This window comes from Misgurnus anguillicaudatus, unplaced genomic scaffold, assembly GCF_027580225.2.
Source record: "Misgurnus anguillicaudatus unplaced genomic scaffold, ASM2758022v2 HiC_scaffold_34, whole genome shotgun sequence".
NCBI lineage: Eukaryota > Metazoa > Chordata > Actinopteri > Cypriniformes > Cobitidae > Misgurnus > Misgurnus anguillicaudatus.
In genome coordinates this window covers 1,989,545-2,046,511 of record NW_027395284.1, presented here as the reverse complement: position 1 = coordinate 2,046,511, position 56,967 = coordinate 1,989,545, and the positions used below count along the sequence as shown (strand labels likewise).

Below are 56,967 nucleotides of genomic sequence, written 5' to 3'. Positions count from 1 at the left end.
GTTTTTATAATAAATCTTTGAAAATCAAGTTATGGATTTGAATTTTTTATGTTTTTATAACCTAAAGATGCTATGTGAAAGTTTGTAACAGAAAATACTGGTTTTCATCTTGTCACTTTCTTGGTATAGAAAACACGTTTTTACCGAAATTTGTCAAAATGGATTTATTGCGTTTTGGAACCAAACTCTTCATATTTTGTCATTTATCTTTTCAAAAATAATTAAATTGCATTTTCATTTGCAAAACATGAAAGAGAAACACAACGTGTTATAAAAAAAGACCGCTTTAGGAGTTTATTTATCATGGTTAAAAACAGCTTTCTGGATCTACACGCACAAAATGGTAATGAAATAACGCAATATTTGTCAGCTCTTAAGGATTGCGTGTTAAAGATGCTGTCATAGTTTGAAATAAATGCAAATGTAACCAGGAGAAAATCGCTGTGTTACTTTTGTCCCGGTTCTCCCCTAATGCAGGACTGTTAGTGGGCGGGATTCATAAATGTGACCTCACATAAATGAGAGAATCAAAACAGCATGTCTAATTAGAGCAAAAGAACAAAGAGCGGGTGGATTTTTTCTCATCGTAGGGTGGTTGTGTTCACACACTGCCAACACACAACATTATGTTCACCTTGTAAAAATGGATTTTGCATAATAGGTGCCCTTTAATAAAAATACAGCAGCGTTTGTGTAAAGGAAGTCATTTTTATAGCCTTAATAAACATCCCCTGCCTCCAACTAATCTAACCTATTTTTTATTTAACATATACAACATATTTACAATGCCCATATTATGCGATATTAAGCACAATATAAAATAAAGTTTTGTATGCATTTATAAAAGAAGCTTTAATTTAAAGGGACAGTGCATAGCAAAGATTTTATCAGTATATGTGCTCCTTGGGATCAAACCCATGACCTTTGGCTAATGCAATCCTTTACCGACTGAACTACAAAAGCATTTTACTTACTGTGTACACACTTTCCATATTCTTGGTGACGGCAAAAATCGGTTGTATATTTTTCTCTTCCAGTTTACGAGCTATCTGACCAACAGATGGGTAATCCTGAAAACAGATTTTCAACATGATCTTAGTAAATAAGTAAAACAGAAAGTGCCAGTGTTTCATTTATATTTAATATGCCCAAACTTTACTTTTCAAATATAAGTCATACCCAGATGTTGCTTTTGCTGTACTTCTGGTTGACCAGCTGACAAGTTTCTTGGTTTGGTTCCAAAATGGCGGCAAGTTTTCCGTCCCCTGCCATATGAAAGCCATCATCTGTGGCCACCACCAGCAGCCGAGTGCTATTTCCCCAGCCAATCTCATCCTATTAGATATGTTAGATTACTATTATCTAAGACATCATAAAATTGACATCAAATGTTTGTATCACTCTTGGCTGTAAAGGGCTTTACTTTCAAAAGGTCTGTCTAAAAATGACTTAAGAACTAAAATGAGTAAGAAACTTTCTACAGCATGACAGTATGAGTTAATTTCTTTTACAAATTGGTTGACTACGTTTGTCAAAGTTGTCACTCCTGTAAATTACTGAACGGTGTGTATAGAACAGGATTAAAGGCGGAGTGCCCAATGTTTGAAAAACGCTTTGGAAAAGGAGACGGGCCGACTACCAAAACACACTTATAGTCAATCAGCAGTAAGGAGCATGTCTACTAACCGATATCCTTGCCGGGTTGCGTATGTGTGGTGCGGGTCTTTTAAAAGAAGGTCCAGATTCTATTGGGGTAGGGGCGTGTTTGTTTAGGTGATTTCAGATATCAACATTGGCTTTCAAACATTGTGCACTCCGCCTTTTAAGAGCTAAAAGGTGAGGTGACAACTGTATTGAGCTACAGTTTGTACATTGAGCTATTTTTTAAGAGTTTTGTAATTTATTTGTAAAAACTAGGGGTGTGCCGAGACTTACTCCACGACATATAGATATAATAATGATAATACACTAATAATTGCTTCAAATAAAGTATCAAAACCAAGTAAACACATTGTTTAATGTTAACCCTTAACTGGCACTTCCCTTAAGTGGGACACCTGACTTTACTTCAATATTTTGCTTGTAAATTTTTATCTATTACGACAAACTTTGTATCTTTGGAAAGGTCTAAGCCTCTAGAAGGCGTCCTCAGCTGGACGCCTACGTTTACTTCAGTTTTTTGCATGTGAATTTTTATCTAATCATGAAAAACTATAGACCATTTCAAAAGATGTAAACAACACTGGTCCAGAAGCACTTCCTGTTTCCGTTTTTTAACACTAGATAAACGTTGGGATAAAATAAACCAACAGAACATATAAACCTGAATTAACTGAAGTTAAACAAACATCTTAAAGATAATAATATATGTGAAATAAAAAAATAACTATCACAAACTGTAACAAGAAGTGTTTCTGGACCAGTGTTGTTTACATCATTTGAACTGGTCTATATATCGTTTGAAAGCTCTAAGAGTGTAGGTTTCAATTATCATCACCATTTTGGTAAAGGAATGACATAGTGAGAGCCATTTTCTAAAATGCCACGGGTCCACAGGTGGACCCAATTTGTTTTTACATATGTATAGCACTAATACCTTGTTCTAAACCTAGACAAATTTGTTTTACATATTTATAACACTAAACCCCTACTCTAAACCTAAAAAATCCTGACAAACTACATATCACGAGAAAGCTCTTAAGAGTGTAGTTTTTATATTTCAAGGTGATCTGATGATAGAAATAATGTAGTGACAGTTTTTTTGTAACATGTCCTCCCCCTATAGGAATGCATATTAATTATTATTTAATTATAACACTATATCCTATTATAAATATACAAAAATGTTGACAAATTTTTGTATCACTGGAAAGCTCTTAGAATGTAGTTTTCATAATTTAAAACCTTTAGTAGTTTATTAATTTGTGACAAGAGTATGCAGCAAACTATTGACCCCTAGTGCCCGTTGTTGGTAAAACCACTAAAAGTGTGACACAAACCTAATTTTTTTGTGATTTTAACTTGAAATTTGGATCACAACTTCTTGAGACTTGTGGCTTCATGTTTACATTATTACTTTTGGGAAACATTTACATTTTTAGAATTGTATTTTTAAAATATATGTTATTGCATTATTTTTGTTGTAATTTCACTTGTTTTTTACACACAGTAAAAGTCTTTATGCTGATATCACGAGAAATCTCATGACATTTTAATCTCACGAGATCTCGCCACACCCCTAGTTAAAACAGACATGTAATAAAGCAATAAGAACTTTTGTACAGGTGCAGGGTTTATATAAGCATTCAGAAAGTCTTACCACACAAACGGCAGCTTGCATGATGGCATCCAGGCTTCCCTCTGGAGGGTCCAGGTTTCCGGATATGTCCTGCCTGGCCACCATTTCTTTAAATTTTTCCCCATCAGAGGTCAAAGGAAGGACATGCTGAAAGCCAAATGCTGGCTGACAACGTACATTTTTGTCTGGACAAGGGCTTTGGAGCTTTGCTTCATTGGTGTCCGTAAATGGAAGAAGTGTCTTGTCGACAAATGAACCAAAACCTGTAGACCCAGAAATACACAATAAAGTAAAAGGTCTTTATTTTTTATTTTATTTTGATATAAATGTACAACTACATTGTCACTGGGGTGGTACCCTATATGGTTTAGTTTTGTACTATACAGGTATACAAACATAATACATGTTTGAGTTAATTTCTGTACCTACTGTATATTGTGTACATTTTAAAGGTACAGTTAAACATTTATTTAATGTTAAACATTTACTGTAACTGGTACACAATATGTTCGTGGGGTATTATAATGTCCACAAAATGTAGAAAAACATTTCAATGTGTTGTATACCCATAAAAAAGAAACAAAACAGAAACATTTGACAGGGACAGAAAAGGTACAGTTTTGTACTTTTTCTGACAGTGTATTTGAACAAAATTTGAAAAATATTTAGACAATATTTTACTCAATTCGTAGTTTTATTTAAACAGTATAAATAATTTTTGCTTTGGTACTTTGAACTGGTTTGAATTTGTGACTATTTAAAACAATATATATTGTTGTAAATCCTTGTTATTGTATATCATGCTCATTGAGACTTAAAAGGGGCAGGCCACACATATTTAAACATTCTCACCTATTCTGGCATTGCCAGTGATTTTTTTAAGCTCTTCGAGTAAAAATAATCCCAATTTTTTAACATTCTCCAGATCATCTTTCATAGAGTAGGAGAGATCCATCAGGTAGTAAAGATCCACTGGATAGCCTTCTGCTTGTTTAAATTCCAGCTGAAATGTATGGGGTTTCCCTGAGAACGCAACACATCCAACATTCTTTAAAAACAAACAAGCATATATCCAGTGCACAGTTTAGTTTTGTTTCACAAGTTTTGTTTCTAAGTATGAAACATACCAGGTCTAAGATCCAGCTTAATTTCTTGTGGTTGGATTTGCACTGGATTTTTACCAGCAATCAGGGGCTTGTTTTCAATTATATTTAATTTATTCGGAGGGTCTATTCTACCCTTGCATCCTTTTCCTTTAAGCTCACTAACAGTGTTGCACCGTACTGCTTCCTGCTCTCCAGTCTTGGTGAAATTCTGTGGTTTAAACAGGATGGAGTGAAATGTTAAGAGGAAACATTTACAACGTTAGGGTTCGAACAAGTCAAAACTTTAAATAATCCCCTGAGTTAAAATAAAATGTCTCACCGAACACTTCAAATAACATCTGCACTGTAGTTTCTACTGCTTTTTAAAGCACAACTTACCAAGTCTGTACACCAGGCACAGCCAGGTCCAGATTTGATGCAGTCATCACATGTGTTTACTGAACCTTTTAAGCATTGCTCCTCAGAGTATGCTAAAAGAAACAGTTTCAACATTTAGGTTCATTTATTTTGTATGCATGATTCAACATCCAATAACATTTCACATTCTGATCAAATTTTATACACTGTCAAAATAAAAATGGTCTCTAGATGTTACTGGGGCGGTACCCACATCTTTGCACATAAATATTCTATCTCTAAAAATGTTGGGTTTTAACTATAGACTGTTAAAAGACACTGCGCATCACTCACGGATTTCCGAAAATGGGTTTAGAGACAGGACGTGGGTGAAACTGAGGTGGCTGGGTGCTAAAACCATGCCCACCCAGCTCGACTCTAGTGACAGCAATGCCTGTTCAACATCACTAATTGCAGTTTAAATCACTTCCGTATTGGCTTCATCAGAGAGATTGGAAGGTTGCCCCTTGGTTTTAACCCGTATAGTTGAGTGAAATATGGACAAACCCAACAGTTTAGTTTATTTCAACCCAAATTCAATGCATAGCAACAAGCCAGCATAGGGTTATTTATTACCCAAAAGTCAGGTTTGTCCATAATTCAGCCAACTATGGGTTGAAACAACCCAAATTGTTAAGAGCACATACCTTATAGGTACATATGGATACCAAAATGGTGCAAATTAGTAACTCAAATGTTCTAAATGTATACATATTTGTACCAAAATGGCACATATCGGACCTTTTCAAAAGCTAGGGACCATTTAATTTTTTTCTGCAGGCAGTGTGCATCCATTTGCTACAAGCTCAATAACAGAGAAAAATCCTATCAGTGTTGCAGATGAAGTGACAAATAATAATTATATAAATATAACTGTCGGTTTACACCAAACGTGAAGCATGCAATCATATCGCGTTGCTCGCTCTAGATTACTCTAAAAGGGATTTAACTTTGTATCATGTGAATTTTTCGCTCGAGTTGAATATTTTTAACTTGGGTGAAGACGCGTTTGAGGCGAATAGCGCGTTTTCACGGCAAACGCGCTGCCCATATCGCGTCATTCGCATTGCCCAACGCGAGGACACGTCTGAACGCGTCTTTGGATTGACTTTGTATGTAATCTACTCGCGCAAATCGTTGAACTCGCATCTGGTGTAAACCCACAGTTAGGGCCGGGCATAGATTAATCTAGATTAATCTCATACAAAATAAAAGTATTTTTTGCATAACATATGAGTTTGTGCTGTGTGTAATTATTATGTATATATAAATACACACAAATTCATGTATGTATTTAAAAACATTTACATTTGTGTGTGTGTGTGTGTGTGTACTGTATGTGTGTATTTATTTAAAAAACAATATATAAATAAAACATTCTTAAATGTATATAAATATATGTGTGTGTGTGTGGTTAAATATACATAATATTAGCAACACAGCACAAACTCGTATATTATGCAAAAAATTACTTTTATTTTGTATCAGATTAATCTAGATTAATCTATGCCCAGCCCTAATAAATATATTAAGGATTATTTTAATAAAAAAGATACAGAACAAATTTAGTTTTAAGCAAATTAAAATTACATTTTACCCAAAATCTGTGCACTAAAATTTGGCTTTTACATTACATCTATGAATTTGACAGACACTTTATCTGAAGCGACTTAAAACGCACTCAAGCCATACATTGTATCAGCATGTGTTTTGGCGGGGGACCGAACACAGTATCTTTGTTTGCTGTTATAACACTGGCTGTTGAATTCTTTATTCTGACTGGTTGAAAAATGTTCCACAGGTATGCATTATATTTCGATAAACTCACACCTAACCTGTCAAATGACTTTAAATAACCACCAGAGCAATGTCTGTGGTTACAGTGGTATAAGTGAAATATTTGACTCAGGTCCTATGAATGACTTGAAAATGATGCATACTAGGGCTGGGTATATCGATTCAGATGTTCCAGATTGATTCGATTTCGATTCACAAGCTATCGATTCGATTTAGATTCGCGAGCTATTAAATCGGTTTAATTTCGACTCTTGGCTCGATTCCGATTCTTGGATTGATTTTTATACTCGACTCTCGATTCATCTCAATGAATATAGATTTAATACAAATACTATATTTATAAAAAAGAACAGTGAACATAAGTTTACAAGGGTAATGAATAAAAACAAATCAAAAGCCACAAACCTGTATATTAAACTCATTTATTTTAGGTACATTAAAGCAGAACCCATCTCTAATTTTCAAATGCATAAAATTATGTTAAATACAATAAAATATTGATGCAAGATGAAAAATGTATGGTGAAAAAGTCAGAACACTCAGTGGAGAAGACTAGTAATTGAATTAATGTTAATCTTACGTTCAATGTTTGCGTAAATAAATATGAAAAAAAAACGATTTGTGGCCTTGTGGCTCGATCACGGAAAAAACAGATTAATCGAAAAATAGATTTTTTTGCCCAGCCCTAATGCACATCTGTGTTGTAATGGCGCTTTGTGTCGTGCCGCATAAACACCTTGGATGAATGTGCATTATTTTCGATAATTCAACGGCCCGTCATCAATTATTCCTTACTTAATGCAATGCTTTATCAACTGACCCTTACGATAACAAACCATGGTTTTACTACATTCAAAACCAAAAAAACATGGTTTCTGTTGTAAAACCATGGTAACCACAAAATAACCATGCTTTTGACAACGATAGTTAAACCATGGTTAGTATAGTGAAACCATGGTTTTGCTGATATTAATCAATAGGCTACACCACAAAAACATTGTTATTACACTTTTACCAAAAAAACATGGTAAATTTTCGTAAGGGAAGCAACAGGATTGAATTGTAAGCTTTTTAGAGGATAACCCTGTTAGCTTAGCAGCATGCTAATAGTAAGCACTGAAATATATTTTGCATGATTGCTATTTGTATAATGTATGGAGTTGGTGCGTATGTAAGCTGCATATGTGACCCTTAAACACAAAATCAGTCAGAAGTAGCATATTATATTACGTATATTTGCAGCAATAGCAATACATTGTATGTGTCAATAACAATACATTGTATGTGTCAATAACAATACATTATATGTCAAAATGATACATTTTTATGCCAGAAATCATGTAAATATTTAGTAAATATAAAAAATATATTATTATATCATTATAATGTAATATATGTGTTGCTAAGGACTTCATTTGGACAACTTTAAAGTCGATTTCGATTAAACTCATTTCAATTTTTTTGCACCCTCAGATTCCAGATTTTCAAATAGTTGTATCTTGGCCAAATATTGTCCTAACCATACATAATTTTTTTTACTCATATCATGAACTGTATAAATATAAATTTCAAAAATTGACCTTTTTACTGGCTTGTGGTCTAACCTGGATCGGTCTCATTTAGGATGCTGCCTAAGTAGACAGCTACTTGTGTAGCCAGTAGCCAGCAAGGCAGCTCATCATGGTCCTTCAGATAAGGACTAAAATAATCTTCAAAACAAATCCAGTAGTAAATCATACCTACCATGTTTTCCTACCAACAACAAGAGAAGCCCCCTCAGGCAAATTGACAGCAACATTTCCTAAAGTAAAACAGAATTATTCTGTTTTAGTTTCATTTTAGTTTCCCAAACAACCACATTCAGCACCAACACTTAAATGCAAATAAGAAAATGTGTGTTTTTTTATACATTTTGAAACGTGCTACTGCTAGCTGTTTACGAATGATCTCTAGATATGATGTACTGTGCTATCTCTGTGCAGTTTTGCAACAGCCGTGGAAGGCGTTAAAAAAAAGTGTCAAGTTCATAAAACTGCAGATGAGATGTTTTAGCAGAAGTCGATGACACGTTTTAGAGAAGAGGAGTGGTTGCTATAATTGCTCCAGCTACATTTATTGCTTCATCTCTCTACAAAAAAACTAAGTTGCCCACAAAGAGATATGTTTACACCTCTAGGTCTAAGGTGACATGAAGTGGTGAGCAAGGCGCCATTATTTTTACTTACAGGAAGCTTCCAGTTTTATATTATTAGAATAGTTTACCCAAAGATTGTGACACTTCTTCTTTCCATTTATGTGGCAACATGTGAAAATGAAAATTTTGTCATATCTGTTACTCATTCTCATGTCGTTCCAAACCTTCAGTACTATAATCACTTGACTGGATTAATCAGATGTTTAGGTGGGCAGCACGCTCTCATGTATTTTTTATTTATGGAAAATGTGCTGTCGCTAACCTGAACCCTAATCATTACGATGACAACAAGATTTGAAACAAGTACACGTTTAATGTGCGTGAAAGTGTAACAATCTAAATACGTATGTACATTTAAACGCATTAAGAGCTTTTATGATAAGACAACATAAACAATACTTAAAGTATAAGCTTAAAACCTTTGCACATATTCTTTTTAAAACTTGCTGTTTACTATCATTGTATAGAAAAAACAGCTAAGACGGTCTTCCTAAGATCTTGAAAATTGAAAAAAGGTTCAATTTTGAGTAAACTATTAAAGTTTAATTAAAGTCATGCACTCTAAAAATGTTGGGTCGTCCAATTTGGACAAACTTAACAATCTATGCTGGGTTATTTCAACCCTCAAGTCTTAAGCTATACCATGCTTTCAGATTTAGCATACAAATAAAAATGAAACCTTCAATACGACTACACTTTTAAAATAACACTGTAAAGATGAATAGAGCAATAAAACTAAATCATTATGCTCATTAAAAAGTAATAAAATACATTAAACAGTTTTGTTCTTACTTACTGACAGTCGAAATGAAGCGCCCTATTAACACACAACCGTCATGGGTGGATATGAAAAAGAATCTGATTTCCTGAAACACATCACAGTTACTTCAGCACAGAATATAAGTTAGCAAACTCTACATGGCAGGAAGAGAGAACGGGTGAAAAGGGAAATAAGGGGTGGGGGTTCAGAGAGAGTTTAGGCAATGAAAAAAAAAGTCTTGGCCTAGTCCTGGAGTAAAACAGATGTTTGAACTGTCTTAACTGAAAATAACTTGCATGTGTAAAAATAAGCCAGGGCCATTGATTTGTCTCAGGATATACACCAGTAATGTCTTTTCTAAGGCATTTTTATTAAAGATGCTTAATCATCTTAACTACCCAGCAAGCATTTTTGACTAAAACAAGGCTAAGTTTGGGCTGCCAGTGAAAGTCTAATAGACGTCTAACCATAGCCCAAGAATAGATGATGCGTAACAAATAAAAGCAAACACCTGTTGACTTTGCTTACATGTTGGAATATCATACATCTTCAAGTTATTTTGGCAAAAATGGCCTGTAACCCAATTTAAGGTTATTTAGGGTGTGGGTTACTCAAAGCCGGACTGTATTGAGTCTATAGTTAGTTGTCATTTCAACGTCTCGGTTTTTGAATGCTGGGTAAGGCCTAGTTCTGTCTTTAGCTAAGCCATGTCTGTGAAACCATTAATACCAATGTATCAATTTAGACTTTTATACGCCAGCCTTTCGAACGATTTAACTAAGATTAAGATTTAGAATCACGATTAACCGCATACAAAATAAAAGTGATTTTTGGCATAAAATATGAGTGTGTGTAATTATTATGTACATATAAATACGCACACATTCATGTATGTATTTTAAGAAACATTTACATGTGTATATATATTCATTTATATTTTTATATATTCTATATTATATATAAATTTAAAAAAAAAGGTATATATAAATTTAAAAAAATCTGACATGAATATATTATGTACATATATTATGCAAAAAAACTTTTTTATTTTGTATGCGATTAATCGCGATTAATCTTTTCCCAGCCCTAAACTAAACAGTTTTTAAAAATTGTATTTCAAATAAAAGTCACTTGGGATAATATCTAGGATACATTCACTGCTCACTCACATTATAACAAAATTGGATTGTAATTTCTTTTTACGGCTGTATGATTGCTTTGTGTAAACCGACTAATATGTTTTAATAAATGCTCTCCCTCTGCATCAGCTCTCAATTTGTAAAAAATATACATACTGTACTGGTATAACAATGCTATTTATAATCATAGCTCAAGACTTCCTTCTTTATTCTAGAAGACTAAGCTGCAAAATTATTTCTTGCGTAACATACAGCAGACAGATGAATGGATTATGGGTAATGTAGTATTAGGGTGGTCCTTATTTTTCAACTTTTAAAAGTTCATGCTCATACCCCACCAATATTTTTTAATAAATAAATAAAAAAATTGGCAATTTTTTCAATATTAATTAATATTTTGAGGTTGCTCAAGACCTTTAAAGTTTAACACATTTGCGTATTATGTGATACTTTGTGCTAGCTTGTATAATAAAGCAATAAACCCCAAGAAGCTGTGGGTTACCAGTGCATTTTATAACAGCTAAGGGGCGTTGTTAGGCACGACGCGAAGCGTAAAATGCATGCGGTAAAATGCACTGGTAACCCCACTGCTTCGAGGGGTTTATTGCGTTTATAAAACGGTTACTTCATATGCATAACGTTAGCGGGATCTATAAAATAAAACACAAATAAGTTGTAATTATATTAGTACAAATATTGCTCTTCCGCCAAATAAAGTAGTTCCTCAGAATCAAGTGTGACTGAAACAGAGCGCAGTTTCCAACCAACAGAGATGCAGCAAAGACACAATGAAAATATGATTTAGGACTGTGGTGTTTATTTTATAAATCACCATTCATCTAATTTATACATTAACATTTTAATTTGCGCAACTGTTGTTGTGATGATCAAATATGGAAGCATGCTGAACTCTTTCCCCGCAATCATTTACGGCTGTATGATTGCTTTGTGTAAACCGACTAATATGTTTTAATAAATGCTCTCCCTCTGCATCAGCTCTCAATTTGTAAAAAAAATATACATACTGTACTGGTATAACAATGCTATTTATAATCATAGCTCAAGACTTCCTTCTTTATTCAAGAAGACTAAGCTGCAAAATTATTTCTTGCGTAACATACAGCAGACAGATGAATGCATTTAAACATGTAACCACATGACCACGCACATTTATGATATTATGTTATTATGCATGCATCATAAACCAATGCATTTATTTTTTAATCAGACAAAATAATAGTAATTAGTAATAGTAATTTTAAGGGCCAGCCCGTCCAACAGGCAATACAGGCACTACGACAACACGAAGGCCCACCAAGCATAAAAATAATATGTAAGTACACAAACAGCAAAGGCGTGATCAGGGGGCAATACTGGTTGCATGCGCAGCGGCCTTTTTGATTAACATATGGGTCACAAAAATGGTAGGTGAAAAACCCCACAGTGATTTAATAAACTCTCCACACAACAGTCGATAGTAAAATGACAAAAAATACAAATCATCAGTATACATTAAGACAGAAAACATTACAAAATAGAAGAAGAGTCGGCTAATTTGCATAATGTTAATGAAGCGATTGCGCTTGCGGAGTTGTGTGTCAAATTGCGCATGCTTAGAAATGAAACGTTTAGGATTATGGGTAATGTAGTATTAGGGTGGTCCTTATTTTTCAACTTTTAAAAGTTCATGCTCATACCCCACCAATATTTGCCATTTTTTTCAATATTAATTAATATTTTGAGGTTGCTCAAGACCTTTAAAGTTTAACACATTTGCGTATTATGTGATACTTTGTGCTAGCTTGTATAATAAAGCAATAAACCCCAAGAAGCAGTGGGTTACCAGTGCATTTTATAACAGCTAAGGGGCGTTGTGCTCACGGAGTGCCTAAAACCCCCTTAGCTGTTATAAAATGCACTGGTAACCCCACTGCTTCGAGGGGTTTATTGCGTTTATAAAACGGTTACTTCATATGCATAATGTTAGCGGGATTTTATAAAATAAAACACAAATAAGTTGTAATTATATTAGTACAAATATTACTCTTCCGCCAAACAAAGCAGTTCCTCAGAATCAAGTGTGACTGAAACAGAGCGCAGTTCCCAACCAACAGAGATGCAGCAAAGACACAATGAAAATATGATTTAAGACTGTGGTGTTTATTTTATAAATCACCATTCATCTAATTTATACATTAACATTTATATTGTGCAACTGTTGTTGTGATGATCAAATATGGAAGCATGCTGAGCTCTTTCCCCGTCAGCGTTTTTTTTTTTTAAGTTGCCACCCAGTTTTAGTTTAATGCCTTGCAGAAAAATTACCTTCTTTAAATAAACATAAAATATCAAATGAAAGAACAGACCATCCGCTTTCAAACAAAAACAAACAAAAAAAGTTTAATCCGACCTTCATTTGTTCTCTTATCACCTCTCAATTTTTTAGCTAAAAGCGGAGATAATTCAATTTTGGTGAAGACCTTTTGTTAGAGATCAGATTCAGAGCCTGATGAAAACACGCAGTTTTCAGTGTTGAGTGAATGTGTCAGTGTTTAAATTGAGTAAGTGGATAATAGTGGACTTATGAACTTGAGTTATAAACTCCTCAGACAACGTTTTCTCTTTATCGACGAGATGACTCAACAATATTTATTGACATTTATCTGGATATCGCCATTAATTGTGCAATTGTAGACAAATTAAAAATATGATTAAATCAGTACACAGCAACAGTGGCGCAATGATACTTATGTAATGTGGTCTGAACCGTGAGGTTACCGGTGTATCTTATCATGACTTAGAACGCGTTTCAACCAATCAGAATGAAAAAACAGAACTGCCTGTTTTATAATTGTTTAATAATATATACTTATGGCAGCAATGGATTTATTTGACCATGCTCCATGCAATTAAAACTCATGTTTTAGTTGTGATATGTCTTTCAAAGCAAGAAAGCTTCAATGTGAATGAAGCACAATAGACAATAGATGGGTTGCTCGCCGATGTCAGTAACTGCTTGCGCGCGCAACCAAGAGGCAGAAAGAAGAGACGTGCATTGTGTTGTATGATAGTAGCTGTGTCTGTAAGTCAAAATGCCAAGGAGTTGCTGCATGGATAATAGTACCAACAGAGCCAGTGCTGGGTGCCTGATGTTAACATACCAGTAGATGCGACTATTACGTTACTAGCCTAACATTATAATTCATACATGTATCACAGTAACACTGCAAAAATAAAGACAGAAAAACAGATCCAACTAAAATCAAGTTTTACGCTTCAATAATTAAGGTTGTTGCAGTAGCGGACCTGGGGGCTTATTACAGAAACTTTCTATCTCAGGTCTTAACTTAGGATATGATGTGTTAAAGGAACAGTATGTAGTATTGTGGCCAAAACTGGTATTGCAATCACAAAACTTGTGGCTAAAACTGGTACTGCAATCACATAACTGGTGGCCAATACACAAAATGACAACATAAACATCAGTTGAGGGCTGCAACTCCACTTTTTAAATGACAATATCCTGGCAAGACCACTGTTGTCGGTGATATAAGTATTTGAAATGAAAATTATTTCTTAATGTCTAGTATCAGAGCCATTTTATGATTAATTGATATACATTTCTTACATACTGTTCCTTTAAGTTAAGATTTTTCACAAATTCATATTACAGAATCAAATCTTAAATTGATTTAGGATTCTCATCTTATCTCACCAAATCTTATCTCATCTCTAGTTAGGAAATCCCAAATCGCTTAATCATGTTTCCGCTATCAACTGTCATGTCTGTTACCAAACAACCAGCCATGCGTGAGCTGCTGCTACAGTAAACAAAAGAATTGTCCTTTTAATTTCAATGGGCCAGAAAAATACATTTTATTAAATTCATAGTAATCATAGTCTGTGTTTTTTGTATTAGTGTTTTAGCACATCATCTATCAGTTACCATTTAATTTAAACATTTAGCAAATGTGACTTACAAAAATTAAAAAAATTATTCTTCCTAAGTGCTAGGATACTATTGTATATTTTAACATTTGATAAGAGACATGACAAGAAATAGATGCTGAGTCAAGTGTGTACTGTATTCACTATAATCCCATCAAGTGTGTGAAGGTAAAAAACATTCAAAGAGTAATCCAAAAACAAACATTGATGTTTTTCATCCTCCACTTTGTGAAAAATGTAATTTCATTCTCCCGCAGCTCTATCATAATGTGATTGTTTCAGCTGGCTCTCATTAAAGTTTTAAGTTAGGACACCTGTGAGGTTACCCTAAAGTTTTTAGGATGTTTTGTCAAGTTTGGATGCTTCTGTAACACCACTTTCCTATCTGCAGTTAAGATAAGATAATGCATTTAGGAACATCATTCTGTAATAGCTTTTGTCTTAAACGAGGTCCTAACTGAAATGACCATGGTTACCAAACAGTTAAGATAAGATTTTAAAGTTAGGACTTTTCTGTAATACGCCCCCCAATCGTGCTTTCTGCCTCCTGGATGAGGGCGCACCCTGTAATGTTTGTAAACATCTTTCAACAAAGATAAAACCCCACTTATTTTAGTGAGGTTGCGGTGGTAGGCTTAGGCTTAGACCTATGTTCTGCTTTACATTGTTTAATGTGTATGCTAATTTAAAAACACAAGAAAAATGTCCATCACCCTTTATAAATTAATCCATATCAAAAAGACTATTATATGTCATTTACTATACTAAACTGTGGTAAAATTCTTAGATACTAAAAAAATTGCTATAGTAAGGTTCAAAAACAGTATACAGCAGTGGCAGCTCGTGACTGCTCATCCGAGGGGCGCAAATTCAAAATATGTGTTCGAAGTGTTGTGTGTCGCTCGTGTTTTCAAAATATGTGTTTGTTGCGTCATGTGAACCATGTGCATTACCTGTTTTTTTTTTTTCAAAATAAGTACCTATACTACCTGCTGCACACGCGTCAAAACAGTTTATGATAAAAGAGACGCTCATGTTCACAAAATGCACGCAAGACACTCCCTTAACAGTAAACTCTGATTACGCATGAGATTATGCGAGTATCTAGCAAACACGAGCGTCTCTTTTATCATAAACCCTTTGGACGCGTCTGCAGCAGGCACTTATTTTGACAAGACACGTGATGCACATAGATTCACTCGACACACCGAACCACACACATGATGGGGTACATACATGTCGTGACGAACTTCACATTGAGTGCCCTCGAAAAAAGAAGTCACCGGCCGCCACTAGTATACAGAATACTATATCACCCTATAGTAGTTATTTTGTATTAAAGCTCATGTAATACACGCTGTTTCTGCATTTCTGATGTTAATCTGGAGTACCTATAGAGTAGTATGACATCCTTTATATCTCTGAAGAGTCTTTAGTTTAATCAGATTTATAAATGAAAGATTAGCTTTACCGAATCTTTCCGATAACATAGGAAAAAATGAAGAAGGAGGAGTTACTTTCGCAGGAGGAGCGAGTACGAGTCATGCAACACTATACAACACTGTTTTAACTTATGATTCACTACATGTTCGTGTCATTTATATAATATGCACGCGACTATTTCCAACATAAGACAGAAGTCTTACTTACCGCGTGCAACTCGTCATGACCCGGTTGGGAAAATCCACTGAATCAAACACACACGCAAAACTCCGCTGCTACCCCGGATAATAAACTATATCCATTGTTTCCATAAGGCTGGATGTCTTGGGCGGGGTTTTCCGGGGGACGTTTTCCGGTGGAAGCCCATATAAAGAAGTGATACCTATCGAAAACCCCTGAAACGTCAGTTAGAACTGTAATCGAAAAAAACTTGCCGAAACTTGTAGGAACCCTGGCGAAGTGCATTCGGCACAGAAATACTCTGTAACACGTCCAACTGCTGTTTTGACACTTTGCCTACGTTTAGCATGAGGAAACAACTCTATAACTGTGTTAATAAGTCAGAATGCTTGAAATACCATTAACCCCCCCCCCCCCCCCTTTAAAATCCATGATATTTGTATTGATGCATACAGTACTGTAGAAACAACATTGCTTTATAAGTTGCACATAATAAAAACTTCTACACTTAAATATATAAATTCTCATTTTTGTGTGTGTCACTTTCACTTGTCAAATTGCAGTGCTATGACCATTTTTAAACCAGTGGGCCCCATTTTCATGGTCTCGCCTGGGGCCGTATAAACCCATTGGGCGGCCCTGGTAATTTAAAAAAATTATTAAAAATGTCATTTATGTACACCCGCAACCGTTATATTTTCAGAGGTCCATCTGCAACTACAGTCAACACGCCTCAACAAATGACACAAACCAAGAACAAGTGGACCCATTAGCATAACATAACATGTTCTTGCTTTTCAAAGACAGCTGGATGGGGCGGCACAAAACAGTGCACAGGGGTCTCGAGATGTGTTTTTCACACTTGAACTATTTCTGCTGTAACTTCAAATACCATCCAAAAGCAAAAGCATCATGGTGAGAGACACAGATCAACAGTGAGAGATAACAAAGACAACATGTGGACTTTAGGGAAAAATATAATTACAAAAAATATGATGACTGCTCGAGAAGAGATTGTTAATCAAAAGAAACAGGGCACAAATCATTCAATGATGGTTTAGGAACAAATGGCTATAAAAGATCTTTAAGGTAGCTTAAAGCATGGACATAGAGATGGAGATGCATCAAAAATATGAAGAAAAAAACATAAGAATCAACTATGATTTCAGAGCAAAGCTCCATATCTTTAAAAAGCCATATTTAAAAAGGAACACATAAGAGTGTCATGTTGTAAAAGTGTGTGTTGCTTGTTAAAAATATGATGTCTCAAATCAAGGTATAGTTCAGAAATGAAAGTTTAAGGCAGGATATGACATTACTGTGCACAACAGAGATATGACAGTTGATTTTACATCAAAGACATTTCTAAAGATAAATAAAATCTTTCATTTATATAAAAGCACTGAATTTACTGGGTAATAGATTAAAGTTAAACTTACTGTAAACAGGAAGCCGCGATCGATTTTACTTACGTAACTTATTACGTATTTCGAGTGCAACGAAATATTGGGTTGGTGACCGTTTTCAATCCGAAGCCTGCAGCCTCCGGAGTCGCATACTGTATGCAGGCTGCATACGTCATTAAGTCTGGCGATTTAAGCATTCGCAAATCATAAGCATATTACAACAATTTACGATTAACAAAGAATAAAAGTTAACTTTATAATTGTTAATATTCTGAAATAAGACAGCCTGGATGACGTAGGAGGAGCCTGGAAATGCGACCTCCGGAGGCTCCAGCCTTCGGTTTGAGAAACGGCCATCATATGAGGAAAATACCGGGCGTGGCTTGCGTTTTCCACTGTGATTTGATTGGAATGGAACTTCCTCGCATCTAAGCTCCACCCTCATAGGATGCAAGCGAGGAAAGACGCGAGGACGATGGAGACGAAGCATTAAAGGTGCGGTGAATCGGCTATTTTTATTGTTTTATACTGTTTTTTTTATTCAGTGCTTACTTTTAAAGGAGAAACAAAAGGCATTTATAACTATGAGAATTACAAAACAAGACTAAGATTTACATACAAAGACATTACATTTACATTCATCTGTAGGCTACATATTAAGTAAAATAAATAAATAATGAAATAAATAAAATGAAAAGAAAAAAATACATCAAAAATAAAACGCATATACGGGGATTTCACATTCCTAATTCAAAATCCTGTAGTAAGGTACATAAATATCTTGCTTTGGGACTTTTCATACTTTTTAAGGTATCCAAATAAATTCAAATTCCTCTTTAAACACTACAAAACGTAGTTTTACAAAATGTACATTTATGAATGTAAAATTTAACCAACAACAACACATTTTTTACAACATATTATATATTTCGATTCTCAATTAAGTTTTATACTGTTGTGTGACATCTACTTATTACGTTCACTTGTTTTTTACATTCAAAAACACCAGAAGCAATAAGTAATAGGCTATTTTGTAAATCATGTACAGACCCAGGATATCCCACAAAGTGCATGCTTTGTTAAAAATAAAGCTGCAGAATTGCAACAGCTGTGCTGAGATGGCAGTAAATATGTAATAGTTTGTTAGAAAAATACATTTGAATAAAGTTTTGTTTCATATGGTTTGGACTTCTATGTTTTCATTTATTGTGATAGTTTTATTCATTAATTTATTCATCTTTACTGTTAAGTAAATAAAATAAAATCATTTCATTAAAGGGATAGTTCGGCCAAAAACGATATTAAACCCATTATTTACTCACCCCCAAGCTGTCCAAGTTGCATATGTCCATCGTTTTTCAGACAAACACATTTTCGGATATTTTAGAAAATATTGTAGATCTTTCTGTTGATTAAATGTAATGTTGCGGGGTCCAGCAATAGTCCACGACCTTCAAGTCCAAAAAAAGTGCGTCCATCCTTCACAAATTAAATCCAAACGGCTCCAGGATGATAAACAAAGGTCTTCTGAGGGTAATCCGTGCGGTGTTGTTGTAGAAATATCCATATTTAAAATTGTATTAACGTAATTAACTAGCTTCCGGTAGCGCCGCCATCTTAGACTCAGGAGAGAGTATTAGCGTAGTGTACGCACTTTTCTTAGTGACGTATGACAAATTCGGAGGGCGGGGGACAGAGCAGCAGCAGAGAAACCGCTGTATGCTGCGTAAGCGCTCATCCTGAATGCGGATGACTCTAAGATGGCGGCGCTACCGGAAGGTAGTTAATTACGTTAATAACATTTTAAATATGGATATTTCTACAACAACACCGCACGGATTACCCTCAGAAGACCTTTGTTTATCATCCTGGAGCCGTTTGGATTTAATTTGTGAAGGATTGACGCACTTTTTTTGGACTTGAAGGTCGTGGACTATTGCTGGACCCCGTAACATTACATTTAATCAACAGAAAGATCTACAATATTTTCTAAAATATCCGAAAATGTGTTTGTCTGAAAAACGATGGACATATGCAACTTGGACAGCTTGGGGGTGAGTAAATAATGGATTTAATATCGTTTTTGGCAGAACTATCCCTTTAATTCCTGCATTAATTATTGCTTGACTTTAAATGTATGCATTCACACCGCCTGCATTTGTCTAGTTTGTATTCAAGCATGTCATCTGACAATACATATTAAATTACAGTTTAAATTACAACAATAATGACCAATACTTCCTTATATTACACATTTTCTTAGTGGACCAAAATGAGAAAAATAATATTGAAAAAAATAGTATTGTTCATTATTGTTGTGCATAACTTCTAACAATGTAATTCTGTGGTATAATATCTTAAAGATATCTTAATTTTAAACATTTTTTCCATGTTTAAGTGTTATAATTGGGTCCCCAGTGCTTCTATCAACCCAGAAAATGTGAAAAAGATCAACCCAGTAACTTTTGGTAAACCATTCTCTGCAAGCATGTGAAAAAAATAGTTTCCCCTGGTGATGTCAGAAGGGGATAATATGAGCGGTATTATCCCCTTCTGACATCCTATCTACCTACCTATCTATAAGGTATTTTGAGCTAAAACTTCACGTATGTACTCTGTACAACAAACATTTATTTGACATCTTTAAAAAAGTCTTGTAAAATGTCTCATTTAAGTATTTTTCGAGTATATAACCAACAGTTTTCTCCAAAGGCGAAATCTTCGAGCAGCTGCCCGTCTTCTTTGTCCAAACATTCCAATCATTGCAAACCGTACAAGTAGGGTTGTCAAGTAACTTATGCAATCAGGTGTTAGTGCACCTGTCCCTCGTACAAGCGTATATGTTTTTATGCCTGTTATTAGGCTTGTTTGAGTTAGCAGTGCTGCAAGAACCAACAGTGATGACATTAAAGTACCGTGAGGGAGTGATTCGAGAAATCATACAGAAAAGTATTTTGCGGTACTGTGATGTCATCCGCCTGTCGGTTCTTGCAGAGCCACATCCCTTGCGAAAATTGTTTATGGTTTAACTACAGTTAAAACCAAAAAACCATGGTTACCACCACAATACAAGCCACTCTATAATGTGCAATTTTTTACCCTAAACAAAATAGGGTAAAGGTAAGTGTGGCGTGTTTGCTGGCAAGGCATTTACTCTGATCTGGTTCAGTACTTCACATGTTTTAATGCATTAAACACCAGTAGATTTCTTGGTCGACATATTAATTCATTATCAACTTAAAATGACAAATATAAGACTACTACCTGGGTCTGGTTCCCAAGCATGTCCACTTTTTTAATGCACTATACATTAGAGGTTTTCATTTATCACCACACATCCAAACAAAACAGGGTAGGCCTGGCGTGCAAGCGGTGGCCTGGGGTGGGAACTGTCCTGTGGGGTCATGAGGGGCCCGGTGCCACATCTGTCCCCAATACCTCAATACACATGGGCTAGGTGTTTGTGACATATGTATGTACACAATGATGCTTTCCTGTTGTTACGGTACAGCAATTCTCTGTCATCTCCCCCATCTTTCAACCCCCCTGTCTTCCCCCCCCCCCTTTTTTCTTTTCTTTTTCTTCTCTTCTAACCCAATGAATTTACCTAAATGTATCTATTGATTGGATTACCTACTGCTAAACATGTGCATTACATGGTATGTATGGGCAATGACTATATTTATTCTTTGTTTGTCTTATCTGTTTCTGTTTTGTTCTATCCATTGTTATTTACCACATGTAAATAAGAGTCACTTTCTGTGTTTGCATTAAATAAATAAATATAATGTGCAATTTTACTGTATTTGGGGGGTCTGAAACTATTTGCCTTACACAGAGCAACATATCTCCTTTGGTCAGGTCGTTGATTTTGGCCTGTGTAATGTTGGTCCACTCCTCTTCAATGGCTGTGTGAAGTTGCTGGATGTTGGAAGGAACTGGAACATGCTTTGGTATACGCCCGGAATGTCCGGTGAGTTTGCTGGCCATTTAAGAACTGGGATGTTTTCAGCTTCCAGGAATTGTGGACAGATGCTTGCAACATGGAGCTGTGCATTATCATGCTACAACATTGGGTGATGGTCGTGGATGAATTGCACAGCAGTGGGCCTCAGGATCTCTGTGCATTCAAAATGCCATCAATAAAATGCACCTGTGTTCGTTGTCCATAACATATGCATATGAAGAGGACGACAAGTATGCAGCTAAGCTTCCCGTTAAGCTTGCCCGTTTCTGACGGTTTGTGCAGAAATTCTTTGGTTATGCAAACCGATTGTTGCAGCAGCTGTCCGGGTGGCTGGTCTCAGACGATCTTGAAGGTGAAGATGTGAGGATGCTGCATGTGGAGGTCCTGGGCTGGTGTGGTTACACATGGTCTGTGGTTACTGCCAAATTCTTTGAAACGCCTTTGGAGATAGCTTATGGTAGAGAAATGAACATTCAATTCACATGCCAATGGAACATTCTCTCAAAACTTGTGCTGTGTGATAAACTGCACATTTTTGAGTGGCCTTTTATTGTGGCCAGCCTAAGGCACACATGTGAAATAATAATCATGCTGTCTAATCAGCATCTTTATATGCCAAACCTGTGAAGTGGATGGATTATCTCGGTAAAGGAGAAGTGCTTACTAACACATATTTAGACAGCTTTGTGAACAATATTTAAGAGTAAAAGGCCTTTTGTGTACATAGAAAAAGTCTTAGATCTTTGAGTTCACCTCATGAAAAATGGGCACAAAAGTGTTGTGTTTATAATTTGGCTTTATTTTACACGCTTCTGTTTTTCTTTACTTCCTTTTTAATATGAATTGATTTAAATGCATTTTTAATGCAAAGTTCCCATATGCAAATTTGGTGTTTAACATTTTTATCTAGAGACACGTGTATTTATGTGATATATTTGTATACGGCAGTTATTATTTAACTTCAGGGGTACAGTGCACATGGATTACTTTTATGCTTTTGTAGTAAATATCACCATCTACTTTCATTGTTTAACAGCAGCTCGAACTTTCTTCTGGATATCATTTGTTGTTTTCCATGAAAGGAAAAAATTGAAGAAGTTTGGAAAACATGTGTAAATGTTCGTAAGTCTCTGAAAAAGGAAGTTAGAGCCACAGAAAGGGAAGTAGTCTTTTTTGTACTTTTCTAAATTTCTTTTAAAGACGGTTAAATGGCTATCGACACAATTACGAGACAAAATGATGCAGCATATTTTGTAGAATTAACTTTAAACAATTATTAAATAAAACAAAAAGACTAAAAAAATCTGCTGTAAGTAAATAACACTCAATCTACATATCCTAAAAAAATGAAATGCCAGACATTAAGTGTGTAATGTTTGTGTATTGTTATGTTAGCGTTGACCTGCCTGGGGGACAATGCATGAAAATTAGCCCTTGGCTAAATCCGGTACAATACAAAATGGAAATTTTATGTTAAAAATTGTGCATGGTCCCATTATAAATAAATAAATTAAATTAAATAATTTCTGCACCACTGGTGCCAAGGGCGTCATGCACCCAATTTATTTAAGGGGGAACACAGTGTGCACAGCACATTATGTGCACAGACATTAAAACAAATTCAAAATATGGATATATTGAAAGAAGCTACATTTGAAATACCATTTACACAGACTGTTTAAAGGAAAAGTTCACCAAATATGGAACCAAACCGTTCATGAGCCCCATTTGCTTCTATAATAAAAGGAAAACGATACTATGGAAGTGCACTCTTATGCTACGTACACACCAAACGCGAGGCATTGCGATTAAAATTCGTATCATGCATATTTTTGCTCGAGTTGAATATTTTTAACTTGGGCAAAAACACGTTTGAGGCGAATAACGCGCGTTTGAGGCGAATAGCGTGCGTTTGAGGCGAATAGCGCGTGTTTGAGGCGAATACCACGTGTTTCCGCGGCAAACGCTCCGCTCATATTGCGTCATTCGCATCGTCCCACGCGAGGACGTGCCTGATTGCGTCTTTGCATTGACTTTGTATGTAATCTACTCGCTCAAATCATTGAAATCGGTCTGGTGTGAACCCACTGATAGAACGGATGTGTTAAAAACAACACATTAGTGTTCGTTTAGGGACAACACACTAAATGCGTTATCCCAGAATCCACACATATTTGTGTTATTATTGAAACAACACGTTTTGTGTTACTTTAAACACAACTTGTTTTATTTTAACACAAAATCAACACAACATGACACATAATGTGTTAAAATAACACAATGTGTTAAAAGCATAACACAAAAAAATTGACACATCCTTTCTTAGAGTGCAATGGGGCTTGGTTACAAACATTCCTCGAAATATCTTCCTTCGTGTTCATCAAAACAAAGAAATTTATACAGGTTTGTAATAAAATGAGAGTAAATGATGACATAATTTTCATTTTTGGGTGAACTATCCCTTTAAAACGGCTTAATTGTGCCATTAGCGTACTTGCACATCAACTGTGTCATGTTATTAAATTTATTTAATTTTAAAAGCATAAAGTTTATAAATATTAAAAATGACAAAAACAAAGTTTAAGGCTGATTAAAAAATCCATTGCCTGTGTAGTGTAGGATAATATCATAAAAATTCTAGACTTTTTAAGCACACATGCTAAACTGTTAGTTTTAAATGCTTACATCTTCTGTATGCGAATGTTGATTCATACCAAAATGCTTTTTTGTCACATGAAAACGTCTTGTGTTACGTATGTAACTGTTGTTCCCTGAGAAGGGAACGAGACGCTGCGTCTCCCTTGTCATACTTCCTGCGTCCCTGTAACGCCGTCTTTGGCAATATTTCAGATAGTGATATACTTCCTGGCTCCCGCGTCACCCTGTCTTTGTCTTTAAGCCTCACCATTGGTTGAATTTGATATACAGATTTAGACACACTTACCCCTGGAGGCGTCCCCAAAGTGTCACCACAGTGACGCAGCACGAGTTCTCTCAAAAGGGAACTGTAACAATGTATCTTAAAAGGTAACACAATGTAACCTTGCTCTCACCTGAAATATATCCCCACATTTAGTCCTTGATTTTGAGGGTATTGGACCTGGAAAGTCCTTGAAAGGTCCTTGGATTTGAAGTTAACTAAGGTGTGGGAACCCTGTATATTAAAATATGCACCATTGACTTGCCTCAAGATACACAGCACTAACGTCTTTTCTAAAGCAAATATATATACGAATGCTTAAACATCTTAATTTAACTATAGGGTCTAGTCCTTAGTTATAACACCAGTCCCAGGTGTTATAAATCTCACTATAGAAGACTGTATTACTAAAACAAAAATCATTATTGATGTTTATTCTCCTTCACTCTAATCATCAACGCTGCAAAAACAATTCAATAAAAATAAATATTTGATGCAAAGCTGATCGAAGTGTAATGCTGTATTCAACACTTTGTTTATTTTTTACATTTCATTGTAATTGCATTGAATGCATACAATGTGCACATGAAGGCGTCAGCAGCACTGTTGCATCTGGGTTTGTAATATAATTAATTAATTATTCATTGTGTCCAGAATGAAACACATGATTAAAAAGGTGAAGTGAAGAACAGTTCATATAAAACCAACAGAGGAACAAATAAAAAGATGCTTCATTGATTTTGGGGCTGCATGCAAAATCCACCTGGCTCAAAAAATGGAACTGGTTGCCACCAAAAGGAATTTGTTTGACTAGGTTAAATAGACTAGACATACATACATACTTAAGTCAATGCTGTGAATTTGGGATCGGGCTGTCTGTCTTTATTCAAAAATACACACTTAACCAACACTTCTGGCTTTTACATACTTCTCCTTTCCCTGCACATAATTTCCAGAATTCGCATACTTTCTATTTTCTGACCACACAGACAGACGGATCAAAATAAAAGCAAGTTGGTCTTGATACTAAATGTGTTAACCGTTAGTTAGGTAGGGTGTGTAAATTAATAGCATATATTACCTTTTGCATGCACGTTCTTTATGAACTCTTCAAGCAACACATTCACCACAGGCCTCGCTTTATCACATTAGACCGGAAAGCATGGGTTAAAAGATAAAGCCCAAACTATGTGCTCAATTCCTCTAAATGATAAAGTCGTATAAGTCATTTCTTGGTTTAATTATTTTTGGAAAGTGACACTGCATTACTCAAACGTCCCAGTGAGTCATCTTACACTCCTCACAAGCATTCACAAACTGTACTCTGAAACCAGTACTCTTCATTTCCTTTTAAAAACTAAAGTAATCGTGTATTATCTAAAACAATGTATATGCTAATTACCTTTAATGTGTGGTTGCTTTTATTGTTTTTGGACAGTCACGTATGGTGATACATACGATGATCAATGGACTTTATGCACACTTAACTTCTGCTTTTGACTTAAGACTGCTCTTCAGTTTCTGTTTTTATATATTTATATTTATATATTTTTTATTTAAATTGGAGGGACGTCAGAATCGCTAAAATTTACACATTGTTTGCTGGATTTACCCAAAGTTACAATCTATGATGTGTGAAAAATTGTTCCAGATGTGCAAACTTGAGAAAGGTTTCAAGTTTTATGTGTTTTCTTATATCTCTGTAATCATTAAGATAAGTTCAGCTAGCCTGCACAGGGCTTACATTGTGCTGTTTTTACGATTTGTTCAGCAGCAGGCTAATCACATTAGTTAAAATGTTTGTCATTTAAGTTAAAGTTACATAAAAATATATGTTGATTTGACAAAAATGCTGCATATTTTTTGTTTAAGTGAGAACACAACCCTAAACGTCAAATTTCAGCTTGTTTTATATTGACGATGATTGTCAAATATTTTTTTTTGCATAAATCTGTTAATCAACCTAAGTCCTGATCAAACTACTAAATTGTCCCACAAATTCCAGCATTTTAACTCTTTAATTGCCAAGTTCATAAATGATGTCACTTGGATGAATCAGCTGCAGGATGAATCTTACTCACCAGTACAGTTCAATTCAATTCTATTTTATTTATATAGCACTTTTCACAATAGTTAATTGTTTCAAAGCAGCTTTACATTAATAGAAACAGTGAAAAAGCACATAAAAGCGACAGATAGCACAACATAATACACGATAGCATAAGCAGTTAAATTTGCTGCGGCTATGACTCAACATTATAAGCGAGCGTATTACTAATTTAACGTCTAGAATAGGAAGCTAAGTTAAGCCCAAGAAGGCTGCCTCCCCTGGTTAAAAAAAACCCCTAGGAGAAAAAAACCCGGGCTTTTAGCCGAGGAAATAAAAAAATGTCCTAGGAGGGAAAAACCCTTGGGATATATATATATATATATATATATATATATATATATATATATATATATATATATATATATATATATATATATATATATATATATATATATATATATATATATATATATATATATATATATATATACATACACACACATATAAAACAGCAGCAACTGATGTGCAAGGGAGATGCTTTCTCCTCAATACTAACCCCCCCCCTCCACACACAAATTTGCTGTTATACTCCATATTACTCTATGTACAAGCCAGAAATAAGCTTTGTTTTTGCACAGGCCTATCTAAAGGGTTAATGGTGCCACCTGGTGATCAACAGTAAAAATGACTAATTTACCTCTTTGCAACAGGGACAACCACCAAGAATCAAGAATGCATGATTATATAGTGTCAGCTTTGCAATCAAAAAATGTAGTTATAATGGAAGTCAATGGGGCAAAAACAGACACGAACAGTAAATGAGGGAGAAACAAAATAAATCCGAAAGCCCATACTTTGACATGCCCAAGACTGTGATTAAGGTTAAAAAATCCGGTCCACAATCACTTTTTATATTGAAAATCAGTCATTTTGTTTGTTTTTTCCCCAAATCAGTGACATCATTTATGAACTTGACAATTAAAGAGTTAAAATACTGGATTTTTTTGTAAACATTAAGTAGTTTTGATCAGGACTGAGGTTGATAACTAGGTTGATTCAAACAAAATAATTAGAAAATGTAAAATCTACAGTAAGTTACTGGCAGCTAGTTGCCAGTAATACCCAGTAATACTGTTATTTCTACAGACATTTTTTTACAGTAATTTCTTTTTCATTAATGCAAGTTTTTATCTGTAATGACTGAACAGTGAGCATATCAATGCTATGGAAGATCACAGTACAAACCCAAGATTTTGTTACAAATGATAAAATGTTATTACAAGATTTATGGTTAATTTTCCAGCATCTCTTTATGTACATGTGCTACATTAATGTATATTACATTTGTTTTCAAAATATAATTTTGCTTTAAAAATGTCCTTTGCACATTTTTTGCCACTAGATGGCAGAATTATATCAAGCAATGAACACCCTATTTTGTTTACCTTTACACTTCATTTATAATGATTTCCTGCTGCTTTTTTCGTGTTCTCAATAAAAAAATATTGTTGCACATGTAAGAAAACCATTTTTTTTTACTCCATTATACAAACGCTTGCTGCACGAAATATTTTACAATATTGTTAGTCTGAATGCCTACATGCTGCACTTTAAGGGGTAGTTTCCAGGACAGGGATTAGACTAGTCCTAGACTAAAACATTTTTAAGAGCTGTCCAAACTAAAAACAACTTGCACTGACATATCTTAAAATACATCAGTGCCCTTTGTTTTGCCTCAAAATGCACACCGGTAATGTTTTTAGTAAGGCATGTTTGTTAAAACTAGTTATATTTTCTAATTAAACTAAGGCCTAGTCCTGGATTAATCTAATCTCTGCCCGGGAAACAGCCCAGAATATATCAAATGAAAAAGCAGACCATCTGCTTTCAAACAAACAAACAAAACGGGAAAAAAAGAATTTGTTCTCTTTTTATCACCTCTTAAATATGGGTACGTTTCTTCAAAAATACCAAATTCCCAAAAAATTTAAAATACCAAAAAGCTGAAATAATTGCATTTTTGAAAAGGACTTTTGTAAGAGATCAGATTCAGAACGATGATCAAAACATACACAGAGTTTACAATGTTGTTGATGCTTCAGTTTTTTATAATTTGGGTAAGAGCGCCACCTAGTGGAAAACATCGGAATTATAGATTACCGTAAAAATCCGTTAGGGATGCGCCATTGAAAGGGAAGCCTTTTCTCTTAATTGATGAGATAACTCGTAAATGGTGGTTAATATATCCACCAAACTCTCGGTATCGGCAGATATCAGTCTAAATAATCGGCTATTGGTATCAGTGGAATATTTTAATATTGGTGCATTAATAATAATAATAATAATAATACCGTATTTTCCGAACTATGAAGTCGCTCCGAAGTATAAATCGCAGCAGTAAAAAAAGCATCAATAAGAGGAAATAACATATATAAATCGCAGTGGATTGCGTTTATTTAGAAAAATATTTCACAAAATCCAAGCCGAAGAACAGACATTTAATCTGGAAAGGCGAGTTATTCAACTAAACAATAGCACACAAAACAGCAGGCTGAATAGATGCCTGTACGTTAAAGTAATATTATCAGTTATTTACATGATAAACCATAGCATACATAACTTACCTGGAAGGTTGAATAGTCTAAATTAACCGAACTAGCAAACTAGCGTGATGTTCGCAGACTTGTCATTGCACATCCATTGAATTACAAAAATACAGGAGCAGCGTATAGCGGACTCTTGCGGTTGTAGACGGTAATGTTGTCTCTTGCCTCATAAATGTCAAAATTGATTCATATTGACTTACAAGGCGCACCTGATGCAGCACCAGCCAAATTATGAACAAAATGCACCTTATAGTCCGAAAAATACGGTAGATAATTATGTCATTTACCTTTATTAACACTATTGCATTTGTTACAAAATACTCCTTCATACATAATATTACAAACCGCAGATCATAATCGCCTAGTCATCATCTTGTCAATAAAATGTTAATGTTTTATTAAAAACCTTGGTTTGATCAGATCTATTAATCAAAACAGATTAATTTCAGAAACATTTGCTGCATCCCAATTAAAATACTTAGTGGGTGAATGTGGATGCAGCACTATACTCTTTAAAACAGATCTGTTAGTCACGACAAAATTGCCGCATTGTGGTATACAGTATTGCACCGTGAGGATGTTTTTATAGGCTACTGTACATTTTGTCAAATGCAGCAGGTCATTTGTGCATTGTACAAAAAATGTACTACTGCAGAAATAGTGTGAGTATAATGTTTAAATGCTAATCTGAGCCTTTGACCTGCCAGTTCATTTCCATTTATAAAATCCTGATGTATTTCGTCTCTCTGTTCTTTTGCCACCCTGTTCAATGTGCTGAGTATAGATCACTGCAGCAGTGTATGTGGGTGTACGGGTGGTGTGCAGGGGCGAACCGAGCTATTAAAAGCCGCTGCTGTATAAATAACCCATGCGTATAAATGAAGACAGTCCAGCAGTATTAGATGCTGGGAAACTGCGGCCAGCATGCTGCTGATGTTAGTGAACACACAATCCATCTAAACCAGATACAAATGGACCCGTATGAATAAATTTAAACATATTTCTGCAGCAAATATTTAAGATTTTTGGATGTATTTCATAAAAACGCTGCAGTAAAGCAAATCACTCTGTTGCATTATATTATCAGGATCCATTTATGACAATATTCTGTGAAATTTTTAGGCTCGGATTTTGCTTGCTTTATGCAGATGGTGGCTGTTCCCTTTAGCTACTGAAGGTGATAAAAATAGATTCGGTTTCTGCCTCATCCCTTAGTGCAGTCTTTCTCTTCACATGCACGCTATTGCAAACGCAATATAAACTACACAACCTCACCGCTGTCTCATCAAGTTGACTTGTAGCTGGAGATATCATTTTTAATTGTTTGTATTGGATAGCAATGAGTTTTAAAGGAGAGCAAATAAGGACTTTTGCTTAAAGGTGCTGTAATTTTATAGCACATTGCTATTATTGTTTTAGCATTTGTCTCTTTTGAGCCTCTTTGTACACGTCTCACAGAATATTACAACAAAGCTGGCTCATAATAGGGATGTGAACATCGATGCTGCCTTATCAATAAATCAATGCATAGATGCCAATGATAAAAGTATTGATATCTTAATTATATTAATGATTTTGTCATAAGTAAGTGTTCCTGTGTGCTTGACAATACACATCCGTTGGTCTGCGACTGTGCAGCACGAGTGACGTGCCATTCAACATACACACACACACACACACACACACATAAATATATATATATATATATATATATATATATATATATATATATATATATATATATATATATATATATATATATATATATATATGAAGAGTTTGGAATTTAAAAAAAAGTTACCACTAAAATTAGTATAGTTTGAGACCAGTATTAAAAAGTAAATTCTTAATTTTACGCAAATATATATATGTCCACTGTGAGAGACATAATCTAAAAAAAAAAATCCAGAAATCACAATATATGATTTTTTAAGTATTTATTTGTATGATACAGCTGCAAATAAGTATTTGAACACCTGACTATCAGCTAGAATTCTGACCCTCAAAGACCTGTTAGCCTTTAAAATGTCCACCTCCACTCCATTTATTATCCTAAATTAGATGCACCTGTTTGAGGTCGTTAGCTGCATAAAGACACATGTCCACCCCATACAATCAGTAAGAATTCAACTACTAACATGGCCAAGACCAAAGAGCTTTCCAAAGACACTAGAGACAAAACTGTACACCTCCACAAGGCTGGAAAGGGCTACGGGGAAATTGCCAAGCAGCTTGGTGAAAAAAGGTGCACTGTTGGAGCAATCATTAGACAATGGAAGAAGCTAAACATGATTGTCAATCTCCCTCGGACTGGGGCTCCATGCAAGATCTCACCTCGTGGGGTCTCAATGATCCTAAGAAAGGTGAGAAATGCTGGGACCACCGTTTCCAAGGTTACTGTTGGTAATACACTAAGACGTCATGGTTTGAAATCATGCATTGCACGGAAGGCTCCCCTGCTTAAACCAGCACATGTCCAGGTCCGTCTTAAGTTTGCCAATGACTATTTGGATGATCCAGAGGAGTCATGGGAGAATATCATATGGTCAGATGAGACCAAAATAAAACTTTTTGGTCATAATTCCACTAAACGTGTTTGGAGGAAGAAGAATAATGAGTACCATCCCAAGAACACCATCTCTACTGTGAAGCATGGGGCAGGTAGCATCATGCTTTGGGGGTGTTTTTCTGCACATGGGACAGGGCGACTGCACTGTATTAAAGGAACACGCCCACATTTTGGGAATTTAGCTTATTCACTGTATCCCCCAGAGTTAGATAAGTCCATACATACCTCTCTCATCTCCGTGCGTGCTGTAACTCTGTCTGACGCAGCCCCCGCTAGCTTAGCTTAGCACAAAGACTGGAAATGCATGGCTCCAGCTAGTATACTGCTCCCAATAAGTGACAAAATAACGCGATCATTTTCCTATTTATGTGTTGTGATTTGTATAGTCACATCGTGTACAAATAACAAGATCATATGAGACACAGCGATCTTTTAACAGTATATATACTGAGAACTATATTCTCTGAAGACGAAGCACTGCTACTGGGCGGAGTGATTTGCACAACTCTGACCGAACTCTCTGCTCCTCACCAGGGGGCTTCTCGTGTGCTGCGAGCAAATCACTCCGCCCAGTAGCAGTGCTTCGTCTTCTGAGAATATAGTTCCCAGTATGTATACTGTTAAAAGATCGCTGTATCTCATATGACCTTGTTATTTGTACACGGTGTGACTATACAAATCACAACACATAAATAGGAAAATGATCGCGTTTTTTTGTCACTTATTGGGAGCAGTATACTAGCTGGAGCCATGCATTTCCAGTCTTTGTGCTAAGCTAAGCTAGCGGGGGCTGCGTCAGACAGAGTTACAGCACGCACGGAGATGAGAGAGGTATGTATGGACTTATCTAACTCTGGGGGATACGGTGAATAAGCTAAATTCCCAAAATGTGGGCGTGTTCCTTTAAGGAGAGGATGACCAGGGCCATGTATTGCGAGATTTTGGGGAACAACCTCCTTCCCTCAGTTAGAGCATTGAAGATGGGTCGAGGCTGGGTCTAACCAAGGAGTGTCTCTGTAAGAAGCATATCAAGGTTCTGGCGTGGCCTAGGCAGTCTCCAGACCTTAACCCTATAGAGAATCTTTGGAGTAAACTCAAACTCCATGTTTCTCAGCGACAGGCCAGAAACCTGACTGATCTAGAGAAGATCAGTGTGGAGGAGTGGGCCAAAATCCTTCCTGCAGTGTGTGCAAACCTGGTGAAAAACTACATGAGACGTTTGACCTCAAACAAAGGCTACTGTACCAAATACTAACATTGATTTTCTCAAGTGTTCAAATACTTATTGTGCAAATAGTTAAAAAAATTATACATTGTGATTTCTGGATTTTTTTTTTATTATGTCTCTCACAGTGGACATGCACCTACGAAGACAATTTCAGACCCCTCCATGATTTCTAAGTGGGAGAACTTGCAAAATAGCAGGGTGTTCAAATACTTGTTTTCCTCACTGTATATGTTTGTATATATATATAAAAAAAATTAAAAATGCAAATTAAAAATTTTTTTTTTAAAGAAATATAAAACCAACATACTTCTCCTTCTTTCAAGAAAGCATCACTCTCTCTGTCTCACCAGTCTCTATCATATTTGAATCGATCTAAATTTTGGCTACACATAAGTTGAAGTATCATTCAGTTATTGAAAAACAATATACACATTTGCAACATTTTGATTATTTTATAATATCCTGCATCTCTAAGACATATATAACCTTGCAGTTGGGGAAAAGCTTTGTCAAGCAAGCATACAAAGTTTGTCCTGACAGTTTTTTTCTTAGCAGCACATAATTTGATTTCTGCTTAAGTCATACCTTGTTTGAGAAGCCCATGGGGTTGTAATTAAAAACTAACATTCAGAAAGAATAAAAACTTTCTCGGTTGAAATTTCGATCCGACCGTTCCACATTTGGTGATAATTTGACAACAGTTCATTGTTATTTCTACCCCTTGCTGGGTTTCTTATCCTCTGCTTCCAGAATGATTTAACACAAGCCTGACTACTTTGACTTGAACCGAAATAGAAATGCATGCAGGGTATTGCGTTGTATAGCTATTAGAAATCCTTTTTCCTTTAAAGCAAATCAAGACAAGATGTGCAAGACTCCCCAGAGGCCGAGGAGAGGATTGTTAAATGCAGAGAGACCACCTCAAGTGGTTTGCAAGCCAATTGAATTGTAGATTATACTGGAACTATGTGGAACAAAGATTTAAAAAAGAAGGTTTCCTCAGTGACACAATTTCATCCCCACTCCAGATGGTCATGCGTGGAGTCACCGCTCATTGATGGGGACCAGTAGATATGCTGTATGCAACTGGACAAGTACTTTTATTACAGAAAAGAAAAAACCCTTGTTGGGTTGTACCTTACAGAATGACCAAAATTTGGAGTTGCCCATGCTGAACCTTTGTGATTGAATGGGGCTTGTGGGAAGCTTAAGAGCCGTTTAATGAAATCTCCTTCATATAACGCATAATGTGTACTGCTACCTACGTTTTTATTGAACAAATCAGACAGGGAGATTATGCATGGCACTTAGAAAGTAGTTATCCAACCATGCATGCAATATGCCCCTTCTCTAAAAAAAATATTCTTTGTGCATCATGACATCATGGTCTTCACCCCATCACCCCCTTAATGCACTGCTACAAACTTTACCTCAGAGAAGGTTTCCGCTGTGCTGGAGTCTTTTTTGTTGGCGTGGAGCCATAGTATCTGGAACATTCCCCGGTGAGACCGTCCTAACTGCATGTTTGCCAGCAATTTATCTCTCTGAAGTGATGTAGCCTGTCCCATAATTCCCATTGTAATTCCTCATCCTAAATGTCTCCTGGCGAACAGCCATGACATTATGTAACTTGCACACTTACTGTACAGCAGCTTAAGTTCTTTTGAATTTGCACATTACAATGGAACACAATGGATTTCTTTAAATATATAATTTGTGTTTCATTGTTTAGATTTCTTCTAATACACAATAAAGGCAGAATTGGTGACTAAAGGTCCACTGTGTAGATTTTTGCAGCATCTAGTGTGAGATTGTGAATTGCAACCAATGGCTCAGTCCACAGCTCACCCCTCCCTTTCGAGATGCATAGTGAAGCTACGGTAGCCGCCACAGGACAAACGGCATCGCCCGAGATAATGAAGTGACAAACATTGTTGGGGGTAACACATAACAAGCAACGCATTACATAATAATATTACTTTTCTGAAGTAACGAGTAAAGTAACGCATTCCTTTTTTAGTTTAATTAATTTGATTAAAATAAAATTATGTACTGAATTAAACTAAACATAGTAACATTATGCACTCTGTGTACACGCCTGTGTGGGAGCAGTTTGAGTCAGAAACTGAGATGGCAGGCCAGAGCTCGACATTTTTGTAATGAAATATGCAATTTCTGAATGCAGAACTTTTTAGTCATAAAAACACCTGCAAGACCTGAAAGAGATCAAGCCTCAGCCCAAAAAAAGTAATGCAACAGTAACTAAAAGGAATGTAAGCATTACTTTCCATGAAAAGTAACTAAGTAGCGCAATTAGTAACTTTTTTTGGAAGTAACTTAATATTGTAAAGCATTACTTTTAAAAGTAACTTTCCCCAACACTAGTGACAAAACATGCTCTGCAGTTTGTCCATTTAGGGCTACTGTAGAAATATGGAGGTGCAAAATGGCGGCTTCCATGTACGGGGACCTGCGGTGTATGTGGATAAAAACGGCTCAATCTAAGGTAATAAAAACTATACAGTTCGTTATGTAAGATCTTTATACACCACTAATAATATAGTTATGTATGTAATATGTAATATGCATTTCTGTCAAGAGATCCTTCTAAAAGTTACACAATGCACCTTTAACAGACCAAATCTTAAAAGACCAAAGAATGCACGCTTGATCCATGCCTGAAGCCACAAAAAAGTCCAGGAAAATGGCCCAGGAAAATGGCTCGAGCAGTAAATAAATACAGTATGTTTGTTGTTTATGCAATATGTACTGTATGTGGAAAATGTGTTTTTTGAACCATAAACCACGCTAACACATTGTATTACAGCAAATGCACAAAATAAAATTGTTTCTTAGCAACAAAATAGGTGCTCTTTAAATTCTTATACTCTAAAACATGCTTGGATATTTTTAACCCAGCACTGGGTCAAAACGGACTACCCCAACCGGCTGTAATTTAACCTATGGTGGGTTGTTTCAACCTAAAACCCATTGATGGGTTAAAAAAAATTCTAGGTTGATTTAACCCACTGGCTTTGTTTGTCCCTTTTTGACTCATTTAAATATATTTTATGCTTATTGTTGTTTTTATTTATTATTTATCTTTAAGTAATTTCCTATGTTAAGCACATTGAATTACTTTGTATGAAACGTGGTACACTCAAAATATTTTTTTTGTGTTTCAGAAAAAAGTTTAATGCTGCGTTCACACCAGCCGCGGTAGAGGTGTCAAGCGCGAGTGACTTCAATGTTAAGTCAATGTGAAGATGCGTTGACGCGCATCTGGAGATCTCGCGGTGCGAATGAGACGTTTAGCACGGCGCTGTAGACGCAATTCCGCCTCATTTGCGCGTTGTTGAAAAATCAGGCAGGACCTTGCTCTACTAGTGACGTGATTACAGGAGGCGAGCGCAAATTTCCGCGTGAATATCTCGATGACTAGAATTTCACGCGTGGCTTTCACGAACAAATTAAGCGAGTACACTCAAAATTTTCAGGTGTCCAACTACGCACATAGACGCAAATTTAATGCCTCAAACACGTCTGGTGTGAACCCAGCATAAGGTTTTTGCTTACCCCATTGGCTTTTTGCTTGTTTTATGCACAAAATCACTTAAATATTATATTTTTCCCTAAAAACTAGTCTTAAAGCTATTTTCTTAGGTCATTTTAGTCATTAAGAAAATGCATCTTGATTTAAGAAATGTTTTGATATTTGTATTTAAAACAAGACAAAAATACCAAGTAAGAAAGTAATTTTATTTGTAGTAATTTTGTCTTGATTTTAGTAAAAATATATAAAAATTCTTAAATTAAGATGTATTTTCTTTATGAGCAAAATGACCCAAGAAAATAAGTCTAGTTTTTAGACTAAAAATATCAAATTTTAAGTGCTTACCCTATTGGCAGATTTTTTTGCTTGTTTTATGCACAAAATCACTTGATATTTTTGGTCTAAAAACTAGACTTATTTTCTTGGGTCATTTTGCTCATAAAGAAAATACATCTTAATTTAAGAATTTTTAGATATTTTTACTGAAAACAAGACAAAAAAACTAAGAAAATGTTTTCTTGAAAATAATTTTTCGCAGTGTAGGTTAAATTACATCCCAACGGTCCCTTTTTGACCTAATGCTGAGTTAAAAATTGCATTTTTATAGTGTACTGTATATAAATAAACATGCTTGGCTACAGTTAACCTAGCTAAACTTACAATGATTTGAAAGCCAATTTTGGCATATCCTATTATACAGTAAAGCATACAGTAAGTCCTTCCTCTAAAATGACTTATTATATTAACCTGAATCTTTGTTATCAAGTTTCCAGGGACATCTTTGCTGTTGTCCAGTTAGCATCAGATGACCGATGAGTGTGTAGGCAGTCTGACTAGTTTAATACAGTCAGAGTGACAAACCAAATACACATCACCCGCAGATGCAACCAGAGGTAAAGCTCGTGTGGAGATGGCATTTGCGGGGAGGCTGTCTGCAGGGCTGACACAGCAAGCTAAGCTTACCTGGGGAAGTAAGTCGCTAAACTGGGTCATACATAAGGCGAAAAGTTTGAAATTGACTTTTTTGGCAGTATAAAAGAGGGAAAAGGGGGAGGAACAGAAAGGTTCAGGCAATAGTACACAGATTTATTATTGGGTTCCTGTGACATAACAAAAAAAACGATTGGGTGTTTTAATCTCTTTAATGTTTCACCCATTCATCCAATGTTTTAATTGGAAGTGCCATACAGAACAGAAATTTGATATATTCTGGTATTAAAATTTCTGGATGTCCCTCCCCTCTCAGTTTCTTTCCCTTGTCTCTTATTTCATGTCCCTCGGGTGCTTGTTACTGGCGAAGAGATAAACTTATATTACTGTTTTTAATTGGATCGATTTAATTACTGAGAGCAGCTTTATGTGATGCACAGCATCTTTATAGGCATTCAAGCACATTGGTACCTCACAGTAATGTGTATTTCTCATGCAGTGTCTCATAAGAAATGTTTGAGATGTTACAGGCCCAGTGCTACAGGTCATTATAATTTTATTTTGGACTATAGATTAATGAACATTCATGTGTTTATAACTTTAATTTATCATGGGCACAGATTTTGCACGGACCTGTCCATGATTTACAAATATGAGACCCTTATTTGAGAACATGGCTGGACATTTTAGTCTGTGAATGAGATCGATTCAACTCCATGTTTCAAACGTTTCCAACATTAGGGGGCAGGCGATTTTCTGCATTGGGGCAGGCGAAACAAACATCTAGTTGACTTGACAAAGTCTTTCCCATACGGTCACATGCCAATCAACTCCATGCGTGGGATGACATTTGCTCAGCAAGACCATCTTTTGTTTGCTGTTATTAATGCAACTGCATCACACTGTATAGTAAGAATTAAACTTTATGCACATTTAGGAAAATGCACCCAGCAGTCAGTAATGGTTTGTAAATCATTCACGAGCATCTGCCTGAGTTCGTTCCTCAGTTTACATGCCAATGTGTTGTGGCGACATTTCGGCTGTGATAAGGAAAGCATGTCTGTCTAATTATGAGCTCTTCAAGAAAGCAGTGTGAATGAAGACGGTTCTGTGTAATAAACTGTGGTTCATATTGTCTGATAAGCACACATTGAAAACCCAACTGATCCTGATGTTATTGTACAGATTGTAGATAACTGTAATCATTTAAATGGGAAAAAGCTTTTTATAGGAACTTTTGTGTATTTGTTGAAATGCAATGTGTCTACACGGTTTAAAGGGGACATTTCACACGACTTTTTATAAGATGTCAAATAAATCTTTGATGTCTCCAGAGTACCTATGTGAAGACTTAGCTCAAAATATCATATAGATAATTTATTATAGCATGTTAAAATTGCCACTTTGTAAGTGTGAGCAAAAAATGTGCTGTACTAGGTGTGTCCTTTTAAATGCAAATGAGCTGATCTCTGCACTAAATGGCAGTGACATGGTTGGATAGTGCAGATTAAGGGGCGGTATTATCCCATTCTGACATCACAAGGGAAGACAAATTTCAATTAACTATTTGTTCACATGCTTGCAGAGAATGGTTTACCAAAACTAAGTTACTGGGTTGATCTTTTTCACATTTTCTAGGTTGATAAAAGCACTGGGGACCCAATTATAGCACTTAAACATGAAAAATATCAGATTTTCATGATATGTCCCCTTGATATGATATGTAAGCTATTGTTTTCCACATAGCCTACATTATTGTTGCTCCTCTATGCCTCACCTTTCTAAAACACATACATTTTTACAAAACTCATTGTTCTGAAAAGCATTGTGTGCTTTGATTTGCCTTCTATCTAGTGTGTTGTGATTGGCCGATTATCTCAAGCGTGTGATGGAAAAGTTACGCCCCTACCAAAACACAGCAACCTGACATGGCGGCGTTGACAACAATACTACAGCAAGAATAAAAGTTACACCTGCATACTGTACATTTGGGAGGGGTGATGTAGACGTGTGGGGGCTTGTTTGAATGAGGTGTTTAACTAGAATCTTATATAACAATTGGATTAATTTATATCATGATAACAATATGTATCGTGATAGAGTTTTCGTTTTCTTTCAATAAGGTTTTTATATTAATAAAACCTTTTATGCCATAAAATGTTCATAATTCTCACAAAAAACTTATACAAGCATAAAAACAGAAGACAAATGAAACTCAAGCTCACTGATGATAAACAGTCAGTGATGAAATAAGAATAATAAATAATAGTCAGTACCGTATTTTCTGGACTATAAGTCACACTTTTTTCATAGTTTGGCTGGTCTTGCGACTTCTAGTCAGGTGCCCCTTGTCAGTCAGTATGAATTAATTTTGACGTATATGAACCAACAGACATTACCGTCTACAGCCGCGAGAGTCCACTATATGATACTCCTGTATTTATGTAATTCAATGGATTCAGTGATGTGGAATGTGGGGGCTGCAAACTTGATGCTCGTTGGCATGTTCTGTTCATTTAGCCTATTCAGCCTTCCAGGTATGTTCAGTATGCTATTGTGTATCGTGTAAATAACTGATAATGTTATGTTAACGTACAGACATCTATTCAGCCTGCTGTTCTGTTTGCTATTGTTTAGTTGAATAACTTGCCTTTCCAGATTAAATGTCTGTTCTTTGGCTTGGATTTTGTGAAATAATTTTCGAAATAAATGCGACGTGTAGTCCATTGCGACTTCATTTGCTCTTCATGAAGCATTTTTGATTGATGCAACTTATACTCCGGAGTGACTTATAGTCCAAAAAAATAATGCATTTTCTCTCAATGCCATTTGATTAACATTGGGTGACAGACAGGAGCAACATTAAGTAACTTCCCTTTTATAACCAAAGTCTGGATCCAATATACTGTTACACATGCATCTTCTTTTTCAGCTGTTTACTTTCTCTTAAGTGTTTTTGAGGATACATTTGTGTACTTAAGGCCAATACAGTGACAAAAATGCTCATGAGCTCAATGAGCAGCGGATGCATGGCTTGCGCACTTAGCACTGTTGTTTGTTTCAACGGTCTTAGAATCAGTTGTCTTAAAACTGTGGTGCTTAAATACGTGTACAAACGTAAATTTTTCATGACCACGCGTACAGCAACGTGACGTGGGTGTGTAACCTCAACAGAGACGACAGTCCAAAATATCTACCGGTTGACAAATTTCTACCAGTTTATCATAACTATTAGTTTATTGCTCAGCCCCTAGGATGGCGTGGATGAGCCTTTACTTTTAGAAAGAAAATCTCTTTGAGTTTGAGACTTTAATCTTTGAGACTTTATGGATCTTCTATATGTACAAACAACTTTTAACACTCCAAATCTCATCATATGACCCCTTTAAAGGACTGATTCTTACAGCTTTAGGCATCACTAACCAAGTTTTATGTGGTTTATGGTTAAAAAACACATTACTTTCCACATACCGTACAATTATTGTAGCTCCAGATTTCATTCTCTTCCTGAAACGCACGGATTTTGTACAAAACTCATTGATTTGAAAAGCTTTGTGTCCCTGATTGGCCAGCTAATCTGTGCGTTGTGATTGGCCTGAATACCTCTGACGTCACCTGGAAATGTGACGCTCCTTACCATGTTTGAAAGATTCGCTCACAATGCAATGCTAACAGAAGTTAACTTACAGGCTGTGAGTCCGAAACGAGAGGAATTATGATAATGTCGGTCTTGTCTACATTATCAATCCTAGGAAGTAAACTGTTGCCTACTACAATCCTACAAGCACATGCAGAATGAATCTGCATATCATAATGTAATTTAGTTATGGTATATTGTTTTGATTGACAAGCCTTTTTATTCTGTATGTAGACAGAGATCATTTGTATGATGTGGGAAACCTGACCTAGTTTAACAGTCTTACCTGCACACTGGGTCAGGTTGTGTATGCACTGTGTTGTCTGCAGGGATGTATGATAACAGCTTCCCTCCTGATCTCTATCACTCCTGCTCTAATCTTTAATAGCAGAATAACACATTTGTTTTGGTGCAGATAAGCCTGCAGTCTGTGTGTTGGTGGTTTGGGCTTTTTTTTATAAGGACAGTCTTACTTGACTTATGCCACTCATTCCTATGATGTCTAGATTAGTGCACTAGATTAGTGCATAGTATTGTAATCATTTGTAGTCACTTCTGAAAGTTGCTCATCAATGTGCATCATATGCATAAAATTCAACGTTTCTGTTATGGTCAATGTCACTCATGTTGCCATAAGTCGCCAAGCTTCCAATTAAATAAATGAGATTGCGTTGCTCTGCCATTGCTAGCCACTGGCGGTGTGTATGCAACTTAAGTAACTTGTTGAGTATATCACGTTTGCAATAATTGTGATATTGCTTATTTATATCAGATGTTATATTACACTGCACATACAGTATTGTTACATATGACTCTGCATTAACAACAGAACGTCCAATCACAATGATGTTACAGACAGTCAGATAGTCTTGAGCGGTCTTAAGGTAAATAAAATCAGCCATTGTAAAGCTTATTCCAAATATGAAGCATGTATTTGTGCATACGACTCATGATCTCTATGACTTTGAAATGTTTTTATTGTTAGAGTCCCATCTCTGCTCAGACCTGCACCTGTCTGCAGAAACAGCAGCTTGTTAAGGTCACAGCTGAGCAGATCTCTGCTCGTGTCCAAACACTTTCTCCACCGAGCGGCCCGGGCCATTCATTATTCAGTATCTGCTGCCCGCTCCGACAGCTCCGCCAGAATGATTGCCCCGACTTCTCAACCGGACTATTAATTTGAAAAACCTCTGTGAGGATTTCCCGTTAGCTTTATTGAAATCTGTCGGCACCGCCATATTGCGCAATGCCGGCTGTTAACCGTACCCATCTCCCTTCGGGCCAGTAAGTGGCTCTTCAGACCCATATTGGATTTCCTTTTCAGGCTAGCTGAGCGTTAACCCCAACATATTTTACTCCCTGTGTATTAAGAGGTGTTATAATGTGTGCAGGCATCTCCAAATATACAGTGTTAAAGGGAAATATACTGTACAGTGTACTTTGTCTCATATTTTCAGCATGGTGCTCTTTATTTGGTCTTTAACTTTAGCGTCAATTTGCGATTTTCTTGAGCTGTATTACCTGTGATGACAGAGATGCTGATAGTGATATGATGTCAAAAAGCCTCCAGGCATGTGTGATTGTCACTCAAACAAAAATCATTAATTGCGAGTTTACAGCCCAAATCAATGCAAGAATGTATTAAACTTTAAATTCTGTCTGCCACCATGTGCAACTGCAGGGAACACATCCCAGCCCACTTTATCCACACACCGCCACTATTCTTGCCTATATTTTCTGATTTGTTACTTTGACAATATTTTACTATGTTCTTACCTCAACTTAGATGAATTAATACATACCTATCTTTTTTCAATGCGTGCACTTTTAATCTTTGTACAGCGCTTCTTAGTGTTAGCATTTAGCCTAGCCCCATTCATTCCTATGGCTCCAAAAAAAGTTTTATTTTGTGCCACCATTCTTACTCGTGTAACTACTCATGTAACAGTCTTTAAATAGGAAAAACATGGAAGTGTTTGGTGGCTTCTAAATTCATCCCTGTTTGGATCCTAAGGAATGAATGGGGCTAGGCTAAATGCTAACACATTCACAAGGCGCTGTACAAAGATTAAATGTGCACGCATTAAAAAAAAATTAGTATGATAAGTATGTATTAATTAATCTAAGTTGAGGTAAGACAGTAAAATATTGAAAAACTGTGGTGTTTTCCTTTAAGTGAACTAACATTCAGCCAATCACAAGTGAGCGTAAAGCAGTTATTTCTTTTGCACAAGTGGGACATGTCTGCTGGGTCATTATCTGTCTTGTCAGTGTAGCTATCTTGATTTCCTTACTCGTTGCCATTTTTATAGACGGTTTCAGCAGTAACAACATTAACACGCGGCTTTCGTGGTCATCACTTAACTTTCGGTAAACTCTGCGAAGAATAAATAACAACAAAGTCCTTGTAAGTAGTTTATTTATATAACAAGCAAAATAAACAACACATAGATTACATAGGAACGCAAAACATTTGTTATTTTCAACGAGGTATTTGTTTAAGAGTTCAGTTTCAGCAACTAGTCAGACTATTAAACAAATAGAAACCGGAAGTAAAGTTCGGATTTTACTTTTTTATCAAAATGTTTCATGACACCTTATAAGTCTAATTTCGTTAACTTGTTAAACTTAGTTCATGTTAATTTCAGCATTTACTAATACATTTTTTTTTAAATGAGAACGTTGTAGCTGTTAGCATTAGTTAATGTACCATGAACTTACATGAATAACTTTGGACATAATGTGTGTTGGCAGGGTGTGAACACAACCAGCCTACAAAAAAAAATCAACCCGCTCCTTGTTTTTAATCCCCATTAAACCAAAGCAGTCAAATAAAACATTCTCTTATCAATGTGGGGTCACATTGATAAAGCCCCGCCCACTGACAGTCCTGCATTAGTTTCCACCCTCAGCGAGGTTCTTTTCTGTCCACTAAATACTACTGTCTTTTTTATTGACTGCAATCACATTTTAATTTTTTAAGTGCTCACTGTCTGTTTGTTAGGAAGTGAGGAGCTGTAGCTCATTTGCATTTAAAGGTACACACATTAAAACAGCCCGCTTTTGCTCCCACCTGAATAGGGGCCATTTGGACATGCTGTAATAAATGATCTGTGGGGTATTTTGAGCTGAAACTTCACAGACACATTCTGGGCACACCTGAGACTTGTATTACATATTGAAAAAAGGCCATAATAGGTGCCATTTAATGCATTTACTTATGTTTACTAGTACAACATTATTGTACAATGTTACCGGTTTTATAAAGAAATGCAGTAATCATAATGTGACATTAAGAAAAAAATCCTTTATTTAACCCTACATATAATGACACCAATGAGGAAAAATTAATAATTACAATATTAATAAACATTTTTGTTAAATTTATAAAAAATAAACTTTTCTTGTCTCAAGGTAACATTGTACCACAAAGGAAAACGGAAGCATTTTCATGCAAAAGAAAAAAACTAAAATATATTTTTTTCAAAACATCAATTTCTGTAACCAACAAACAATCAACATATTTTACCAAGTCGTATGCAAAGCATGCTGGGAACTGAAAATGTTTGACAATACTACTTTAACTAAACAATTTTAAGTTGATTTACATGTTTGTGTGCATTAAATTGACTAAAAATAATTTCAGCAATCTTTAAGCTAACAAAAACAAAATATCACCTTATTACTTTGTGGTGATGTGCTACATGAATGTTTGCTGACAGCTACAGTACAATACTTGGTACCATCTGTCAATCAGTTTATGCTTAATTGGTTACTTAACTATCTGTGTGTGTCTGTTTTAAGTTCATATTACACTGTGAAAACTGAATCATGCATCCATAACAGCAGCACCAAAGATCTTTTTAGCATTTTTTGAATGATAGAAGGTCTTGTTAACTTTGGCTACACTGTGAAGATTGCATTCCTTCATATTTGCTGTCATTCAAATTCTGTTTTATAAATCAGGTCTTTCAATTCACATTATTGAAGTAGTTTTTTCAGTATCTAAACTATCTGCTGCTTGATCCACTTGCTTGCACAGCACTCAATAGTAATAGTCTTTTTAAAGCCCTTTAAGAGGTCCAGTAGGCGCCCAGTAAGCGTGGCCCCGGGCCCTTTTATTCAATTTTCGTTACTTCCTCTCACTCTGTTTGTCTTGTTTTCAGTCGTGTTATTTAATATGCTCTCTAATCAGTCCTTCAGGATGTAATTTCTTTGTTCTGTGTCGAGGTGAGAAGATTGAATTGCATTATGATTTGATTGTTTTTTTAATGTAAGTAGGCGTGATTTTGTTATTGAATAACCCTCATGACAGCATATCAATGAAATTATAGTATTTTCTCTCTCCTTCTTGAATGCTTTATGTCATTATTCCTCAGCTTACTATGTAACTTGAACACTTTGGGCCCTATTATAACAATCTAAGCACATGATCTAAAAAGTGCACAGCACACAGTCTGTTTGAATGTACTTTTGCTAATTTAACCACAGGAAAAAGGGTTTGTGCGCCTAGCACACAGTCTAAAAGGGTCGTTACTATTCTCGTATGGTGTGTTTTGGGCGTAACGTGCAATAAACCAATGAGAGTCTCATCTCTCATCCCCTTCAAAAGCCAATTGCGCTCGCAAATTGTGAAAGCCGATTCCCTATTTAGATGGGGGTATGGACTTTAGAGCAGTTTTTAGATGGTCAATGGCGAAGTCTATTAGCCCCACATTAGCAACATGCCAACAATGCGCCTGAAAACACCTTGTTTTCAAGCCAGCACGCCCATGGGCACACAAATGAGCGCAAATGAAATTGCTATTTAAACAACGTGATGATGGACATACAGTACAAATGATAACTGCACCAGGCTGAAACTAGCAAAAAACACTTGCGTTGCGCTTTGCACTGCATTGCGCCAGGTGTTTGATAGGGCTCTTTGAGTGGCCCGCATTAAATAATCAAACTGATCCATGTCTTCCAAATGAAGATGATGTCACTGATGTGTGAATTAACCCTTGAGATTAACTCATTCCCCGCCATTGATGAGTTATCTCGTCAATTAAGGGAAACATTTGCATGAAAAAATGTGTTCCTGATGAGTTTTTAAGGTAATCTGTAATACTGCGATTATTTCAGCTTTTTGCTAAAAATTTTGAAGAAAAATACCCATATTTTAAAGGTTATAAACTGAGAAAAAATAAAGATAGGATGAAATGGGGTTTTCCCGTTTTGTTTGTTCAGGGTTCCCACACCTTGGTTAACTTCAAATTTAAGGACATTCCAGGTCCAATACCCTTAAATTCAAGGACTAAATGTGGGGCACATTTCAAGTGATAGCAAGGTTACATCGTGTTACCTTTTAAGATACGTTGTTACAGTTCCCTTTTGAGGGAACTTGCGCTGCGTCACTGTGGTGACACTTTGGGGATGCCTCCAGGGGTAAGTGCATTTGAATGTGTATATCAAATTTAACCAATGGTGAGGCTTAACGACAAAGACAGGGTGACGCAGGAGCCAGGAAGTATATCGCTATATGAAATACTGCCAAAGACGGCGTTACAGGGACGCAGGAATTATGGCAAGGGAGACGCATTGTCTTGTTCCTTTCTCAGGGAACAACAGTTACATACGTAACCCGAGACGTTTTCGTTTGTCAAACACAACTATGCAAAAAGGCATTCGGGTATGAATCAACATTGGCATACAGAAGATATAAACATTTAATGCGAACAGTTCAGCACATGTCCTTAAAAGGATATACATTTTATGATATTATCCTAAACTACACAGGGAATAATATGGATTTTTTTCCAGAAAACTTCTTTCATTAAATATATTCAAGCACTTTCAATGACCTGATCAATATATCTATGTATGTATATTTTCAAAAACTTCCCAGGCTGAGGGCCTTGAATTTTTTTCCCCAGATTCACAATTTTTTAAGAATTTCAAGGACCCGTGGGAACACTGTTTGTTTGTTTATTGTTTGTTTGAAAGCAGAGGGTCTGTTCTTTTATTTGATATATTTGTATGTTTATATATTTTTAGAAGAAAATTTTCCTGGAAGGCATTTTGTAAAACTTTTTGCTGGAGGGCAACTTTAAAAAAAGGCTGAGTTAATGAGTTAAGAAGAAATTAGGTCATCTTCACTGAAACAAATGATAAAGAAACAACAATCCACAACAAAATACTGTATGATGCTTAAAAATAATCCACTTTGATGTCCTGTATAGAGCAGTGATGAACATGACAAGAATTTAATAAGTATTTTAATCATTTTATTTCATGTAAGTATTGTTAGGAAAATAATAAGTAGAAGTACTTGTCATTATTCTGTTGACCTAACCTAATAACTGTATTTAAATATGCTGCTGTCATCCTGTCAAGAAACTACTGTCTGTGTTTTTTTTTTTTTGTAGCAGATGCCAATAGATTTTAAAGTCTCTTCCTTCTTTTTATGAGAGACAATGCAGAAGACGTCATGTCCCTTAGAGGAATCAGTTTATGCTGTGTCCCGGCTCTGAATTATTGAGAAGACCTGGGCAATCCATCACAGCTGAGGATACATGAAGACACCTGTCATGGCTTTTGTAAGGGGGTGAGTGATGTGCAACATGTCACTTCACGACTCATAAACACAGAACTGAGAAGCAACTTCACTTTGAATGGCCAGAAACCACTGACATCAACCACACTATAACTGAAAGTGACTTGATTTATTTATAGACACTTGATCTTTGAGATTTTACATGGTAGGGCACTATCTGGAACATTTGCAAGCTGTTATTTTCAACCCAGCTTTGGGTCAAAAATGGATAAACCCAACCCATTGGGTTGTAATTTCAACACTCAAATTCTGGGCCATTTTGCCTTTATTTTAACAGTGATTGAGGAGATGACAGGAAAGTACAGGGAGGAGTGAGGGGTACGGGATCAGCAAATGACCACGAGCCAGGAATCAAACTTGGGTCGCCGAAAGTGCGAAAGCACCACATGCTGCCCACTACACCATCGGCTCCGACATTCTGGGTTATTTTTAACCCATTGTTGGTTCAAATAACCCAACTGCTGGGCTGTTTACACCTGGTATTAAAGGGGAACTCCAGCCAAATATTAAAATTACCACATTTGAGGTTATTTTAGTAAATTCAGAGGTGAGAAGTAACGAATTACATTTACTCCGTTACATTTACTTGAGTAAATTTTTTGGTAATTAGTACTTTTAGAGTAAATTTAAGGATGGGTACTTTTTACTCTTACTCAAGTACATTTCTAGTGAAAAAACAGTACTTTTACTTTGCTACATTCGGCGGCGTTACTGCGCTACTGTCAAATGGTAATAATTAATGAATATATTTTAAAAAAAGTTTATAGGGTGTGTTTGAAAGTTTCGCGAGACAGGCTGCTTCACCCTTTAGCGCGACCGCGCATAGATGATAGGAGAAGCAGATGAGGGCGCGTGCGTTGTGCGAGATATCGGAGGCAGATCATGCGTGGCTTCAAGTTCGGTCTATGTTTTCACTCCAAGAGGTCAAAAAGAATAGTTTCATAATGTGATGCATGCTTTGTTCAATAAATGAGCTGACATCTCAGCGTACAGAAATTCAAGATCCAACCTGAAGTGGTAAGTGTCACAGTAATGTTTATTTGAACACTATTAATGGTCATTTCACACACTGTCCGATTTTTTTTGGCGCATGCACTCTTGTGCAAGCGATGACAAAACCTAGTGTGAGTTAAACCTGACAAACAGCACGTTCACATCTGCACATTTCCATATCATTTCCCCTCAACTAAACAAACTGAACAGCATAATGTAACGTCGTCTTGCATTTATACACAAATCCGGACACCTCAATAATGTGTAGAAAATACATTCAAATAAAAACGGGATTGTATTTCATTTCAAAATCCTTCCTAAAGAATGAATGAATAAAAATAAAAGAATAAAGTTTGATTTTAAAGAAACATGTATTATATATTATTATAAATGTAGAGTTGATTTGCACAAACAGATAAGTTCCATATAAAATTCTAAAATGATCATTTTTATTAAGCTTCTGTTTACGTTCAGTAATTGCACTTCAATGGCAATGAAAAAAACCTATTCAAATAAAAACATGATAACAAACAGACACACACATTCTTATTCGTTTACTGTTTGCATGTTTAAAGGCAGATGCTGACAAGTTTGTGTTGTGAACATGAAAATAAATACAGAGTTAACCGTCAGAAAAAGATCTGTGTGTGTGTTTGAGTTTTTGTTCTCAAATGACACGTTATGTGATGTTAATGTACCCATTGCAGGACTGAGATAGGCTGATTTACTTGTATATAAGCAGAACAATGAGACTTTTAAGGAGAGGTTTGCAAAAACCCTCCAAGTAGTCTGAAATTCAGTGCTTTTGATCAGATCGGAAGTAACGAGTAACTAACTACTTGAGTAGTTTTTTCATCTAATACTTTTTTACTCTTACTCAAGTAAATAATTAGATTGATACTTTTACTTTAACTTGAGTACATTTTTGTATAAGTACTTGTACTTTTACCTGAGTACAGATTTTGGGTACTCTACCCACCTCTGAGTAAATGTCATTGCTCTTTTAAGCTTTATAATGTTAGAAATCAGGGATCAGGGAACAACTTCTGACTTTAAATCCCAATAAAGTGCATTCATCCTTCACAGAGGTAATACACATGGCTTCAAGCGGGCTATCGATGTGATTCGCTAAGATAAATATCCAACCCAGGCTCATTGGAAATACGTTACTCTGCCTACATTTTTGCAAAACCTCAAATACGTAGCTGAAAGTACATTTCCCTGTGAAACGTCCACTAGAGGCGCTATGTGGTATACAGCGAGTCATACTTGGCCCGTATCAGATGCATGTTTATTAACGTTTATAAAAGGGACAATATTAATAAAGGATGTTCAGACTTGTCAGCATACACTCATTTTGACATCAATTAGTAATTATTTCCATGTTTTTGAGGTGCCAAGAGCACATATCTTCTGGATCGCACTTCCTCGAGGTCATCGCACTTACTCGAGGTAAGTTACCGAAAGAGTATGGTATTGCCTCGCAAACGGAACAATTTATAATAAAAATGCATTTGTATGTTTTCGTTTTTTGTGTTTTGATGAAATTAAACGGCAGGGAATCGCACAATAATGATATCGCGTTGATTTCGTAATACGTACCAAACCGCACAAAACTAACGTTATATGGCAAACTATTCTTGAACAGCCAGACCAAATATTTTACATGGGTCTACGTGTCTCACTACCGAGCCTCGAGTAGGCTATGAGTTGTAACTGTTAATCCGAATAGATAATATCAAAAGATAATAAAGTTTTGCCAGGACGTAACGATATGTACGTTTCAGTCAGGTGATTGTTTTATGTACTCGGTGAAACGTACAGCAAGTTAGTGAGCAGTGGACACCCGGCTTCAATTACCCTGGTACAAAAAATATATTTTATTGACCCCCATAATCTCAATTGATCTGTTCTTTTATGACCCGGATCATATTTATCTGGCCATTCAACTGGGTTTTAAATGTTAATATTCCCTCGCAGTCTGATCTCAAATAGGTATCAGCTAGCGCGGTCTGCGGTGAGTTAAACAACGCTGCAGGTAGCATTCAGCGGTGAGTTTACGCTCAAATGCGGGTAAAACAACATTCAGAGAGGAGTTTTATTAAAACAGCGATCATCTGCAGGTAAAACAACACTCAGAAGTAGGGCTGTCAAATTTTAATTCGAATTTCGAATATTCGTCGAATGTAAAAAAAAATATGCATATTCGAACGTAAAACTTTGCATTCGAATTTTACCTGTGTCAGGAAGCTCACGCAACGTTATGATGACGTAACTGACGCGGATTGTTATACAGAGCGTTAGCGGCTCAGCCAACTATGCGGAGCAAGCCAGCGTTATTCATTTGAAAAATAGCAAGAAAAGACAGTGGGGATTACGAGTCGGACAGAATACGTATTAAAAGGGCTGTGTGATGCTTCTTTGGTTTTTGGAGCATCAACTGGAATTTAACCGCAAAGTGAAACTAGCTGAGATGACAGAATTAGTGTCGTCTGGTTCTAAATGCAGTTTTACAGTTTAAAATAACTGATCAACACGAAAGTGCCATAATTCAGCTGCTTGTTTAGCAACATTAAAACCATATGTGCATCTACAGAGTCCACACCGCATATGAGAGAGTTGCAATGTAGCGCCGCTGCGGTGGCTTTATTTTTATAACTGACTGGAAACTTGACTTTCACCTGGACATTTGATATGCAAGTTTTTCATCAACATTATCTGCGTGAAATATAAACATGATGATCATCTGCCAACTCGACTGTTTCAGTACGTTTCTATTAATTACGGAGAGTCTGCTTTATTAACGGCTTCGCTCTGCACGTAAGTTAAACATTTCTGTTCTGTACTTTATTACTCGCTTATATTTCTACATATTTTCAACCAAGGAACACACAAAATATAATATTAGTTGTTGTGAATCGCGTTTAAGCTTGACAAAATTTAAATGACTAATGATCTTTCCCACTTATTTTGGCTTAAATAAAGATTCATTCGTTTTCATACTTTATTAGAAACACGTACATTTATCTTCTTATATATTATATAAAATGCCCTATATTAATATGCATTGTCTATGTATGGCATTCGTTTTGTACATTTACAGGTGCACAAATATACTGGTTAATTTTGATTTCATTAAGACACTGTTGTGTTCTGTATTAACTGAGGCTCTATAATTAATTAATGTACGGTACATAAAATAATTTGTAAATGTATACATGGATAGTTTCTTGTTTGTGTTAATAGCCTACACACGCTGGCTGTTGAGGCATTTTGCACTTCCAGAAATCTATGTGCACTTTTGTTCCTTTGCATATGAATTTAAGAAATGATATTTAATTTATTAGTGTTTATAACATTCGTTTTAACCAAAAATATGCTGTGCATGATTTGTTTATATTATTGGGGCTTTGTGCTGCGCCCTCTTGTGGGCTTTTAGGAGTATTTTCTCCAAGATAAAGGTGCTCTTTATAATTCGAATATAATTCGAATTTTATTATTTTTCAAGGACGAATTTCGAATGTACTTGTTCAGCCATTTTGACAGCCCTACTCAGAAGTGACTTTAACAGCGCTCCACGGCGCGTGAGAGTAGCATTTTAAGCGTTTTCTGCTCATCTGTTAGGTAGCTTTGATTACCATGCTGGATGGTAAATAATTTTTATCAGCGGCTCGTTGATGTTAACAAATATAGATATAAATATACATTTTACTATACTGCGATTGTTTTTGATTAATTTATGTTATATATGATTATTAATTTGTTTATTTAAAATCCTGTAATTTAATAACTCTGACGTCATCGAACGTCATTTTTTATCGTAGTTGACCTTTGCATTGAGTATGAAAGTTAAGGGGCAGTCTGATGTCTACTCTACTGCAACAAACTACTAAGACCAGCATAAGCTGGTTTTAGCTGGTCTCCCAGCTTTGTTTTAGCTTGTATTGCTGGTGTAGCAAGCTGTGTTTTGGTCACCTTGACCAGCTGACCCACCAGCTTGTAGGTTTGCCAGGCTGGGAGGACCAGCTTAAACCACCTTAAACCAGCTACCAGCTTATGCTGGTCTTAGCTGGATTTTCCGGTAGGGAATATAAAAATTAGCTAACTTAATTCAATTAATTTTGTCGTGTATAATTTAATCCTGCAGCAAGATACAGGAAAATGCAAGATTTTCAGTAGCGATATACCTATATTACACTAGCTCGCAACTAAGTTATTATGGTGACTTGTGTGCGTGCGTGAGTGCGTGTGTGTATTATTAGTTATTTATTTATTTTCTGTTTATGTCCTTCAAATTTGCAGGCTTCAAACTCTTTATACCCCCACCACCACAAACAAACCAAAAACAAAGGCACTTTTAATAGTCACATGTGTTTTGTTAAACTGTACTTGTCAGTCTCACTGTAGCACTCTCTGTTTACATTTATATTTGTTTTATCTGTTGTTCTCTTTGTTGTGAGTCTTTCTGTCTGTTTGTGTTTCTGCCCATCAACATGTCCATCCATTCAGAGCTCCAATATCATCTCATGATCTTGGATAACTTGGTTGATGGTCAAGAACTGAAGGATGAGCTCCAAAGTCCTGATGACTCTCTTGGTGAGCTGCAAGAAGAGGAAGCAGCAGCGCCAGTGAAGACACCTGAGCCGAGGGTGCATTAGAGAAAAGAGACATTGATGGGAAATATTGTCTATGCAAGGTCAAGCAGTAATCAACCAAGTAAAGGTCAGTATTGTTTACATTTTAAAATATATTTTTAGGATCTACACTGTTTGGGTACTTGCAGGTGTATAAAATTAATGAATACTTCTACTTCTAAGGGGCCAATCACACCAAACGTGTTTATGGCAGTTGTAGACGCATTTTTTGAATGATATTCTATGGGCAGTGGGCGTTATGCACACTGTTTATTTGCGCCGAACGCCTTGCGTTTTTTGCTGCTGGCCGCAGCACGTGCTGTTTGAAGGAGCTGAGAGCGGAAAAGCGTCCGACGTCATTCGCATCTTTCCATTCTCCAATCGAATGAGGGGAGAGGCGGGCCTTCCGTTGTAGGTACGGGGTCACTCACTATCTCCTGCATGTTTGTGCACTCTCACCCCGCATCAAGGCCAGAGCAAGTGCCCTCTTTGTAAAGTTTCTGCTAATATCTGTCATAACAGCAAAAGAGCGCTCGCGCTTCAATATTTGATTGACATGAGAGTTGCATCTGTGGTTGCCTAGCAATTTGCGCCCTTGCGTTTCCACACATTTAAAACGCGTTTGGTGTGATTGACCCCTAAGGCTATTGTCAGTAGGCAATCAGATGCTTTCTTTATAATCGGTTCTATTTGAGCATTCTTATTTGCTGTCATCATCTGCATGACGCATAGATATCCATACAGTTATTGGACTGTTAACATAAGGGTTTGGGAAAATAAAGTGTTCTAGTTTTTCTCTCAAGCTATAATGTTAAACAGTGAGCTTGCACCATTACAGACTGTAACCAGACTGTGCCACTAGCCTTGGGACAAGTTGGAATTTGTAAATATGTATATTATATTGTATGTTATATATAAATGTTGCTTTGTGTTGTTTTAATCCTCTTAAGCAGATCACATTCGGAACACTGATCCTCCCAATGTTCTTGACACTCATTGTGAGGTGGGCTTTGCTCCAGAGACTGTTGGTGTACTTCAGTGTGTTTAAATGATCATTTATATCTGTACATATACAGAATATGACAGTGAGTTATAATGTAAATAAATACATAGTTTATTTTCTTAAATTAGCTTGAATACTGGACCTTTTACACATGAAGTACAATTAGATGCTGTAAATATATATGTATAAAGAGAAATATAAAAGTATTGTTTTTGTATACTATTTTAACTATTTTAGTGTTTTCTACAAGATCACTGAACAATTTCTCAGAGGCATCATCTCCTGGAACCCCAAGAGATCCTCTTCTGGCTTCCTCAAACTGGAGCACACGTCAAAGTCTCTTTTCAGAGAGGTGGAGGGCATAGAGACCCCGTCTGCTGAACACGGCTGTGGCACAAGAAAATGTTTGTGGGAGAAGTCCAGCTGTTATCCAGTGTTGTGACTGTCGACCTCGCCCCTTCTTCTGTGCTGAATGTGACGTCATCATGCACACCAGACATGTCCTCCATAGCATAGATGCCATGACTGCTGAATTCTTCCAGCCATTGCCTTTAACAACTGTTGTGGTGGATACGGCTCTTTCCCATTGTGGTAAGTTTTGTGTACGTACATCATATATCATTTTCAGAATAGTTAAGCTACAGTAATATGCTTTACTATCTCAATTATACCTTTTTGTTTGATGTTAAATGTATGTGGATACTCCGTGTCAGTCAGCATTTTAAACATGTACATTCTCATGTACTTTTTCAACTATGTGCTTCACCACTATTGATCCATTACAATCTTATGTTACTCAGTCAAAAGAAATGATCTTAATTGTCCTCTACTGTATGATGTTTTTCAGTGCGGCTTGTACCTGTGGAAATGCCTGACAAAATTTGTGGTTGTTCACCAGAGTCATTAAGGGTCTGTCCAGGAAAGACAATTGCTGTGGTCACAATTAATGGTAAGAATGTAAAGAACTTTGTTTTGTCCTGTTAAAGCAGAATCTTAAATATCTTTTCATACTTAATTCCCAACAATTTAGCATAGATGTGAGCTCCAACACCTTCTTAACATTCATTTCCTTTTAGTATTTCATACCAAAGCCCATGATTTTAAATGTGAGGTAAGGAAAAGTTGCTGTGTGATAGAAAATAAATTAAACATCTGGTTCTTTCTTTCTTTCCTAATTTTTAACCAGGTGAAATGGAGTATGGCATATCAGGATGTTGCTGGATTAACACTAGGAGAGGAGGTGGAACACTGCAATGCCTTCCTCTCTAGGATCGCAGTGACCACAAAACCCAAGTCAAAAGCAGGTAAACAACTGCACTAGCAGGTGAAATACTGCACTAGTTATATAATCATATAATTAATAGGGGGAATAATATGGTGACAAAATATTTTCTGTGTTTGCAGGATGCTCAGACCTGCCGACCCTCATGGCCATGGGCTGGAATCAGCAAAAGTTTGACAATTTGGCCATCTCGCTGATATCAGAAGGTAATGACATCAGTAGAGTTTGTGTTAGATGTTTTGAATTGTGTGTTAGTAGTGTTTGAAGCTGTGCATTAAAGATTTGGTTTTGTTTCTTGCTATCTGTGAATGTTTGTCATTGTAGACCAAAAAAGCTCTGCAAAACCAGTTACAAAACCTAGAGGCCATGAAAACCCAATGACTTAAGACTTTCTTATAATTGCATTCCAGACTCTGTCGATCTAAGGACAGAGGAGGAGCAGAAGATTCTTGTTGCAGAGATGGACCATCATTGGAAATCTCTTTCAGCTTGTGCTGATGCCCTCGGAGAGCTGTCCTGCTTGTTTTCTAATGAGACAATGAAAAGTATGCATTTGTAATATATGGCATAATGGCAATGGGTATTTTTATTTTGTTGTTAGTAAGAGTATAACCTATTAACTAAAATCTGCTAAAGTGCACATTCACATAACTAACTATATATAGGACATGTCCTCTCTAATCATTGAAGTAACAAGTAGTAAAACACATTTTATTAAAGGAAATTTAAATATTTTACTATGTTCTTACCTTAACTTAGACAAATTAATACACACATATCTTTTTTCAATGTGTGCTTTTTAAGTTTTGTACAGCGCCTCGTGAATGTGTGTATTAATTAATCTAAGTTGGGATCTAAGGGATTTTTTTTACCAGTAATTAATACCTGTGTTTTGTCAGAATGTATCATATTAGGATGATACTGTAATTTGGTCTAGTAGAGGAGAACAATGATGTTTTCCTTTAAGTACAAGTACCTCAAAGTTGTACTGTGTTTTCTAATGACATTATCTGCACTTTGATATTACAGTGGCAAAACCTGAGATGACACCTGGGAGCCTGCCCGCGAATTCCAGCACAAGTCCCCACATCCCAACCAGCTTTCAGCATGACTGCCTACACCTGTACATTATCAAGCACCCTTCAATTGTTTATTTTTGTCTTTGCTTGCTGTTCTTTATTAAAGTTTTTGCACAGTACCCAGTCTCTTTTAGTGTTTTTTTTTTTTATTTTGTATTTTTTAAAACCCTGTATTTGTCATGAACTACACAGCAGACAAGAAGTGTCCCATGCAAGATCATAAGGTAGAGAGTTAGTGCTGTTTGCCATTATGA

The 56,967-nt window shown here is 36.0% G+C and overlaps 1 protein-coding gene across 4 annotated transcripts; it reads right to left on the bottom strand.

The window, feature by feature from the left end:
* Positions 1-938: 938 nt before the first annotated feature.
* LOC141363378 (integrin beta-2-like) lies at positions 939-18,023 on the bottom strand. Of its 4 annotated transcripts, none has more exons than XM_073866042.1 (9): positions 17,701-18,023; positions 9,584-9,657; positions 8,341-8,398; positions 4,783-4,874; positions 4,426-4,612; positions 4,151-4,321; positions 3,320-3,561; positions 1,180-1,335; positions 939-1,070 (listed from the first exon to the last, which is right to left on the bottom strand). In XM_073866042.1, the coding sequence occupies exons 3-9, from the start codon at positions 8,393-8,395 to the stop codon at positions 954-956; spliced, it is 1,020 nt and encodes a 339-aa protein (XP_073722143.1). In that variant the 5' UTR covers positions 8,396-8,398; positions 9,584-9,657; positions 17,701-18,023; the 3' UTR covers positions 939-953. The 4 variants fall into 4 exon arrangements, with proteins under 4 accessions (XP_073722143.1, XP_073722140.1, XP_073722141.1 ...); XM_073866039.1 differs by having other exon boundaries at positions 9,588-9,657; positions 17,701-18,021; XM_073866040.1 differs by lacking the exon at positions 17,701-18,023 and having other exon boundaries at positions 9,588-9,731.
* Positions 18,024-56,967: the final 38,944 nt, after the last annotated feature.

Excerpts from the sequence above, each read along its gene's own strand:
- LOC141363378 (XM_073866042.1), bottom strand. The coding sequence starts at position 8,395 with ATGTTGCTGTCAATTTGCCTGAGGGGGCTTCTCTTGTTGTTGGTAGGA. Across the intron at positions 3,562-4,150 it reads CACTGGCAATGCCAGAATAG|GTTTTGGTTCATTTGTCGAC; the intron begins GTGAGAATGTTT and ends CTGGGTCTACAG. Across the intron at positions 1,071-1,179 it reads ACAGCAAAAGCAACATCTGG|GATTACCCATCTGTTGGTCA; the intron begins GTATGACTTATA and ends ATCTGTTTTCAG.